The following is a 52,073-nucleotide window of genomic DNA, read 5'->3' as shown; positions in this document are numbered from 1 at the left end:
GGCGACTTCTACTCTAAGACCGAGGTTCCGTGGACCTATCGATGGGTAATCCACTAAAAACCTCTTCCGATACCTCCGGAAGAGGAAATTGAGTACAATGAAAGTTGAACAAGTACAACACACTACACTTGTCCTTTTGCAGTAATTAATTAAAAAACAAATTACTGACACTTAAAGATCGATGTGGAAGCACTCGTGTCAATGTCGATCTGTCAGTCGTGATCAAAAGTTCTTGAAGCAGTCGTCGGGTGCAGTAGCTTTGCAGTAGTGTTGTAGTAGGAGCTCGGAGCAGTTGGAATCTCAAAAGAACGCGTAGTAGCTCGTATATCAATTATTCTCCAATGCTTTCTCGAGACAGCCTTATAAAAGGCATGGAAGGCGCCTTCCATAGCCATGGAAGGCGCCTCCAATAAGGCAAGTTTGATCCCGACCAGCCCGACACTTATCTGCTGCGACACCAAAAGTTTATTCTGTGGAAGGCGTCTTCTATGAACAGTACGAAGGCGCCTTCACTGCTTGAAGGCGCCTTCGAACATTGTTCATCCGAAGGAAATTTTCTTCTTTTTGCCCTACAAAATAATGTTAGTCCAAAAATACCCTGCACAATAAGTATTAGGACAATTTAATAATATAGAGTAGTAATTAGTTCTTGTCTTTCCAGGACCAGGAACTAGTCAAGGTCTCAGCTTAAGGATTCCAAATGGACCTAAACTGGACCGACGCCTACTATCCCTTTAACCGGGGCGCACCCTCACTTGGTCACTCACCTCCAGTGACTTACCTTAACTTACAAGTTTGCCAGACCTCCGGTCAGCCAACCTATTTGGACTTCGTGTCAGCTATCCGGTCGACCCGTTGACCTAGCTGGACTTCGTACCAACTATCCGGTCAACCTGTTGACCTAGCTGAATTTCGTACCAGCTATCCGGTCAGCCCGTCGACCTAGCTGGATTTCGTACTAGCTATCCGGTCGGGCCATTGACCAAGTTGGATTTTGTACCAGCTATCCGGTCAGCCCGTTGACCTAGCAAGATTTCCTGCATACTTAATCAAGTGGTTAGATCATAATAAAACCTAACTTAACTTACTTGCCATTCATCAAAACACGAGTTAGACCGTTAGTGCAAACCGCACCAACAATTTCCCCTTTCAAGGTAATGCCCTAGACGTTCGGAAACAGGTTACTCCTATCACTAGGGCCCATCGGTCATACAATCTAGAGTATTCCCTCTACAGGATCAACAATTCCACACAAACATTCAATCGAATATGAGAATTAAGTTCAAGCACAACACACTCACATAAGATCAAATAAATACAAGGTATGATAATGTCATATAGATAGAAAATTGGCATATCTATGAGTTCTTACATCAATCCACATCACAATTACTCCCTTAATCCTAGAACAATAAATCTACTCCATGGCACGAAGAGAAGAATCCAAAGACATAAGAATTGGTAGCATCCAAACCCAACTAGAAGAGGAAGGGAGAAGAATGCTTATCCGATTGCATTGAGTGATCTTCATATCCAATCCTTTGCTTCTGCAATCGATGAGTTGATGAATATGGCCTTAGATCATCGAATGGAGATCGGGAAAAATGTAGATCGGCACCAAGATGGATCTCCCAAAGGGAGAATCTTCCTCCCCTTAGAAAGGGGGGATCTAGAGATCCCCTTAAATAGTGTTGGGAACAGGCCTGACAAGACCCGTGCCATGACCATGTGGCATCCACACGGTCACGCTCTGCTTGACCTCTGGTCAGGTGGCACGGTAGTATGGATTGACAAGACTGTATTTTGCTTAGTCTCTGGATGATCTACACGACCGTATGGATTCATATGGCCACAGTCTACTCCTCTGGAAGGTCATACGGCCGTGTAGATCCACACGACCGGAGTCTTCTCCTTCTCTACTGGTTAGCACGGCCATGTGGAATCATATGACCAGAGCCTTCTCCACCTCTGATAAGTGGCACGGCTGTGTGAACTTCACATAGCCAAGCCATTTGTCTTCGTTTGTTCTCCGAATCGTCTATGAGCGTTGTTTTCGCCCCAAAAGTGACTCCTATCAATAGAAAAAAACACAAATAGCATATCTCTAGCAAAGAAGAGTAATTATGTTAAAAATATGATAAGAAGTGTAGAAATGCATAGATCAAGCGCAAATAAAGTATATGAATGTGCCTCAAAGTATGCATAAAAGTGTATATAATCTACGCAATCACTCGTTGATTTTACTTGGTATCCACATCCTTGAGGTGATTAATTCAAGGGTTTACTCTCCTTATGATCTCATCTACTATAAAATCTACTCTTACTAGAAAACAATCCAGAGGCAGAGAAACCTTGTACAATCTCACAACAAGAATACAATGAAAGCAAGAAGTAAATACACAATACAAACAAAAACCTTGCTTGCTTAATCTCTTGTTGCTTTGGATTTCCTCTTGATCGGCTGGAAAATGCAGCAACACTTGTCATCCAAGAACTCAAAGATTGGAGGAGAAGAAGTCGTTGAATCTCCTGTGAAAAACACCTTTTATCTCGCGATCTAGAATTCTCAATTGATTGGCCTTACTTTCAATCGATTGTCACGTCAGATTCGTCTATTCAAACCTTGCAATGACTCTTTTCTGCTTCTCCCAATTGATTAGCTAATTGATTACGCATCTTTAATTGATCACCTGATCAATTCATAAGCTCACTATTCACTTATGATTTTCTCCTAATCAAATGACACTTTCCCAATTGATTCAGCACAACATTGTGCTTTGTGAAACTCTAACCCAATCGATTGACCAATCGATTAGAGAAAGCTGAATCAATTAGCCAATCGATTAAGCACCTCTCTATGCTCTCACGATGATTTCCTCCAATCGATTGGAGAAGACTTAATTGATTGCCCTAATCAATTCAGCCTTCTCCTTTCTCATGACAAACAACTTCCATGATCACCTGATCGACTGGCTTTGGGCCAATCGATTGCCCAACTGTAACTTGCTTAACCCAAGTATAGTGTTCCCTTGCCCAGCATTCGGTCAACAATGACCTGTTGGGACTTCTTCACCAAGTGTCCGGTCAACCTTTTGATCCACTTGGACTTTCTCTTGTGCCAACCTCCTGTTGAACTTCCGATCACCAAGTGTGGTCTTCCTTGACCTACTTATATTTTTATCTTACCTAATAGTAGTTAGGACTTCCATTTACCAACGTGTGGTCCTCCTTGACCTACTTGGATTTTTCTTTGCCTAACCATAGTTAGGACTTTCCTTTGCTAACGTGCACTCCTCCTTGACTCATTTGGACTTTCCTTTGGGAACATGCGGTATCTTTGACCCACTTGGACTTTTCTTTGCCAACGTGAGGTCCTCCTTGATCCACTTGAACTTTCTTTTACCTCACACGCAAGTTAGAACTTTACCTTGTCTATCCTCCAGTTAGGGTTTTTCAATCAAGTATCCAGTTCTCTATGACCTACTTGACCCCCGTCTCACATATTGTACCATATATTATTCAAACATCGAAACTAAAACTTGAATCCACTCGAGCTTAGTAAAACTGACCAACTTTAACCTGAGAATGATTACACCAATAATCTCTCAACACAATAGCATTGCTAATTCACTCAATAAAGCATTGTCCCAACAAAAACATGAATAACATTTTTTTTATATAATTGATTCTAGTGTTATAGAGACAATTAGATTATAAAGGAAATTTCTACCAATACAATTCAATACGAATTAATAAAATTAATCTTTTATTTATAATCTTATTATTTTCTATATAATTGGTGGTAGACAATAATAAAAGGTATTACTAGTTAATCCTGTCCAGAATCTAATTCACTCAATAAAGCATTGTCCCAACAAAAACATGAATAATATTTTTTTTATATAATTGATGTTGGGGCAATTTCCTTAGGTTAAGTTTGACCAGTTTGACTAAGCTTGAGTTGAGTCAAGCTTGAGTCAGGGTTTGAGTTTTGATGTTTGACAATATATGGAGATTGCTAGGGCAATCATCCAGTTGACAATATATGGAGATTGCTAGGGCAATCGTCCGTTTGACAATATATGGAGATTGCTGGAGCAATCGCCCGATTGTGAAGATGGTCAAGGGATTGACCAGGTTGATGAGATGAAAATCCAAGTAGGTCAGTGTTGACCAGACTTGGTGGTGAAAGTCCTGATAAGTGAGATCAGGCAATTGGAAAGTCCAAGTGTGATCTTGGAAAAAGGAAAGTCCTGGTGAGGAGCCAGGCAATTAGAAAGTCCAAGTGTGATCTTGGCAAAGGGAAAGTCCTGGTGAGGAGCCAGGCAATTGGAAAGTCCAAGTGGGATCTTGGCAAAGCAAGTCCTAGGGTGATTTGGCTAGGAGAACCCGACAACTAGGATGAGGCCGATGGAAACTCCAAAAGGTAAGGCGTGAAGGATGGGGAGATATCCGAGGGACACAAGGCTGATGGAGGAGGCTAGAAAGCTAGTTCGAGGTTGGTCAGGAGTAGCCAAATGCTAGGTGTTCAAACCCAATAGGTCACGGTTGACTGAGAGTTGGGTTTGGGGAGCTGGACTTGAGTTTGAGTCAAGTCGAGGGTGTTCAATCGATCGGGCGATCGATTGAACTAGGGTCCAATCGATCAGTGGATCAATTGGAGTGTGCTGCGAAAGAAGGAATGACCCAATCGATTGGTCGATTGATTGAGACCATATTTCGTGAGCACAGAGCTCTTCCCAATCGATCGGGCGATCAATTGGGAGCTTCCAATCGATCGGTCGATCGATTGGGCAGGGGTGTTCTCGCGCGATCGCGAGAAGCACAAAATACTTTTGGATCGATCCACCGATCGATCCAGATGTTCCCAATCGATCGATCAATCGATTGGGATTCGACCGTTGCACAGGTTGCAGGTGATGGACGACTAGGATTGTGTGGATGTGACATGACAATCGATTGAGGTTGATATCAATCGATTGAGAGCACTGTATATATATAGCCTGGGCGGAGCGTTTTCTTCGTAGATCTCTTGCGATCTTTTGTGCCGTTCTTCAGCGATTCTTCACGAGCTTCTATGATCTACTCACGCTAGTTCTTGAAGGCACTTGGGGAGTTTCTCCAAGGTTCAAGAGACGACGACAAGCACAAGTAAACAAGAAAAAGAGTGTATTACATTGTATTTTTGTTTCCTCTTCTTGCGTTCGTGTTTATGTTTGTGTGTGAGTACTGTACGAGGCTTCTCCGCCTCCGGCTGTGATCGGAGAAGGAGGTTTTCATTAGTGGAGTGAGCGTGTCATGTGGATCATTGGATTAGTCACCTCTTCTTGAGATGGATACCAAGTAAATCTGTAGTATTAGCGTTGTGTGTGTCTTGTGTTTATTTCCGCTGCACATTATCAAGACGAAGCAATCGACAAGCGCGACGAAACTCTATTCACCCCCCTCTATCGGACATAAAGGTCCCAATAATTGGTATCAGAGCGAGGTCGCTCTTCTACGGACTAACCACCAAGAGAGCAAGCTAGAGGAAGAAGAAGATGGACTTGGGAGGTCCACTTAGATGGGACATCCGGATTCCTCCTCCATATGACAAGGAAGACTTCACCTTTTGGAGGAATCGGCTGGAGACATGGTTCCAAATGGATTGGAACCAATGGGTTGTCTTGAGTGACCCATTTGAAGCTCCTATGGACAAGAAGGGTAAACGCCTCCGACCTCGGCATTGGACCGAAGAGCAACGAGAGCAATCGGAGGCAGACAAGGAGGTAACGAGAATTTTACATAATATATTACCTTATAATATTTTGTTGAGTGTAGGTGAAACCACAAATGCAAGTAATCTTTGGAAAAGGATCATTGCCTATCATGAAGACCCTACACAAGTCCAAGGAGTGGAAGAGCCCAAGGAGAAGGGCTCATTGGTCCAAGAAGAGAAGGACTAATCCGATGTTGACACGAGGTCAACATCCGAAGAAGAGGAGGAAGAAAAGATGCAATCCGATGTTGACGAGAGGTCAACATTCGAGGAGAAAAGGAAGAGAAGGAAGAGGTGGAAGAGGAGAGATCTTCCACATCCTCAAGAGATGAAGAAGTGGAAGAGTCCACATCCTCAAGTGAAGAGGAAGAAATAGAAGATGATGTCATCTCTACATCGCAAGAAAAATCAAATGGAGGATCAAGCATCAACCCTACAAGCAAAGGTATAAAGATTTCAATTATTAAAGATAAAAATCATATCATTTGCTTTGAGTGTAGGGAGCATGGGCACTACAAGAGCAAATACCCTAAATTGGCCAACAAGAAGAGCCAAGTAGCAACAAAGGGCAAAGAAAAGCTCAAGGAGACCAACCCCACAATAAAGAGAAGCAATGAGCACATTGTGTACTTCTCTTGCAATCAGAGAGGACATTACCGAAGTCAATGTCCTAAAGAGAAGAAGCCAACCAAGGTGATTAGAGGAAGCACAAATCTAGGGGGAGTTTGTAAGAGCAAATCCAAGGTAAATTTTATTAATGCAAATTCTCTTAGAAATGATAAAAAACATGCTAGTTCAAATTTAAATCATTATAATGCTATTTATCATGAAAATAGAATGCATGATAAACCTAAGGACAAATATATACCTCCTTATGCTAGATCTATCATACCTAAGATTAGGAAGGTAGATAACTACTTAGGTAATAACTCTAAGGACTTTAGATATAAGCCTAAGGGTAGCAATGCTCATAGGAATCAACAAAAATCCAAATCTATGGATTTAGTAAGGGAAAACCAAGTCTTAAGGTCAAGACTTGATAACTTAGAGAGAACCTTAGCAAGAATGGAAAACTTGCTTAAGGGGCAAAGTGAGCATAACGTAGGAAGAGCTAGACAAGAGCCATCCAATGGCTATAGAGGTTTGGGATACAAACCTAAAGCCAAGAAGGAGCCAGAAGTGAGATCAGACAATTGGAAAGTCCTAGTATAGCTAGGCAAAGGGAAAGTCCTGGTAAGGAGCCAGGCAACTGGCAAGTCCTAGGGTGATTTGGCAAGAAGAACCCGACAACTAGGATGAGGCCGATGGAAGCTCCAGAAGGCAAGGCGTGAAGGATGGGGAGATATCCGAGGGACACAAGGTTGATGGAGGAGGCTAGAAGGCTAGTTCGAGGTTGGTCGGGCGTAGCCAAATGCTAGGTGTTCAAACCCAACAAGTCACGGTTGACTGAGAGTTGGGTTTGGGGAGCTGGACTTGAGTTTGAGTCAAGTCCAGGGTGTTCAATTGATCGGGCGATCGATTGAACTAGGGTCCAATCGATCAGTGGATCGATTGGAGTGTGCTGCGAAGGAAGGAATGCCCCAATCGATTGGTCGATCGATTGGGACCATATTTCGTGAGCACAGAGCCCTTCCCAATCGATCGGGCGATCGATTGGGAGTTGCCAATCGATCGGTCGATCGATCGGGCAGGGGTGTTCTCACGCGATCGCGAGAAGCACAGAATACTTTTGGATCAATCCACTGATCGATCCAGATGTTCCCAATCGATCGGTCGATCGATTGAGATTCGACCGTCGCACAGGATGCAAGTGATGGATGGCTAGGATTGTGCGGATGTGACGTGGCAATCGATTGGGGTTGATATCAATCGATTGGGAGCACTGTATATAGCCTGGGCGGAGCATTTTCTTCGCAGATCTCTTGCGATCTTTTGCGCCGTTCTTCAGCGATTCTTCATGAGCTCCTCTGATATACTCACACCAGTTCTTGAAGGCACTTGGGGAGTTTCTCCAAGGTTCAAAAGGCGACGACAAGCACAAGTAAACAAGAAGAAGAGTGTATTACATTGTATTTTTGTTTCCTCTTCTTGTGTTCGTGTTTGTGTTTGTTTGTGAGTACTGTACGAGGCTTCTCCGCCTCTGCCTCTGACCGAGAAGGAGGTTTTCATTAGTGGAGTGAGCGTGTCGTGTGGATCCTTGGATTAGTCACCTCTTCTTGAGGTGGATACCAAGTAAATCCGTAGTGTTAGCATTGTGTGTGTCTTGTATTTATTTCCGCTGCACATTATCAAGACGAAGCAACCGACAAGCGCGACGAAACGCTATTCATCCCCCCTCTAGCGGACATAAGGGTCCCAACAATTGATTCTAGTGTTATAGAGACAATTAGATTATAAAGGAAATTTCTACGAATACAATTCGATACGTATTAATAAAATTAATCTTTTATTTATAATCTTATTATTTTCTATATAATTGGTGGTAGACAATAATAAAAGGTATTACTAGTTGATCATGTTCGGAATCTGAGTCAGACGAAAGCCGGTTGAGATGTCATTGATGTTGAAGGAGAGGCGACTCAAATACACCTGGCGTATGTGCACCAGAAAATAGACCCCCACGTGGAACTGAAGCACGGCGATGACCTAGCTGGTGGTACTTAGGCTCTGCGCACACTCAAACAAGCACACAGAACGTCAGAGGCCCGAAACCAGGGAAAAAGTCCCTGGCCCCAAAAGAATAGTGTACGAAGGAAAAAAAGCAATGTAGAAGACCAGTGTGAGTATGCGACTGAGCATACCTGCTCAAGGGAGAGGACCTCCCTTTTTATATGACACTGCGTTCCTCTGGAGCCTGATTGATGTCAGAGAATGTCGGATGTCAGGACCTGTGGGGTGATGGAAGGCACGTGGTGCCCTCTCATTGGTTGAAAGAAGTTTCTATTCGCAGCTGATAACAAATCATTGAAATATTCCCTGATATATGACATTTATTCCCTAACAGAAGGTTACAATTATCTATCATCATTGTCTCCTAGTACTGTCTGCCCCGCTTGGGTTTGACTATGGGCAACTCAGGATGATCGTTAGGGTATAACGCTTGGCTCGAGTCTTGATGAGAAAGATGAGCTGTGGTGAGAGCCCCATCTTTCCTGTTTGGATCGCTAAAAAGTTGATCGGGAGTTGTATTAAAGAAAGTACTAGGCCTAGCTATGCGGACCGAGCTGAGAAAACCCTACCAGTCGGGGCAGGTCAAGCATTACCTCCGGCTGCATCTTATATCTCAGATCTAAGACCCTGATCTATCTGTACCCGACTGGGAATTATGCGACTGATGACGTCAGACAGTCTAACTCCTTCTTTCCCATCCTAACTGTTAGTTGTCACATCTCTTTGACTTCTGACTGTCATATTCCCTTGTCTTCTGACTGTCACGTCCCCTTGACTTTTGACTGTCATGTCCCCTTGACTTCTGACAGTCACGTCCCCTTGACTTTTGGCTGTCTGACCTTATCGGACCCTATCTTTATATACTGTATCACTAGTATTGTTATATTTGTAATAGATGAAAGTCCCAAGTACTAATATGATTTTGAGATAGATTTAAGTTCATATTATAACTAGTATGTGTTATATTTTACAATGGGAAAAGGATTAATTTCTGATTGGTACATATCTTCAGAGAAAAAATATCTCCTCCTATCTTCTAGTTGTTTGACTGTTGGTTATAATTTACTTCATGATTTATTTCTTTTTATATAATTTTAAGACGATTGTGAGGAATAATTATTTTTTGTGACCATATTATGTGTTATATTTTACTATATGTCAACAACTTTAAATTAATTTATATTGAGAAAAAAAATGAATATAGATTCTATCATCCTTTAAAAAATTTCGTCTTAAAATTCAAAAAAATTGAAGGAAAAGAATATACATAAACAATAACTAATTATTTGCATTATTATTGCATGCCATTCATTTTAAGGCTAAAGCCGCAGTCGACACAAACACTTCCAGAATATTTATTGCCATAGATAATATTCTTAATTATGCAATTGCCATTCCATAGTTTAAGGCTAAAGAGTCTACTGCGGGAGCTTGTTGATCTTGCAATAAGCGTAGTCTTTAAACATCTTCGCTTTGTACTTGGGAGGGTTGTCTTCGTTGACGACTTGTTGCAGAGGACCAATCACTGAGTCTCCGGGAGGAGAGCAAAACACCGGCCATGACATTCTCACCTTATCTTTGCTCACTGTACTTCTGTGCAACACGCTCTTATAAATCCCATTACTCAAAATCTACAAATGATCACGTACAGTAGTGTGACTATTTCAGTTTCGCACTATATATAGCTACTGTCAGTACAAAAGCTTATGGTGCGAGTTTGTTTGTGCTAATTACCTCAATTTGGTCGCCGATGTGGACGATAATGGCATTAGGGACATAGTCGACGTTGATCCAGAGGTCGTCCTTGAGGATTTGCAAGCCGGGGACATCGTTGGGGACGAGAATTGTCATGGCAGACATGTCGGTGTGTGCCACCACTCCGAGAGCTACGTCGGGCCGAGGACACGGCGGATAGTAGTTGATCTTGAGATTAAGGTTTAGGGAGTCTCCTCCTACAGCCTCCTTGAGAGCTTGATCCTCCAGCTCTAACCCTTTCGACAATTCTGTTAGCATTCTATCGACCAGATTCACAACATATTTGGCATATTCCTCAGTTATTTTCCTGAAAAACAGATAAAAACACAAGTGATATCTGATATTTAAGCTTTGTCAGGGTGTTTTCGATCGTAATCTTTTGAAGAATCTTATGAGGCTAGGCATTAATTAAGTTCCTTGGCCTTCATTCACATGGGAAATGAACATGCAATTAAGTATCGTAAATATCTATAAATCATACATTCTCAATTTCTTTTATATATATATATATATATATATATATATATATATATATATATATATATATATATATATATATATATATATATATATATAATATTTTTTCAGCTTTTTATGTAACCACGTAAGTAAGATTTTGAAATTATCAAATTATATAGGGTAGTTTCAAAATTATCAAATCACACCCATTTTTCATTTTACTCTTATCGACTAATTTTTTTATCAGTCGAATCGATTTACTATGTGTCAAAATGTTGAAATTTTAAATAAATCAGTCAACTGATTTTTTTAATTAGTCGACTTTAGTCAAAGTCAATTTTAGATAAAATCCATTGATGAACCAAATGATCTCGGATTACTATAAAACTAGTTCCTATATATTCATTTACCTCTCCTGATTATATTCATACACTCAAACAATAATTTGACTCAATATATTGAGAGTAATAATTTTTTAAATATAAAAATATTTGAAAATTTTAATTCATATTCAAAAAAGCATTTCTCTCAATATATTGAGTTAAATTGACGTTTGAGGGTATGAACATAATCAAGAGAATTAGCCGAACACATACGAACTAGTTTTATATCAATCCGAGGTCGTTTGGTCCATCAACCAATTTTGTACAAAACTGATTGATGGACCAAACAACCTTGGATTGACATGAAACTAATTTCTATGTGTTCGTCTACCTCTCCTGATTATATCCATGCTATCAAAATACCAATTTGACCCAATATATTAAGAGCAATGATTTTTTGAACACGAATATATTTGAAAAATTTAATTCGTGTTCAAGAAATTCTGCTAATGGACCAATCGACCTTGGATTAACATAAAACTTATTCTTATTGATAGTTCTTGTAAAAACCTCAATTGCATGGATTCTAAAATATAAATAATTCACATATATGAAATACAAGAATAAAAAGATCTAGTTTCATCGAGAACATGACATAAGAAAAATAAGTTCATAAACAAATATGACAAGGAACTTGATTGAAGAGTCATCCTTGTCTTTAGCGTCGTCCAGAAATAATCCCTGTGGAAGAAGATGCAGCGGAAAGAAAAGGAAGGTATTCCAAGGGGCTTAGGGGTGACAGCGCCGAAAATCTTTAGGTCAATGGGGAACCAAAAGCTCTGTCAAGATTAAACCCTAAAACCTTGGGACCAACCCTATATATAGTAGTTATCTATTATCAGCTCATAGTTAATAATAAATACGGGACTATAGGTTCTACACATACCAGATCTATATCCAATAACCTAAGTTAGATCACTTTAATGAGTTCAGTTTATACTCATATGCACAACTTATAATTAAGCCCATCAATTAGAGACAATAACCAACACCTATGTATTCAACTAGTTCTTATGATTATATCTATACCCTCAAATATTAATTTGACCCAATATATTAAGAACAATAATTTTTTTAACACGAGTTGACGTCGATTTAATTCAATATGTTGAATATAATGGTTTTTTAAACATGCAAATATTTGAAAATTTAATTAATGTTCAAAAAATCATTGCTCTCAATATATTGAGACAAATTGATATTTGAAAGCATGAATATAATCAGGAGAGATAGACGAACACATAAGAACTAGTTTCATGTCAATCTAAGGTCATTTGGGCCATCAACCGATTTTGGGAAACCCGACTGATAGACCAAACGACCTCGGATTGGTATGAATCTAGTTTCTATGTGTTCGTTTACCTCTCCTAATTATATACATACTCTCAAAGATCAATTTGATCCAATATATTTAGAGTAATAATTTTTTTAATACGAATATGTTTGAAAAAAATTAATTCGTGTTAAAAAAATCTGACTGATGGATCAAAGGACCTCGAATTGATATGAAACTAGATCCTATGTGTTAAACTAGTTTTTCTAATTATATCCATGCCCTAAAATATGAATTTGATCTAATGTATTGAGAGTAATATGTTTTAAAATATGAATTAATTTTTTTTAAAAAATTTATGTTCAAAAAATTATTGCTCTTAATATATTAAGTCAAATTTATGAATCAAACGATCTCGGATTGACATGAAACTAATTCCTATATATTCCTACAACTCTTCTGATTATATCATTGCTCTCGAATACCAATTTAACTTAATCTATTGAGAGTAATGATTTTTTAAATACGAATTAAAATTTTCAAATACATTTATGTTAAAAAATTATTCTTAATATATTTAGTCAAATTGACGTTTCAGGATATGAATATAATTAAGACAAATAATCGAACACATAAAAACTTGTTTCATGTCAACTGAGATTGCTTGATCCATCAACCGATTTTATTTATAATCGACTTTGATTAAAATAAATAAATAAATCAACTGATTTGTTTAAATTTTTAGTATTTTGATGCAAGTAAAATTGATTTGATTCATAAAATATTTCATTCAATTGATAGGAATAGAATAAGAAATGGTATATGATTTTAAAATTACTCTATCTAATTTGATAATTTCAAAAACAGATCTACGTGATTCGATTCTTATTATTTTTATTATTGTTTATCTTCATATGTCCCCTGTTCGAACGGCAATCGCTGCCGTCAACCGAGCAACTATTATTTTATAGCCTCTTAGCCATAAATGATTTTTTAATCACTTTCACTGACACGCAGTTACCGGTTGGACAAAGACAGATAAGCGAAGATTATTTTAGAACAGTAATACTTAAATGATTTGGATATTTAAAAAATTTAAAACTTAAACGGGTAAAGACGTAAAGTTACACCCCTAAAAATACTTAAATGATTTTGATGATTTTTAAAATGCTCAAGGATATTTCAGTGAAGAGGGTAAATTTGAAAGTTGCGGAAAATTTTCTTATACGTTAATTGGAAGTATTCTAATAATTTAAAATTACGAGGGTATTTTGAGAAGCGAAGAAAATTTTAGTTAGTGAAACAAAATTTTCACGGGTAGTGAAATAAAATAAACACCTGTAGTCGGTGGCGGGGAGGACGGGCCAGATCCGGTGGTTGACTTTCGACGGCGGCGCGATGTAATGGAAGAAAAAATCGACCCACGCCTTCTTCCCCTCCAGCTCCCTCTGCAGCTTCGTCCCGTACCCTTCCTGTCCTCCGTTCGCTGGCGCCCCGCCTCCGGCGTCTTTCCGCGCGTACTTCTCCTTCTCCTCCTGCGGTAGCTCCTCGAAGAATTCCCTCCCCGCTCGCTGCAGTTCCCGCATCGCCTCCTCAGGCACCCCGTGGCCCACCACCTGGAAGATCCCCCACTCCCGGCTCGCCTCCGCGATCGCCCGCGTGATCTCGGGGCCGTCGAAGGCAGCGAGGTCGATGACGGGGATCGCCGGCGCGGGGCCGAGGAAGGTGGTGAGGCACGGTTGCTCGTGGTCGGATCGGATGAACTCCGGCGGAATGGCGCCTGCGTCGGAGGCGCAGAAGGAGGCTATCAGTTGAACGCGCTCGACTTCCATTGTAGAATATTGCAAAGTTGAGGAATGGAGATGAAGGGACAAAAAGAGATTGTGAAGTGGGAAATATAAGAAACCTCCTAAAATTATCTCCGTGCCCTTTATAAATTATAAATTTATAAAATATTAAAAATTCATAAAAATTAAATAAATACGAAATACAAAACAAAGTTATATAAATTCTACCCTTGGAAATTTTAAAAACTGTTATATAATTGAACGATTTCAAAAATTTATTTTGCTCATTTTAAACTAGCTTATGGCTGTTTTATTTAAAATTATACAAAACTTAAACCTATCTAATTTTATAAACAAACATATAATGTAAGATTAGAAAGAACGCTAGAGGAGGGAGGAGTGAATATCGATCGTTAAAAATTTGATTTAAAATAAATATGCAGTGGAAGAATAAGAAACAATGCTAACACGACCAAGTGTTTACTTGGTTCGGAGCCTTCGACGACTCCTACTCTAAGGTCTGCACTCATCGAGTGTTTTCGTTAGTCAATCCACTAATAGTTCGAAATAGTTATAAATTACAAGTACAAGAACTATAAAACAGTGTTACCGACAATGAAAAGAAAAGAATCTTGATCGTCGATTGTTGGAGGAGCTTCACAGCGTTGTAGGAGCTATTTCGGAGCACCGAGCAGAAGAGGAAGTCGTTGCAGTTGTTGTTCTGAAGTTTCGGGTCGAAGGCCTTTAAATAAGTCCATTCTGGGCGCTTGGAACCTCTCTGAGCGCCTGGACCACGTGGCTCGGCCAATCGATGCACTCCATGTCAGCTTCTGGAGCAATTTTTAGGTCCGGGCGCTTAGACTGCCTGGGTGCCCACGACCCTGCCCAGGCGAGACTGGTCCAAGCGCCCAGACCCCTTTTCTTCCGTCTTTCCACCTACAAGAAAAGGTTAGTCCAGACAATCAATAAATGTATTTTATCCTGTAAAACAGAGTTAGCACAACATAATAGATTATGAGTAGTAATTAGATTTTGTCTCCTTGAGAGCAGGATCTAGTCAAGGTCTTAGCTTAAGTTTTCCCAAATGGACCTAAGTTGGACCAATGCCTATAGTTCCATCAATAGGGAAAGCGTCTTCACTGGATCTCTCCTACAATTGCTTACCTTTACTTACCACTTGCAGTTACTCGACTTACCTCTGACCCACTAGGTCTTCCCTCTAGTTGTCAGGTACACAGACCCAACCGGAATTCAACCGATTGTCAGGTCTCGCGGACCCAACCGAAATTCGACCGATTGTCAGGTCCCGCGGACCCAACCGGACTTCCCGCCAGATATTGGGCCCCGCGGAGCTATCTGGACTTCTCACCAGCTATCGGGCCCCGCAGACTTAACTGAATTTCCCACCAGCTATCGGGTCTCGCGGACCTAACTAGATTTCAGCCTAGTATTAGGTCCTTCAGACCAGTCAACTCTTACACACTTGATAAAAGCGTTAGACAAATAACCCATCTAACTTTAACCTATTTGTCATACATTAAAACTTGATTGTTAGTACAACATGTACGAACATATACTATTTTTGATGATTTTTATTTTCAAATTTTAGCCTATTTAGGATTTTTAAGATTTTGAGTTCGTTCTTTTAAGATTTCTTTATTTTATTATAATTTAGGATTTTAAGTCTATATAAATAATTATTTGGATTGATGTAAAAGAAGTTTTTTGGATTAATAATTGATCTTGTCCGGAATCTGAGTCAGATGAAGGCCTGGTGAGCTGGTGCGGGCGTTGACGGTCGGGGGTTGGGGGGGCGATTGAGACACTTTTCTCGTATATTCTTCCGAAAAGGGACTCCCACGTGGTGCTGATGCTTGAGCCGATGGTATCTGAGCTCTGCGCACACTCAGACAAGCACACAGGCATTAGAGGCCAGAAACTTGGGAAAAAGTCCCCAGAGCAAGCCCTCCCACGCTCAAGTCAAGTACCTTTTCTTCAGAAGAACAGTGTACAAAATGGAAAGAAAGTAGAAGACAAGTGCGAATGTACGAGAGAGCGTACCTGCGAAAGGGTGAGGTCCTTCCTTTTTATATGACAGTGCGTACCTTCTGGAGCCTGACTGATGCTAGAGAATGTCGAGTGTCAGAACTTGTCCGGTGATGGAGGACACGTGGCATCCTCTTATAGCATAAAGGAAGGTTCCATTCACAGGTGATGGCAGACCGTTGGAATATTCCCTGACACTTGGCAGTTATTCTCTGACAGACGGTTATGATAACCTTGTTGTCCTGTAGCGCCTCCTATTTTGATCGAGTATGAATAAAGCAGCTTTGAATGATCAATCGGGCGTATCATCTGGCCCCAACTATGGGGGTCAGGAGCTGTGGATAGATCATCTAAGGGCCGACCGGGAGTGGACCGCCCAGGAGTTAGTTGGCTGAGTGCACTTGGCTCCAGTACAATCATGTTGCGTGTTACGCTTCTGCAAGTGCACGGATACGTCGTCAGTAATAAAAGATTATCGATCCCATGAGGATTGATTATAAGCACTAGCGATTGTTCATGTAGAATTAGCTAAACTACCAATGGTTGTAAGTGAACTATTTTTTTAGAAGAAAAGAACTTGGGAAGTAGATGTGAGAACTGGCGAGAGAGAGAGAGAGAGAGAGAGAGTTTCACTTGGTTTGGGAAGAGCTCTAGGAGTTCGGTTTCGTTGTGGTCATAACTAATGTATCATGTTTTATCCTTTCCTCATTGTCAATCAACATGTACTCGTCAGAAGTTATAGCTACTACCCTTAAGCACTAAACAGAGAAGGTCCCTGTGAAATCCTGTTACGGTTAACCCCTGTCACTAGGGCACCTCGGTAGATCACAAGAATGCAAACCTAATCGGTATCATTAAGGATAGAGATAGGGGGTTAGTTTGGTTTCTTACTTCCTTGTGGAGGAATTACCTTGCCTTTCGAGGGAGTATTCTAGATATCCGTGAACGGGTTACCCCTGTCACTAGGGCCCCTCAGGTATACGATCTAAGATCCTCTCTTTACGAAATTAGCAATCCCAACACAATCAATTAATACGACATGACAAACAAGTCTTATGCATATCAAATTGAAACAAGACAAGCGTAATCATTCAATGAGTGAAAGCATAAGCATGAATCTTTCCTCCTATCGTCCGAGATCTCACGGCCGTGTCAACCGACACGGCCCGTGCACTCTTCTCCTCAAGTAGCTTTACACGGTCGTGCTAGATCCGCACAGTCGTGTATTGTTCCTTCTCTGCAAAGGCCACACGACCGTGTGGGTTCACATGGCCTATGTCATTTCCTCCTCTGCCAGCTTCGTATGGCCGTGTACATTCACATTGTCGACTCCCTTACGCGCGTAGTGTCTCGCTCTCTCCCTTTTTGACCCCTCCGACGCTGCCACACCCATGAAACGATCACGGCCAACTCGTGGAGGCTAATGCACATCCTGAAAACAAAGATCCAAGAATAAAAATACTAGATTGAACTAAAATAGAACGATAGGTGGATAACGAATTAAAACAAAACCCTTGGGTTGCCTCCCAAGAAACGCTTGTTTTAGGTCTTTAGCTCGACCCCGTATCAGTTAATGTGGACTAAACCCATGGAAGCACGACTCTCCTCCTAGGGTTAATGCTCCAGTTTGTGCCTTCAGTTTCAGTCGTGTAGGACAAATATACTTTTTATTGCTTGTTGGGGATGACCTCTTAAGTTTTGCCGAATCATGCATCATGTCCGGCGGCCTCCCATGGAAACTGCATTCCTCAGCTTTTTGTATATTCGACTTGTTGGCATTTCCCTGAAAAGAAGAGATGCAATTAGGAGAATCAGATAAATCAAATTCTAACCTTTCTTTACTGATCTCCAGGGATAACTTGTGATGTTTCACATCGATAAGGGCTCCAGCGGTGGCAAGGAATGGTCTCCCTAATATGATTGGGATCTTGAGATCCTCCTCCATATCCAGGACAACAAAATCTGCGAAAATGATGCATCCACCTATCTCTACTGACACACCCTCCACTATACCCATTGGGTATCTACATAAATGGTCAGCCAATTGTAGTTCTATAGTAGTAAGTTTGATGTTCTGGAGTCCTAATTTCTTGCATAACGCGTATGGAAGTAGGCTGACACTTTCTCCCAAGTCGCAGAAAGCCTTGTGTATCAGCTCAGAGCCAATCTTACATGGTATAGAAAAACTTCCTGGATCCTAGAGCTTCGGGGGAGTTTCTGCCGTGAGAAGAGCACTGCACTTCTCCATCAATGCTACAGTCTCGAAGTCGCCCTTCTGTCTTCTGTTAGAAAGAATACCTTTTAAAAATTTGGCGAACTTCGGCATTTGGTGCAGTGCGTCTATTAGATGTACTTCAATGTTGATTTCTTTAATCTTCTTAAGGAATCGGTGGAACTCTTTATCTTTTTGGGATGTTATTAGCTTTTGAGGGAAAGGAATCGTCTGACTTTGTGGAGAAAGTGGAAGAGTCCCTTCAACCTTCTTGGTAATCTCTTCCCTATCCTTGTTCTGGACTAAATTAGGCATGAGAGGAGAGAACTCTTCTTCTGAATCAATTCCTTTCTGAGCACCCATTTGGGGATCTCCTAAAGTCCATCTGCTCCTCAGCTTAATGCGGTTACAATGTTCCACTGAGTTTATGTCGGGCTTTCTCGGAAATGCTCCCGGTGCTCTTGAAAAGGACTGGGCTATTTGAGCGATTTGACTATCTTGCATCTTTTGATGCTTTTCAGAATTCTCCATTCTTTGATTCAATTGCTTGATTTTATTCTTCATCACTTTTTGATCCAAGAGAGCTTCTTCAATCATCTTTTCAATTCTGGACAGTTGTGAAGGTTGTTGTTGTTGATAAGTCAGTAGTCCAGATTGGTGGTTTTGTTGCCTAGGTTGGTAGCTTGGCTTTGCTGGTTCTTGATCTTGATTTCCCCAGCAAGAAAAATTTGGGTGGTTCCTCCACCCAGGGTTGTATGTGTTGGAGTAGGGATTGTTTTGCCTTTGGTTATAATCGACTATCGCATCACATTGTTCAAGTTGATGTATTTGTGCTTGTATTTGCCCTAGGGGGCAAGTATCTTGAGCATGATCCGAACTTCCACAAGTTTCACACACACACACACACACTATTGCATTGGTTGTGTTATTCCCCATGGTCTCAAGCTTCTTGGTCAGAGCATCCAGCCTTGCGGGCATGAGCATGACTGCATCTACGTCAAATTTTCCTGATGCTTTTATTGGATTCTCAAAAAAAGAACCTCCAGATCTTTCGGTTGCCCATTGATGATGGTTCTGGGCCACATTCTCTATTATGTCTTCAGCTTCATCAAGACTCTTGTTCATCAACACCCCTCTTGCTGCAGAATCAAGGGACAGCTTCGTGTGATAATTGATTCCATTGTAGAATGTGTGTAGCACTAACCACTTCTCGAGGCCATGATGGGGGCACTGTCTTAGCATACTCTTGAATTTGTCCCATGCTTCGAATAACGATTCTGAGTCTGCCTGTTTGAAGCTTGCAATTAAATTCTTCATGTGTGCAGTTTTACTTGGCGGGTAAAATTTGTCCAAAATTTTTTGCTCACATTGCCCCCAAGATGTAATGTTGTTTGCTGGTAAAGAATTAAGCCACTGCTTAGCTCTATCTTTCAGGAAAAATCTAAAAAGAAGTAACCTTACTGTTTCTGGAGGGACCTCGTTCACTTTCATAATACTACAAATCTCATAGAAAAGCTCCAAGTGATGATTAGGATCATCATGCGGTCCTCCTCTAAATTGATTTTGCTGAACCATGTGGATCACTGCAGGCTTGATTTCAAAATTGTTTGCTTTAATTGGTGGGCGGGTGATGCTCGACCGAAGCCCTCGTGCATAAGGTGCTGCGTAGTCATTCAAAAGCTTGTCAGCCATTTCTGAAGTTTCTTGTTCTTCTTGGAGTTTTTGCAAGTTTCTTCTCCTCAAGAAAGTTCTATCAATTTCTGGATCGAACGACAGAAGTTTTCCTGAAAGATTAGCTCTTCACATGCAAAAAAAAAAAAAGATATTGAATAATCCAAGTGCAGAATAAAAGAAAGTGTTTATATATATATATATATATTAATAAAAATACAGAAAGTATAGTGAAATAAAGAAAACAAGGTCTAGTCTAATCCAATATGATTATCACTAATGTTATAGGCGCAGTTCCCGGCAACGGCGGCAAAAACTTGTTACACTTCCGCAAGTGCACGGATACATCGTCAGTAATAAAAGATTATCGATCTCACGAGGACTGGTTATAAGTGTTGGAGCAATCCCGATGGTCCACGGGACCATGTGTTTTGGTGTTTGGGCAAAGGGTTTAAGTTAGGTTCACCCTTGTATTTGATATGTGTATTTGAGTTGTGCAGGTTTGCAGGATACACATGTGACTCAGGTTGATGGCTTCGGGTCCGGTGAAGGATGGAGCATCCGAGGGACCGTGGACAAGACAGCGAGGACAAGAGCCAAGGGAAGCGACTTCGAGGCATACGCGAAGGATGGCATTGGGGACGAGCCGCGGGCTTGAATGCATCCGAGGGACGAGAGCCAAAGGAAGTAGGCTTGAAGGCAAAAGGTCAAAGCTGCAAAGGAAGAATCAAGTGAGTCATAAGGGTGAGGGTACGAGTGCACGAGAGATTGTACTCGGAGTAAAATCCTAGTTTTTAGGGTTTTACTGTAGCAGTACTGTAGCAGTACTGTAGCAGTACTGTAGCGCTACTGTAGCAGTACTGTAGCAGTCGACTGCATGTTTTAGCAGTCGACTGGGGCAGTCGACTAGCAGCGAACAGAATGTGTGGAATCGAGCCGTTGGGATGTAACGGTCGAATTTCCACAAAGGGCAGTCGACTGCATGTTTTAGCAATCGACTGGTAGGCGGGGTTTTCCAACCCGTGGCCTATAAAACCAAAGCTTGGGGGCTTGGTTTGAGTTGACGAAATAGAGGTGGTTAATCTCTATTAGTAGTCTACTTGTGCCCTAGCGTCAAAGGAGCTCTTGTGAGGGTTGTGGTGAGGTTTCTCCACCCACAAGGAGGTTTGAGCTAGCCGGAAGTTTTCCGGGGAGTAATCCACCGAAGGATCGGGATCGTCCACCTTACGGACAGCCGTGGAGTAGGAGCCCTAATCTCCGAACCACGTTAAACAACGTGTTAGCTTGGTTTGCATTTCTTATTCTTGTCTTAAGCTTTCTTTGTATTCATATTTGTAGTTAGTATTAGATTTCCGCTGCGCATACTAACAATAGTGTATAAAGCGAGTATTTGGGGGCGCCGTCTATCCAACCCCCCTTCAAGCCGGTAGTCCGATCCCCAACAATAAGCACTAGCGATTGTTCACGTAGAATTAGCTAAACTACCGATGGTTGTAACTGAACTATTTTTTGAGAAGAAAAGAACTTGGGAAGTAGATGTGAGAACTGGTGAGAGAGAGTTTTACTTGGTTTAGGAAGAGCTCTAGGAGTTTGGTTTCGTTGTGGTGATAACTAATGTATCATGTTCTATCCTTTCCTCATTGTCAATCAACATGTACTCGTCGGAAGTTATAGCTACTACCCTTAAGCACTAAACAGAGAAGATCCCTGTGAAATCTTGTTACGGTTAACCCCTATCATTAGGGCACCTCCGTAGATCACAAGAATGCAAACCAGATCGGTATCATTAAGGATAGAGATAGAGGTTTGGTTTGGTTTCTTACATCCTTATGGATAAATTACCTCTCCTTTTGAGGGAGTATCCCAGATGTCCGTGAACAAGTTACCCCTGTCACTAGGGCCCCTCGGGTATATAATCTAAGATCCTCTCTTTACGAAATTAGCAATCTCAACATAATCAATTAATACGACATGACAAACAAGTCTCATGCATATTAAATTGAAATAATACAAGCAAAATCATTCAATGAGTGAAAGCATAAGCATAAATCTTACATCATAACCTATCCACAACTACTCCCTAATCCTAGAACAAAGAATCTACTCCATAGACGTAGGGGGAAAACCCAAAGACATAGTATAATTAAATATTCAATCCCTAGACAAGAAGAGAGAGGGAATAGAGATGCTTATTCAATGATGTCGAGTGATCTTTGGATCCAATCCTTTGCTTCTGGAGTTGATGCGGTGATGGAGGTGATCTCGGATCATCGAACAGAGGTCCTGGATGGTGTGGAACGACACCAAGGTGTATCTCTCTTTTTCGGCTCTCCCCCCTCCAAGGGGAAGGGTTAAGAGCCCTTTTATAGGCTAGGGCACAGGCGCCGCACGACCCGTGCCACGACCTTGCGAGATCCGCACAGCCATGTCTTCCTTCGATTCTGGTCGTGAGGCACGATCATGTAAGGTCGCATGACCATGTGCTGCTCTCTCTCGGGAATGGCCATACGACTGTGTAGGGTTGCACGACCGATGTCAAGTGGGTTTCTGCTTTTGCTCTGATGCGTCGACAATCGCCGTTTTCGCTCCAAAAGTTATCCCTGTCAACACAAAACCAAATAAAGAGCAGATCTCCGACAAAAGAGTAATTAATACTAAATAAACAATAGGAGAGATGATCGTGCGAAGAATATATACAAATAAAGCAAATGAATGTACGTTAAAACATGCATAAACGATCATAATATCTACACACATCATTGCGAAAACCTGACTAGCCAGATTCCAGCCAAGCATTCCCCCGACTGCCCACTCAGGTGTCCTCGACCTAGAGTTCCGATCTGTGAGAACTCGATCGGGAATTAGGTGGCTGGCGTCGTCACCCGATTTTACTTCCTATTTCCATGCCTGTTGACGGCCACATCCTCTTGACTTCTGACTGTCATGTCCCCTTAACTTCTAACTACCACATCCCCTTGATTTCTGACTGTCATGCCCCATTGACTTCTGACTACCACAACCCCTTGACTTCTGACTGTCATGCCCCTTGACTTTTGACTGTCATTCTTCATTAGACCCCGCCATCACGCACCGTATCACAAGTCTCCCACCCAAGTCTAGTCGAAGGAGGCTCAAGTCTGACTGACTAGACTCATGCTCCAGTTTACTTGTTGCACCATTCTGTTCTTAAATGCTGCATATTTTCCCAACTCCTTGGCTAGACAACCTAATTAATTACCCAATCAACCTTGAGAGAAGACCCCCATAAACGCCTTAAAGCTGCCTCTTCTCGCCTCCCTCTTTAAAAAGACTGAGTTCCCCCGCATCATTGTAATTTTCTTGTTAACTTCTTTTGACTATGGAATCCCCCCTAATCCTGATGAGGTGTCATCTTTACGCAAGCAACTAGCCCATATAACTTATCTATTTGCCTACAAGGATACAAATTTAGCCGAGATGATGCAGAGATCTTCAGTCTTCTCTCTGCCAAGATATGGAGGAACTCTGGTTAGCCACTAAATCTCGGATTTGAGCGGAAGTAGCGTTAAAGCAGAAAGCTTATGCGGATTTGGAGAGCCAGGCTCAATTTCTGATCTATCTAAAAGAGAACCATGCTGCCTCCATAGCCCTTCTTCAAGAAGAGAACCGGCTCAAAGATGAAACTATTACTCAGCAGCGTTGTATTATTCAATTCACCAAGGCTGAGTTAGCTCAGGCGCGATCTAACTCAGGGACACCTTTCTCGTATATTCTTCTGAAAAGGGACTCCCACGTGGTGCTGACGGGTGATGATGCTTAAACCGATGGTACCTGAGCTCTGCGCACACTCAGACGAGCACACGGGCATTAGAGGCCAGAATCCAGGGAAAAAATCCTCAGAGCAGGCCCTCCGATGCTCAAGTCAGGTACCTTTTCCCTAGAAGAACAGTGTATGAAGCGGAAAGAAAGTAGAAGACAAGTGCGAATGTATGAGAGAGTGTACCTGTGAAAGGGTGAGGTCCTTCCTTTTTATATGACAGTGTGTACCTTTTGGAGCCTGACTGATGTCAGAGAATGTCGAGTGTCAGGACTTGTCGGGTGATGGAGGACACATAGCTGTAGGGGATCGGTCGGCCGACTTGAAGGGGGGTTGGATAGACGGCGCCCCCAAATCGATTGATCTTCCTACACTTGTTAGTACGCGCAGTGGAATATACAAAACAAACAAGCTAAAGGAAATTAAGCTAAAGACAAGAAAGAATGCAAACCAAGCTATACGATCATTTACGTGGTTCGGAGATAAAGCTCCTACTCCACGGTGTGTCCTTGAGGTGGACGATCCCTATCCGTCGGTGGATTACTCCCCGGAAGACCTCCAGCTAGCTCACGTAGCTCCTTGTGGGTGGAGAAACCTCACCACAACTCTCACCAAGGACTCTTTACAAGCTAGGGCATAGGTAGACTACTAATAGAGATTAACCACCTCTATTTAGAGCTGTCAGACGGGCTAATCCATGGCGGGGCGGGTCGGCCCATGACGGGTTAACCATTTGACGGGGCGGGGCAGGCCAACCCGCCAACTTGGCGGGTTGGAAAATTTCCAACCTTACCCATTCTAAGACGGGTTGCGGGTTTTGCGGGCCAACCCGCGGGCCTATCAAAAATTTTTAAAAAAATTAAAAAATATTTCATATCTTCAACATTTTACTTCCAAAAAGTTTTCTACAATTAAATGTATACATAAACATGTATTTTAAATATAAATGAACACAAACGAGTACTTATGTTGGATGAAAAGTACTATTTTTATTTCAAAATTATAACAAAGAAAGATAATAAATTGGCATAAAACTTAGTTTACATGTGTTTTTCAACCCGCGGGCCAACCCAAGCCTGAGCGGGCTGACCCGCGCGGGTCGTGGGCCTAGGCGGGTCGGCCCACGGTGGACTTGGGTTGATAAAATTCCAAACCAACCCGCTTAAATTGTTTGGCGAGACGGGCCAACCCAACGGGCCCAACCCAAATTGACGGCTCTACCTCTATTTCGTCAATTATAACCAAGCTCCCAAACTTTGGTTATATAGGCCGCGGGTTGAAAACCCCGCCTACTAGTCATTTGCCAAAACATGCAGTCGACTGCTCTCTGTGGAAATTCGACCGTTACATCCCAACAGCTCGATACCAGTCGACTGCTAAAACTTGCAGTCGACTGGTGCAGTTGACAGCTAAAACATGCAGTCGACTGATCCACACTGACCGAATGAACAGAACCATTCTATTCACACCCAGTCGACTGCTCGGTCGATTGCACCAGCTGACTGCTAAAACATGCAGTCGGCTGTTACAATAGCGCTATAGTACTGCTACAGTAACACTACTGTAAAACCCTAAAACTAGGATTTTACTCCGAGTACAATCTCTCGTGCACTCGTACCCTCACCCTTATTGCTCACTTGATGCTTCTTTGCAGCCTTGACCTCTTTCCTTTAAGCCTACTTCCTTTGGCTCTCGTCCCTCGGATGCATTCAAGCCCGCGGCTCGTCCCAATGTCATCCTTCGCGTATGTCTCGAAATCGCTTCCCTCGGCCCTTGTCCTCGCCGCCTTGTCCACGGTCCCTAGGATGCTCCATCCTTCACCGGACCCGAAGCCATCAACCTGAGTCACATGCATATCCTGTAAACCTGCACAACTCAAATACACATATCAAATACAAGGGTGAACCTAACTTAAACCCTTTGCCCAAATACCAAAACACATGGTCGCACGGACCATTGGGATTGCTCCAACAATCTCCCCCTTTTTGATGTTTTGGTAATACGTTTAAGTTAGGGAAAACAATAGCAAATAAATATGCTAAAACAAATGGACTTACGTTGCCAAGACTACACACTTGGACTTACACCGCCGAATGAACTTACGATGCCAAGGCTACACACTTGGACTTACAACGCCGAATGGACTTACGATGCCAAGGCTACACACTTGGACTTACAACGCCGAAACAATGCATCATGCATTGGAACCTATCCCAAGACTCCCCCTACACCTATGCTCCCCATTGAGCTAAGAATTTTCCCACAGGGATTTTTAAGAGCCTATCCCAAGGCTCCCCCTACGCAAAGGCACTAAGGTTTTCCCAACTAAACCTTACTTCTCCCCCTTTGCCTAACATCCAAAAAGCTTTCAAACAATATCCTAATTGTTGAAAACTTATCATCCAATTGACCCTAAACTCATGTATTTATCCCCCATGGATCCCATACATCTATACGAGCTGACTCGGTCAAAATCCAGTGCTGAAAACACTTTCAGACTGGTATTAGTCGACTGAAAGAAGTACCAGTCGACTGTCCTCATGAAAACGAGCTTACAAAGACATTATGTGCTAAAAAATACTGTTACCAGTCGACTGGTAACTGTACCAGTCGACTGGTACACTATTCATGAAAAAATCAACATTTTCTGGCCAACTTCAGAAATGTGCCAGAAATTCCACAGATCTCCAAAAATTCTCAAATTTTGTGGAGAGGTCTATTATATCAATGTCTACTTGGGAAAAATATATACAAAAATATATTTATCACAAATCCCAAGATTGATACAAAATACAAAACTAGCTAAAGAGTTTAATTAAACCTTGACCTAAAGTTCTAGTTTTGGCTTCCTCTTGATGTATTTGCCCATACTAACCGACAATGCATCCCTGACATTGGTTTATATGACATCTATACATCCAAAATCAATTTTCATGCTATATGACCCCAATTATCATATTTCTTGCATGAAACATAAACCAATTGTGCCAAAACCCTAGGTTTGAGACTCAAGTCCGTCTCCAAACCACTTGGTACATTCCATTGCTTGTCTAGACTCCCAAGTAAAACCCCCTTGAGATCCATTGGTCATGGGTATCAAATTGACTCTTTGAGCTCCCCCTAGAGCTCTTAACCTTAGTCACCTCCCTAGGTGACTTATCCACAGTGGCTAGGTCACATCGGTGCACCTCCGGTGACACTTGACCTACAAATTTAACCTTTTTAACCTTGGACACCTTGTCCTTGGTTAGTTTCTCCATACCTTTAAATGACTTTTCCTTTCCATTTATTGGTTTCTCCTTACTATAGTCATATGCAACCCTAGCATAAGACTTTCCCTTAGCCTTGGAGACACTAGATCGGTATCCCAAACCCGATCTATCATTGTTGGGTCTTTGACTACCCAACACCATACCTAAACCCTTAGATCCAACATTGAATCTTTATTTCTAGGGTTTTCTCCAACTTATCAAGCTTTGCCTTCAAAGCTTGATTTTTCCTTTCTAGGTTCCTAACCCTAGAATCAACATGTCCACCATGGACATTCCTAGACCTACCCTTTCTAGGCATGTGTCTCCCCTTCTTGGGATTAATGCCTTGGGTTTCCTTAGGTCTACCATTTCTAGATTTATCATGAATAGACATCTTAGGGTTATGATCTACAATTACCCTATTCCTATCATGATATTTGAAACCAAAATTTTGCATGGGTAAATAATAAGAATTATTTTTAGCATGCATGGAGGAATTTAAATTTGACTTCAAATTTAAATTAGGGTTTACCTTACCCTTTACCTTTGGAGCTCCCCCTTGACATGAGCCTCCATTCTTCCTCCACTTCTTTTCCCACATCCTTAAATGCCCCAACTTTTTGAGCTCTCTCTTCCTTGGGAATTTGGTGTGGTAGTGCCCTATTTCACCACAAGTGAAGCATTTAATGTGCTTCTTCTCCTTCTTCTTCTTGGCACCATCATTCCTACAACCCAAATTAGTATCTAAAATAATTTGAGTGAGTTTAGGAGTTACCTTCTTACCCATTGGACATCTACTTTGGTAGTGTCCCCTTTCATTGCATCCGAAGCACACAATGTGATCTTTTGACTTTACTTCGGTGGAGGTGCTCACTAGGTTGACTTCTTCCAAGATTTCTTCTTTTTCTTCTTCACTTGTCTTGGATTCTTCTTCAACCTTTGAGGATGTAGATGCTATATCTTCCTCATCCACACTTGTGCATGGCCTTTCTTCATCCTTTTCCTCAAATGTGACCAAATTCACTTCCTCTTCTTCTTTTGATGTTGAATTGGTCTCCACATCCGATTGATCCTTCTCTACTTGAGCTTCTTCATCCGTTTCTTCAGATTTTTCCTCCTCTTGTGTAGACAAAGGTTCTTCCCATGGAACCTTCTTTATCTTGCTCCACAAATCATGGGCATTCTCATATTCACCTACACGACTCATCATGTCATTAGGTAAAATATCAATTAAAATCGATATTACCTTTGAATTTGCCTTTGACTGTGAGGTTTGCTCCTCCGTCCAATGACGCGGTTGGAGTCTCTTTCCCTTCTTGTCCTTCAGAACTTCGAACGGCTCTTGGAGCACCATCATGGTGTCCCGATCCGTGTTGAATAAGACCTCCATCTACATCATCCAATATGTGCAGTCCCATAAGCCACCGCCTTCAAACTTTGGCGGTTCTATCAAGCCGGTCATCTTTGCTTCCTCGGCGGTTAGTCCGACAGAGAGCGGCCTCGCTCTGATACCACGTGTAAGGGATCGGTCGGCCGGCTTGAAGGGGGGTTGGATAGACGGCACCTCCAAATCGATTGATCTTACTACACTTGTTAGTACGCACAGCGGAATATACAAAACAAACAAGCTAAAGGAAATTAAGCTAAAGACAAGAAAGAATGCAAACCAAGCTACACGATCATTTACGTGGTTCGGAGATAAAGCTCCTACTCCACGGCGTGTCCTTGAGATGGACGATCCCTATCCGTCTATGGATTACTCCCCAAAAGACCTTCGGCTAGCTCACGTAGCTCCTTGTGGGTGGAGAAACCTCACCACAACTCTCACCAAGGACTCTTTACAAGCTAGGGCACAGGTAGACTACTAATAGAGATTAACCACCTCTATTTCATCAATTATAACCAAGCTCCCAAGCTTTGGTTATATAGGCTGCGGGTTGAAAACCCCCCATACTAGTCGACTGCCAAAACATACAGTCGACTGCTCTTTGTGGAAATTCGATCGTTACATCCCAAAGGCTCGATACCAGTCGACTGCTAAAACTTGCAGTCGACTGCTAAAACATGCAGTCGACTGATCCACATTGACTGAATGAACAGAACCATTATGTTCGCACCTAGTCGACTGCGTGGTCGACGGTCGACTGCACCGGTCGACGGTCGACTGCACCGGTCGACGGTCGACTGCTCCAGTCGACTGCTAAAATATGCAGTCGACTGCTACAATACTGCTACAGTAACGCTACAGTAAAACCCTAAAACTAGGATTTTACTCCGAGTACAATCTCTCGTGCACTCATACCCTCACCCTTATGACTCACTTGATGCTTCTTTACAGCCTTGACCTCTTGCCTTCAAGTCTACTTCCTTGGGCTCTCGTCTCTCGGATGCATTCAAGCCCGCGGCTCGTCCCAATGCCATCCTTCACGTATGCCTCGAAGTCTCTTCCCTCGGCCCTTGTCCTCGCTGCTTTGTCCACGGTCCCTCGGATGCTCTATCATTCACCGGATCCGAAGCCATCAACTTGAGTCACATGTGTATCCTGTAAACCTGCACAACTCAAATACACATATCAAATACAAGGGTGAACCTAACTTAAACCCTTTGCCCAAACACCAAAACACATGGTCGCACGGACCATTGGGATTGCTCCAACATTAGCATCCTCTTATAGCCTGAAGGAAGGTTCCATTCACAGGTGATGGCAGACCGTTGGAATATTTCCTGATACTTGGCAGTTATTCTCTGATAGGCGGTTATGATTCCTTGACCTTGTTATCCTGTAGCGCCTCCTATTTTGACCGAGTATGAATAGAGCAACTCGGGATGATTAGTCGGGCGTATCATCTGGCCCCAATTGTGGGGGTCAGGAGCTCTGGATAGATCATCTAAGGGCCGACCGGGAGTGGACTGCCCATGAGTTAGCTGGCTGAGTGCACTTGGCTCTAGTACAATCATGTTGCGAAAACCTAACTAGTCAGATTCCGGCCAGGCATTCCCCTGACTACCCATTCAGGTGCCCCCGACTAGGAGTTTCGATCTGTGAGAACTCGACCCGGAATTAGGTGGCTAGCGTCGTCACTCGATTTTACTTCTTATTTCCATGCTTGTGGACTGCCACACTCTCTTGACTTCTGACTGTCATGCCCCCTTGACTTCTGACTGTCACGTCCCCTTGACTTCTGACTACCATGCCCCCTTGACTTCTGACTGCCATGTCCCCTTGGCTTCGGACTGTCACGCCCTATTAGACCCCGTCATCATGCACCGTATCACAAGCCTCCCCCAAGTCTAGTCGAAGGAAGCTCAAGTCCGACTGACAAGACTCATGCTCCAGTTTACTTGTTCCACCATTCTGTTCTTAAATGCTGTATCTTTTCCCAGCTCCTCGGCTAGGCAACCTGATTAATTATCCAATCAACCTTGAGAGAAGAGCCCCATAAACGCCATAAAGCTATCTCTTCCCACCTCCCTCTTTAAAAAGACTGAGTTCCCCCACATCATTGTAATTTTCTTGCTGACTTCTTCTGACCATGGAATCCCCCCCTAATTTTGATGAGGTGTCATCTTTGCGCATGCAACTAGCCCATATGACTCAGCTACTTGCCTACAAGGATACAACTTTAGTTGAGATGACGTAAAACAGAGATCTTCAGTCTTCTCTCCGCCGAGATATGGAGGAACTCTAGTTAGTCGCCAAATCTTGGATCCGAGCAGAAGTAGTGTTAAAGCAGAACGCTTATGCAGATCTGGAGTGCCAGGCTCAATTCCTAATCTATCTAAAAGAGAACCATGCTACCTCTCTAGCCCTTCTTCAAGAAGAGAACCGGATCAAAGATGAAACTATTGCTCAGCAGCGTCGTATTATTCAATTCACCAAGGCTGAGCTAGCTCAAGCACGATCTAACTCAGGGCAAGTAGATAACACAGAATACTTTTGTTCGAGGTGTCGGTCGGCTACTGACGCTAACATGGACTTCTGATTAATTTAGATATCCCAGTTGTGAAATAAGAGCTTGATAGGTGTTCCCTGTACTCTATTAAATAAATGCAAATCTGGTTGGGATCTAGTTTCTATTCATTTCCCCCCTTTTCTTTTGGCCCTTCTTTGTTGGCTAATAACATGCCTGGGACTTAAGAGTGCAAAAGGCTGACCTGTGAGTCATAAAGCGTGGTAGTTGTTGGAATGTATACTAAAAGTCTAGCTTTTTGTATAAACATTTATTTAGAAATAAGAATCACATTGGTCAAATGTCTACATTTATGCTATGTGTAGTTATCCATTTAATTTATATTATAGATAACATGGTGTGAGGAGACACACAGAAGATCATGTTATCAGATCCTTATAAATTATAAATAGTAGCTCACAACCAAGATGGAATGGATAAACCATTGGAGTGGTTGTAGTATAATTTGGTATTAGTTTATCTAGACTATAAAATTACACTAGTACACTATGAGTGTATTGAGCAGGACCATTTGAAGTAGTTTCTTTTTATACTGACTATATAAGAGAACAAAACCTCTGTTATTATGAAAGTGCATGCTCTTAATCATGATATAATAACAAGCACGTATATTTAATATTTATTTCTTTAATTTTTCAAAGGGTGTCATTTAGCTCTTTAAATCAATAGGTCCGATAAATTGAGAAATGATATTATTTATATGGTGTGTTGTTGATTATAGAATGAAACTGTGTCCTAGTAATCTAGGTTGATGATGTCCCCTTGAGGAGCTCATAAGGATTGTCATATAAACCCTGCAGGTGGACCTAGTCTGGCATGACAATGAAGTTGAGTGGTACTACTCTTGGAGCTAGATATTAATTAAGTAAGTTGTCAGTAACTCTTTTAATTAATGGACATTCAATATCTTAAACACAAGGAGATTAATGCACTCATAATAAGGAGCCCATAATGTAATTTAGGATTGGTGCGATAATTCAATAATAACTCTTTAGTGGTATGAATTATTATTGATGAACTTGAGTTGGGCGTTCGGGGTGAACACAGGAAGCTCAAGCTCATCGGGAGATCAAAACCAATTTCTTCTCTCGATCCCTGTTGTAGCCTCTATAAAACCTTTTATCCACTAAGTCCACTTCTTATCCAAGTAATGGGCCAGACACAACCTTACTTGGAGTAAGGGGGCCGACCAAGTATAGGCTTGGAGCCCAAGTAGTGGCCGGCCAAATCATGCTTAGTGTCCAAGCATGGGGCCGACCACATAGGATTAAAGGAGATTTTAATTTTTGTTAAAATTTTCCTTTTATAGCCATTCATGAAAGGGATTTAAAAGAAAAATTTTATTTTTAAAATTTCCTTTTATAGTCATCCTCATGGTTTTAAAAAGAGAGTTTTAGATTTTAAAATCTTTTCTTTTATAGCTATCTACAAAAGATTAAAGAGAGATTTTAAAATCTTTCCTTATTTGTAGTTGTCTTTAATGTTTAAAAGAAAGATTTTAATTTTTGATAAAACTTTCCTTTTATGTAACCATGATTTAAAAAGAGAAGTTTTAATTAATCTTTTCTTTTTTGTAGTTGTCTACATGTTTTAAAAGAGAGAGATTAATTTTTAAAACTTTCCTTTATTACCATGTACAATAGGAAATTTAAAAAGAGATATTTTAATTATTATTAAAATTTCCTCTTTTAGAGGGAGGTAACAAATAAAGAAGTTTTAATTATGTTTAAAACTTTCCCTTTTGTAAACATCATGGTTTAAAAGGAAGCTTTAATTTTTGTTGTAAATTTTTTTCCTTTTTAGTATACCATGATGTGATCGGCCATAAGAAGATTAAAAGGAAGTTTTAATTAAACTTTCCATTTTTTACCAAGACCAAGGATTATAAAAGAGGGAGAGAGGGTGCCTCATGGATAGACAACCTATTCTTATTCTCTCTCTATTTCCTTGGTGGCCGGCTATGCTCCTTTCCTTTCTTCTTTCTTGTGGCCGGTGACACCACCTTCATCATGTCACCTCTTTTGCTTCCTTAGGACCGGCGACATCAAGGGTTGCTATATCCTTGTGGCCGGTTGCTTGGAGAGGAAGAAGAAGAAGAGGAGAAGCGCTTGGTGGTCGGTTGCTTGAAGGAGAAGAAGAAGAAGGAAATTTCCTATTTTGGCATCCCTTGATGGCTCAAGAGTCTTGGAGAAGAAGAAGTGGTCCCGGTGGAATTCATCTTTGTAGATCATCGCCCACATGACGTCTAAGAGGAGGTGAGGAATACAACAGAAGATCAAGAGGTCTTTAGCTACAATGAAAGGTATGACTAGTTGTCTTATTCCGCATCATACTAGGTTTCTTTGTATGGATTTTGAAATACCAAACACAAGAGGCTATCGATTTTAGGCAATCAAATTTATGTTTCAATTTTGTGTTTCTTTTGTTTTTTGATCTTGTGATTCGATTGTTCTTAGTGGTTAAACCTAGGGTTACTATAAGGAGATTAAATATTGAATTTGGTTGAAAGACTTTGTCTAGGAAGTGGTGGATGATCCCATACCCAAGAAGGCCTAGTGCCTCGCCATGTTTAACCTGGAAGCCGATCTTTGACATAAATATTTAATCAACTTTGTAACATGAGTGGATTTGGATTAATAATGTTAAGCATCATTTGCAATCCAAGTCTAAACCTCTAAGAACAGATAAGTTGAACTTGGAATCAATAATGTTAAGTTCTGTTTGCGGTTCCAAGTTTAATTTTTAAAGAACACAATAGGTTGTTAGGAAAGGTTCGGGACTTGTACAAAATTTTTGTACAGGGGAACCAGTACGATATTCTGAGTAGCAACCAATAGGTAGTGTGGTGTTGAGAGGATGAGAGTTTGAAGCCTTATAACTCGCGCTGGGGTGAGAGTCTGGAATCCCGACCGAGAATGGATCCGAATTTCTGACCAGGAGTGGATCTGGAGGTCTGACCAGGGGTGGACCGGGAGACTAGACCGGGAGTGGATCTGGAGGTCTAACCAGGAAGAGATTTGGAGACCTGACCGGGAGTGAGATCTGGAGGTTTGACCAAGAAGAGATCTGGAGACCCGACCAAGAGTAGATCTGGAGGTCTGACCAGGAAGAGATCTGGAGACCTGACCGGGAGTGGATTTAGAGGTATGACTAGGAAGAGATCTGGAGACCTGACCAAGAGTAGATATGGAGGTCTGACCAGGAAGAGATCTGGAGATCTGGAGACATGATCGAGGAGTGGATATGGAGGTTTGACCAGGAAGAGATCTGGAGACCTGACCGGGAGTGGATCTGGAGGTTTGACTAGGAAGAGATCTGGAGACCTGACCGGGAGTGCATCTGGAGGTCTAACCAGGGGTGGACCTGGAGACCGGACCAGTCCGTGATCCAGGTGAATAACCTCTATGACTTGAAGGGATCGCGCTTGAGGACTTAGCTTAATGCACCTGCAATCATAAGGTGCAATGGATAAGGCTTTGGCCAAATTTAACTCTTACCCTGATCTCAAGGAGGCGTGAAGGCACCGAATTTGAAGCGCCCCTTCCCGCCACCTTCTTCTTCATTTCCTGAGGCAACCGCATGGAATTTTCAATCTCCGAGGTCTGGTCTTCACAAGGTAAGGCACTCCTTTTCGCATATCCCCTTCCATGATTTCCTTGTCACTTCCATCATAAATGCCCTTTCCTCGGGAGATGACACGTGCCCCACTAACTTAACTCGCCATAATATGCGACACACGCTTTTTGCACGTAACCCCAAATAGTTTCCGCTTCTTGATATGATGGCTGATGTGTGACACACCGTTTCAGTTGTTCGGCTCACTTTTTGATGCTTCCTAAGGATTTTTGTTTAAAAACCCTAAAGGTTGTCCGCCGTTGTTTATTATCGCTTCAGCTTCCTTCAGGTTTCCTTCTTTTTCTTGCTTTGCTTGCTCGCCTCCTGCCTTGTGCATTTCCTTTGTCTTTCGTAAGTACTCTTTCTTCTTCCTTTCCTATCCCTTTCGATCTTGCAATGGCTGGTGCGAGGGAGGTGCCCTGGTATACGTATTTTTGCTCCGATATGGATAATAGTGATATTAGGGTAATTCGATCAAGTCTGGAACTTTCTGAGGCCTACAAGCTTCGTTCTCCGGGGCTGGATGATCATCCTTCCTCCCCTCCATCTAGTTTTGTAACCTTTTTTAAGGACCAACTCGTTGGCGATCTTCACTTTCCCATCCATTCGTTCTTCTCTTCTTTGAGCAGGTATTTTGGTGTGTCGTTGTCCCAATTCACCCCTAACTCCTTCCGAGCCATGTGTAGACTTGTGATCCTGTGTCGCCTGTATCAAATACCCCTGACCCTACAGCTTTTGCACCATTTTTACACCCTCAGGCACTCGGAGCTGGGTGTTTTAATGGTGTAGTTTAGGGTTGGTCACAAATATTTTGACGGAATGCCTTCTTCCAACAAAGGTTGGAAATCTAGATTTCTTTTATGTCCAACTACCTAAGCCAGCATCTTGGCCAGCTGAGTGGCGCTATAATCTTTCCACTCCCTTTGAACTACGCAACCACCAACATCAACCCTCCTGTCATACAACATCCGAAAAGCTGGAGGAGGTGCAACTGCTGCTCCCTTTTCTCCTGTGAGAGAGCATGTTACATACTTTTGGCCTCAACCCCATCAAGACGCCTTTGGGCGCTCCTTTCAGTAAGATCCAATACCCGCACTTCTTGGTTTTCACTAACTAAGGTGTTTTCTATTAGTTTTGCAGAAGCAGCCATGTTTCACGCCTACACCGTTGATTCTTCCCGGCTGCCCAGTGATATTCTACAGAAATGGGGCAACGATATTTTAGAGAGACACGAGGTTTCGCATGCTCCGTAAACCAGCGCCTCAGCGGAGGCTTCCTCTCAACCATCCGAGAACCCAGAGGCCCTTGGAACCGAAGATACTGTGGAGGAGAGGGCTCCCTCTCCTCCTCTAGAGAAACGCCTGTGCCTCCAATGTAAAAGGAAGAAGATCATCCCATCAGTTCAATCGTCTCCCTCGAGGCTCCCTCTATCCTCCAAGGCCAAGGCGAAGACCCCGGCTCGGGTGACTCCTTCTCCAATAACAGAGGTTGCGGGTTCCCCCATTCCAGTTTTTGTCTCGGAATAGACCATCTCCCGACCTGGCAGACCCCAACCCGACAATGCTGGACAAGGAAATCAGTAGCCTGGCCACAACCAGGAGCCTGGCCACAACCAGGAGCCTGGGGAAGCCCGAGAAGAGGAGAATAGGGAAAACACAACCATTCGCGAGATCGGTATGATCTCAGGGGGGGCCACAGATGGAGACTTCGCTAGGGCTCGGAAGTCTCATGAGTGACACTTGGAAATACATGCGATAGGATGTGTTGGATCGAAATCGCTAGAGGGGGGGGGGGGTGAATAGCGCTCATGGCTTTCACATTTGTTTCGGAAAACTAAGAGTAAATTCAACGGAAAAGTAAACAATACAAAACGCAAACACCAAGGATTTTTTACTTGGTTCGGAGCTTGGGGCGACTCCTACTCCAAGGCCCACACTTGTTGAGCGTTTACTTTAGGAAATCGCTATAAGTTTGCAAGAGTATAATTTTAGAGTACAACAATTAAGTATAGTAAGAAAATATACCAATAACTTTTAGAATAGGAAATTCGAAGCTTTACGTTGTCGGTGTCTTGCTATAGCTTGATCGGGTGGTTCTTTGAGCAGTGCACGAAAGATGGATCGTGTTTTCGTTGTTGTTCCTTGCTGCTGCTCGAGACCTGCTTATAAAGCTCATGGAGGGCACCTCCAACACCATAGAGGGCACCCTCAACCCCGCCAAAAATGCAGCGTCGATAAGCCTTGACTTCTTCGCGGCTTATCCTCCTGAGGGCGCCTCCAACTGCATGGAGGGTGCCCTCGAACTGCGTCCAGGGTGCCCTCAAGCTCTATGAGGGCGCCCTCTGCTCAAGCTCCATGAGGGCGCCCTCTGCTCAGCGTCCAGGGCACCCTCAAGCTCCATGAGGGTGCCCTCTGCCCTGCTGCGCGGAGGTGTTCAACAAATCTCTTGAGGCACACACTCCAATTCATTTCCTGCAAAATACGTTAGTACAACATACCCCTGCAGAACAAAGTTAGAACATAATAAGACATAGAATTTGATAGTCATCGGACTATCCGGTTCTGACTTCGAATTCCTGATCGGAAACACTAGGTCGAACCGACACCTACTGTTTCCTCATCGGGGAACGCACCCTCACCTACTCCACTCAGGAGAGTTTACCTGCTTCCAGTTGATCCTCTAGACCAACTTGACTTTTTCTCAGCGCCTGAGACTCCAGGACTTTCCGCTGGATGTTCGCTCCACGACCCGCCCAGTCTTTCACCTAGTTCGCGACACCAGGACTTTCTGTAGGTGCAACGGAGGCCGGCAAGAGAGGGTGAATTGCTGAAAACAAAAATAAAATATACCCTCCTCGGATTTCAACTCAATAAATAACAACTATATAAATAAAATAGGAAAGTAAAGTAAAATAGAAAAGAAACAGGGATTTAACCTGGTTACAACCAAGGAGGTTGTTAATCTAGGGCAATGAGAAGCGCACTAAAAAGAATCTCCTTTACTGAAGGCGGAGAAGCCTTTTACACTTTGGAAGCTTAGAACTATTGCTAGGAATGACTACACAATTGATTTTTTGAGTTGTTGATTATTTCCTAGCTCCAGGAGCCTTTATATAGGTCATGGAAATCCTATCTCGAGGGTCCAAGGTGCCTTCAATATGGTTTAAGGCGCCTCCAGCTCGGTCAGCGTATAAAACTTTATCCGCTGCGCAAACGGTCTGTTCGACCAGGCTTAAGGCGCCTTCATTAGCCTTGAGGGCGCCTTCAAGCTGAAGGCGCCTTCAAGGCAGGTTGAAGGCGCCTTGAGCTGTTTATCCAGCACAGCTTCTTTTTCCAGCTCTTTTGCGTTGGCTTCCTATGCTCCGTTCTTTTGGGTGATTGCGGCCAACCGAAATAGGGCTCACCCGAATCCAATTCCCGGCCTTCTCCTCGAGCAGCCTTCCGTCCCGGCTTAACGTCCCTCGAACGCCGCACACTCTCTTCACGCCCACCGGAGTACTCTTCCGCAGCTCTCTCGTCCTTCGGACGCACCGAGCCTGTCGGCTCCTTTCCCGTGTCGTCCTTCTCGCTAGCTGCGTCTTCCGCTCGACTTCTTGTGCTCCTAAGCTCCTGCACACTCAGACACAGGGATCAAACACAGCAGGACCTAACCAACTTGGTTGATCACATCAAAACACCCATGGGGACCAACAATCTCTCCCTTTTTGATGTGCATCAACCCAAGTTCAAGTTAGGGTAAAAATAGACAAAAAAATAATTTTAAAAGAAAATTACTAAACTCACATATTAAGCATTAGTTTGCAATAAATAAAATTACAACACATTTTAGAAAAATATTAAAATTTTAAACTTTCTAACTCCCCCTTAACTTGTAACCTTTCTCTCCCCCTTTGATCACAGCAATAACGGGGTGATAACTCAAAAAATATTTTAGAAAATTTTTAACTTTAGATAAAATTTCTATTTAATAAAAATGATATCTCAGAAAATTGAATTTTTCAAAAAAAATTTCTAAGTAAGAATGAGGTTTTTGAAAAAAAAAATTTCTAAGTCAATTTTTTTTTTATTTTCCAAAAATTTTCCAAGGAAAAATTAATTTAAAAATAATTCTTAGTAAAAATATCTGAGATTTAAAGAAAGAAAAAAATCTATGACTTTTTCACAATAATTTCTAAGTCAAAATCGATTTTTTTTTGAATTTTTCAAAAATGTTTGAAAAACTTTCAAAGCATTATTTAATTCTTGTTTAATACTTTTTCAGAAAGTTAATTAAATATTTTCTTTCAATATTTTAGCTTCCAGGTCATGGCGAGGCACTAGGCCTTCTTGGTTATTGGAGCAACAACCACTTCCTTAGACAAAGTTTCCATAAAAAATTTCAATGTTTAATTTTCTCACTGCAAGCTTTTAACTAAAAGTGAAATTTAAACTAACAAAGATTTTGGAACCCAATAAAGGTTCCTTCCTACAGGGTTGGTCAAAAACTTAGGGGGTACATGATTTTTGGGAACTTTTCTAAGTTGACCCTGGTGTTTTCTAATGTACTAATTTAATTTTCCATAAATTCTTAATTTTGATTTAGGAAATTTATTTAAGCATGCATCATGATATTTCAATTTCTCAATTTCAACTTTTAATTTCCATTTTCTAACTTTAAATTATCATACATTTCTACTGGACATGCTTTTACAAGGATCAATTTCAATTCACTATTTTCTTATTCTAATTGATCTAATTCTTTGGACAGAGATTTGATAAATTTAAAAGACTGAGTCGGAGTTAGATTGCATACCTTACTTACCTGATCTGGTGACGCTCTCCCTTCACTGCTGCTCTCTTCTTCTGAGGTTCCTCCCCCTTCATCGATGCTCATCTCTGAGCTAGACGTTTCTTCTAGCTGATGGTTGACCATCAGTGCTATCCCCGAGAATTCTTCGACTTCTGATTCAGAGGACGACGAATCATCCCACGTGGCCTTTAGGTTGTGTTTGGGTTGAGCTGGATTTTTGCTCCTTTCCTTATCCTTCTGTTTGCTCTTCAATTTTGGGCAGTCCTCCTTGATATGCCCTTCTTCGTTGCAGTTGTAGCAACGAATTATTCTTTTCTTTCATTGATGCCTCTGCGATCTAAACTTATTAGTATTAAAAAATTTATTGAAGCGTTTTATCAGTAATGCCGCTTCAGATTCGTCGACCGAGGCTTCTGAGTCAGAACCGTTTATTTTTGCCTTTAAGGCAATGTTCTGACTGGTCTTCTCCACTCCATTGGGCTCTGCAACTCGAGATTCGTGAAGTTCAAAAGTAGAAAACAATTGTTCTAAAGTACTTACCTCGAAGTCCTTAGAGATGTAGTACGCATCTACTAAGAAGGCCCAATCGGAAGTTCTCGGAAAAGTGTTGAGCGCATACCGGATCGAGTCCTGGTTCGTTACTTCTTCTCTAAGGTTGTTGAGTTGAGTTATCAGCTCTTTTATCCTCGCTTGGAGTTGTGCTACCTTCTTGCCTTGGTTCATCCGGAGGTTTGCCAACTAGGTCCGGAGGATGTCGCGCCTCGCTAGCTTTGCTTCGGAGGTACCTTCGTGAAGCTCCAAGAATTTTTCCCAGAGATCTTTCGTGGAGTTGTAGCTTCCGATCCGATTTACCTCCTGAGGCGGCAAAACGCTGAGTAGGTGGAACTCAGCCTTCCCGTTGGCGACGAAATCTGCTTGTTCCTTTTTCGTCCAGGTGTTTTCCTCCTTATCTTTCGGAACTGCATAGCCATATTTTATTATTAAAAGAATGTCAAATTTAGTTTTAAAAAATACCTCCATTTTGCGCTTCCATGTGGCGAAATCTCCGTCAAACTTTGGAGGATGGATATTTACTCCGGCCATCGTCTTGATCATTGTGCTTCAGTCGGCGGTTAGTCCTTCTGAGATGGTCTGGCTCTGATACCACCTGTAGGTGCAGCGGAGGCCGACAAGAGGGGGGTGAATTGCTGAAAACAAAAATAAAATATACCCTCCTCGGATTTCAACTCAATAAATAGCAACTATACAAATAAAACAGGAAAGTAAAGTAAAACAGAAAAGAAACAGGGATTTAACCTGGTTACAACCAAGGAGGTTGTTAATCCAGGGCAATGAGAAGCGCACTAAAAAGAATCTCCTTTACTGAAGGTGGAGAAGCCTTTTACACTTTGGAAGTTTAAAACTATTGCTAGGAATGGCTACACAATTGATTGCTTGAGTTGTTGATTATTTCCTAACTCCAGGAGCCTTTATATAAGTCCTGGAAATCCTATCCCGAGGGTCCAAGGCGCCTTCAACAAGGTTTAAGGCGCCTCCAGCTCAGTTAGCGGATAAAACTTTATCCGCTGTGCAAACGGTCTGTTCGACCAGGCTTAAGGCGCCTTCATCAGCCTTGAGGGCGCCTTCAAGCTGAAGGCGCCTTCAAGGCAGGTTGAAGGCGCCTTGAGCTATTTATCCAGCACAGCTTCTTTTTCCAGCTCTTTTGCGTTGGCTTCATATGCTCCGTTCTTTTGAGTGATTGCGGCCAACCGGAATAGGGCTCACCCGAACCCAATTCCCGGCCTTCTCCTCGAGCAGTCTTCCTTCCCGGTTTAACATCCCTCGAACGCCGCACACGCTCTTCTCGCCCACCGGAGTACTTTTCCACAGCTCTCTCGTCCTTCGGACGCACCGAGCCCGTCGGCTCCTTTCCCGTGTCGTCCTTCTCGCTAGCTGCGTCTTCCGCTCGACTTCCTGTACTCCTAAGCTCCTGCACACTCAAACACAGGGATCAAACATAGCAGGACCTAACCAACTTGGTTGATCACATCAAAACACCCACGGGGACCAACACTTTCCACTTAGAGTCCTCGACTCTAGGACTTTTTCCCGAAGCCCTCGACCCGCTAAGACTTCCCGCCTAGAGTTATCACCCCCTAGGACCTAGGGTTACCTCCTCCTAGGGTTTTTCACCTGCCTAACTGCAGCTAGGACTTTTGCCTAAGTACACTTAGGACTTTCCTACAATCTCATTTAACTTGTTAGTTAACAAAACAACTTAACTTTCGACCCTTTGACATAATCAAAACACAGGTTTGACTGTTGGATGCTTCCCGCACCAACAATCTCCCCCTTTTTGATTATGGCAACACGGTTCAAAGTTAAGTAAAACATAACAATAGATAAAGTGTTGGTCCCTTTGGAGGCCGACAAGAGGGGAGGGGTGAATTGCCCTACAAAATAAAACTCGAACATTTCTCGGATTTCAACTATATCATAAACACTTGTAATAAAAAGTAGAGACTAAGTAAAGAAATCATACACCAGAGATTTACTTGGTTTGCAATCAGAGGATTGCTAATCCAAGGAAAGTAAGCGCACTATGATCTCCTCTGGGCGGAGAAGCCTCTTTACAACGTTGACAGCACAAATGAAAAGAACACAACTGAAAGCACAGAAAGAATTGATTACAAGTGAGGTAAATGATATGTGCAAACCAGTGCTATATTTATAGCACTGGTCGGGGCGCCCCGAAGGGGTTCCGGGCGCCCTGGTGGGGATAAAACTTTATCCCCCAATGTTCAGATCGAGTTTGACTCGATTTGGTCAAAAACTTCGGTCCGGGCGCCCCGGACCCCAAAAATCAACTCTGGTTGACTTTTTCCGTCCGGTCGCTCCGCTTCGGTTCAGCTCGTCTCGGTCCGGGTCTTCTATTCCGGCTCCACTAGCTTGGGTGATCTCGGCCATCCGGAATAGGGCTCACCCGAACCCATGTTCCGGCCTTCTCCTCGAGCAACCTTCCTTCCCGGTTTCTCATCCCTCGAATGCCGCGCACGTTCTTCTCGTCCACCGGTGTACTCTTCCACGGTCACCTCGTCCCTCGGACGCACCGAGCCCATCAGCTCTCTCCCGTGCCGTCCTTCTCGCTAGCCGCGTCTTCCACTCGACTTCCTGTGTTCCTAAGCTCCTGCACACTTAGACACAAGGGTTAAACAAACGCAGGACCCAACTTAGCTTGTTTGATCACATCAAAACACCTTGGGGTTTCAACATAAAGGATCATAAACACTATAATTTGGAAAAAAAAAAACCCCTTATGCTCCTCCGTTCACAAAAATTATGTTTTAAATTTGTTTAAATTCTTAACTTTGACTTTTCTCTCCCCCTTTGACATAAATCAAAAAATAATATTAAGTAGAGAGAAAGTTTGTTTAATATGTAAAAATATACTCCGTTTAACTTTTAGGCTTCCCATGAAGGGTAGCAAAAAAAAAAAAACTTAGCTAAGCTTAGCTTTGAAAATAATTTCTTTGAAAAACACTTAGCTAAATTTAGTTTTGAAAATGCCTATTTTGAAAAACACTTTAGCTAAATTAGAAATATTTTGAGAATACTTAGCTTTTTAGCTTTGAAAATAAGTGCTTTGAAACACATTTAGTTAATTTTAGAAGTGCTTTGAAAACACTTAGATTTTTCCAAAAATAAATTAGCTAAATTTTAGCTTTGTCAAGTACTTAGCTTTCAAAAGAAATTGATAAAAATTTAGTTTTAATGTAAAATACCGGAAAATAGACGAATATTAATAAGGGAATTTTGCGGAATTTTTGGAAATTTTCGGGAATTTTTCGGAACTCATACGGACGAGTTAACGAGGATAAAAACGGGGCCTAGAAAAGCCTGTTTAGATTACCCCATTTAAATAAGGAAAAGTTAAATTTTTCTTAATTCTTTTCCTTTATTTAATTTTCCTTTTTCCTTTATTTTTCGCCAGTTTCTCTGTTTCTCCTCCCCGAAAACGGCCCGCGCCCTCTTCCCTTCTTCTCTCACGCCGAAGCCCTAATCTCCCTGCCCTAGCCACCCGGCGCCGCCCGACCGCCGACCACTGCCCTTCCAGTGCTGGATCTCAGCCTCGGGTTGCTGTGAATTTGCAGACAGTGAGTAAGGTGATCAGACCCCCCAAGGTGAGCCTTGATTTGGTCTTGCATGGTTAGCATGTACACTCTGTGAATTAGACGTTTGATTTGTCTAGGTGCTGATTTGAAAGGGCTGACTTGCTAGGCAACGGTTCCACCTCGCTCCGGATAGGATTATTGGCAGCAACTTCGTCTACTTTGCTGCAATAGCGAATCTTCTCCAGCTGTGATTTGAGGTGAAAATGTGTTTTATGTATGAATTGATACATACCTAATTTGGTTATAGGATGATACATTGAGAGCGGGTCCTTGTTGTAAATTGAGTTGGTTTTAAATGAATCTAATGGAACGATTAGGGTTAAGACCATTAACCTTAGTCAATGGTTAGAATTAATTTTGGGTAGGCAATTGGTTATGTTAATTAGGGTTTTCCCTGATATTAGTTTCGTGGATTTTATTAAGCTATTTAAATTCATTTGAATTGTAGCTAAATAAAATATATCTATATGTTCGACACAGGACTTTGATTCAGGACGGTATCTCGACGAGTATCTTGATTACCGGATTGGACCACTTTATTGGAGGCGGGTACTTTGACTTATGTCTTTGATATGCATAATAATATGTTTAACATATAGCAGTGATTGTGCAATCATTTTGTTTCGGTTGGTCACTACATGATAGTTACATGATTGCTTGTTTATTTATTCTGCACTGCATATTGTTTACCTGATCATATATGCTTTAGGTAGTGACCCAACCACATGCTATGTTATCTTCTGGATCTAGGGTTTATTTGATGCCCTATCTGATTTGTGTACCTTCTATCTGATACATCTTCCAGTGGTACACACTTTGTATTATTTATATGGTCATTACTATGTTATTCATGAGATTGCCATGCTTAGTGTCATGCATCATGATTGCATGCTGTGCGATTGTCGGCTCCACTATGGTTGAGCCCATCGCCAGTTACATGTACTGCACACACCACCACCACCCATGGGATAGTGGTATATCAGACAGGTGTGTGGCGGTTCTGCTGTTTGGCTCCGTTGGTCAGGTGACTCAGCGTGGTAGCCGGCAATCAGTTCTGCTCTGTTTGGCTCCGTTGGCATTTAGTGTAGCAGCGTGGTAGCCAGCAGATGGTGGACTTTGTTTGGCTCCGTTGGTCAGATGACTCAGCGTGGTAGCCGGCAGAGATTTCCTCCCCGTCATTGTGTACCGGGAGTTGAGAGCATTGAGCTCCCCCATTTATGATTTGGGGTCAGAGGACAGGAGTACTCCGACAGCATCCCGTCCACTCGGTCGCTCATCAGGAGCAGTGATGTCAGAGTGCACGGTCACCATATGCATTTATTGCATTTATTGTTTATGATTGCTGCATTTACTTGCTGCATTTATATGGATGCATATGATTGACATGCATACAGGATTATGACTTCCCCGGTCTGACGACCCTGTTACCTTTGTACTTTGATCCCGGTTAGTACAGTTATCTCCTGATTTCGTTTCAGTTGCATTTATCCTTCTCGTATTCAGGAGACTGTACGCATGATTAGTGTTGTCTGTTATTTGTTTTATTATGCATATCAGTTGTACCTGCTGAGTGTTGGACTCACCCCGCCTCCATTGTTGATATATTTTCAGGTTGAGGCTGTCCGGAGCAGTTCCAGTCGCTGGTCCCCACAGCACGTAGTGCTAGTCCATCTGCTGGTTTTTGAGTTGTTATTTTATTTTAGCTTTTCTCTATCAGACTTTGTTTTAGTCTTGTTTTGGATTTTACATATGGATATTGTATGAAATCCTTCCGTTTGATGGACTTTTGGTATGATTTGGATTTTGTTCTACTACATGCCTGCCTGGACGACAGAAGAGGTGAGTTCGTCGGATTTGAGCTTTACGAGTGTAGTTGAGTAGGGTGGAATTCGAGTCCGAGTACTATTGTTTGTGATTACTATTATTAACTGCGTGGTTGTGACAACCAGAGGCTGAATATCTATATAAACTGCGTGGTGATTGTTTTTATTTATTGTTATAATTCCAGCCGCCTGTGGCTGAGGTATATGTGTTATGTAGAAGTTTCAGATTGTCCGCCGTACAGGGGAGATGTTGCCGAAATTTCTTCGGACAGGGACTCCTCTGGGCGTGACATTTAATACGAGGTTTTTGAAAAAGGCTTAGTTCAAAGCACTCAGCTTAAAAGGATTTTGAAAAAATACTTTACTTTTAGGAATATTGTGATAAAAAGCTTCAGCTTTTTAAAAATATTTTCTTTAAAAAAAAAATAATTAGCTAAGTAAATGATTTTTAAAAAAACTTAAAATATTTTATCAAATACTTAGTTTCAAAAATAATTTATTTTTCAAAAAAAATTGAACTTCCTTTTTAGAAATATTTTGAGCTTTTTTGAAAAGTTTAACTTTGAAAAATAATGTTTTAAGAAGATAAAGATAAAAATTAATGTTTTAAATTTTTTTGCACTCCCCCTTAATTAATGCCAAAACAAATTTTTAGAGTTCTAGAGTCCAAGCATGTAAACATAAAAGTTATTATTTATTTTCCTAATTTTCTGTCTCACCCATTCTAGGTTATCAAGCATGTTCAGCTTATGAGTGTGTGAGAGACGGAGTTAACTTTATTTCAATTTTAGCAATATTGAGATTTTGAACGACTAAATATAATTTGAAAATTAATTATCATTAAGATTTCCAAAAATTAAATATAATTTGAAAATGAACTATCATTAAGATTTTAACAATATATAATAATTTGAAATTTGATTATGATTTAAAAATTATAATTTTGTAAATAATGATTTTAAATTTTGAAATTAAAAAATAATTATAATTTACTTTAAAAATAAATTAGTCTTTTGAAATTAATTATAATTTGAAACTTAATAATAATTAACTTTTTTGAAATTAATTATGATTTGAAACTTAATAATAATTAACTTTTTGAAATTAATTATGATTTGAAATTTAATAATAATTAACTTTTTTAAATTAATTATGATTTTTGAAATTAATTAAAAAAATATAATTTAATTATGATTTAAACATTTTGAAATTAAGATTAACTTTTTGAAATTAAGATTAACATTTTGAAAATTTTGAAATTAATTAAGTTAATTTAATTGGATTAATTTGGAACTACTTTAAGCTTAGGTTCATCTCACCCTTTTCTAGATTTTCAATCAGGGAACCTTTGTAGTTTTGTGAGATGGTTAATCATCAATTTTTATTATCATCTAAGGGTTGATTTCCATTTGAGTTAGGCTCAGGTTTTACAGTTAGTCAATTAAATATTTATTTCAATGATTGACTTCCAGGCTGTGGCGAGGTACTAGGCTTTCTTGGTTATAGGATCATCCACCACTTCTAGACAAAACCTTTTAAAGAAATTAGATATTTAATTTCCTTATAGTAACTCCTAGGTCTAACTAGTCAAGTGTAAATCACGCCTATGTCCTTAACTATCCTAGTCTATGCATATATAATAAAAGCAGTAAAAGCAATCATCTGACAATTCTATTTTATATTAATGGTCTTTTTATTGGCTCCCCCAGAATCATAGCCTCGATAGGGTCTATTAAGGCAGTGGATTTGATCCTTGGGGACCCAATATAGTCAAAGTCTAACTTGATTAACCAAGTTTGACTTGGGGACCCATGCTTGGACTATGTTTCTATTTGATCTATTTATAATTGACAAATACGATTTGAATTTATGTTTACGCTTAAATCCAAGTCCAGATCTATTGTAAACGGCTCTTTGTTTTCCAAGAATCAGATTAAGATTTTTGGAACCCAACGTGAATCGTTCCAATGTGTCCTTAGGTTCTTTAACTTGAGTTTTCAAATTAGAATTTTCTTCCTCAAGTTGTTGGACTCAAGTTAAACTTCCAATTTGAACTGGCTCAGTCAAAGGACTCGAGTCAGTCGCTTCCTTAAGGACTATTACCTCCTTTTGGAGTGACTTGACCCGGACATTAGATTTAGCCAATTTTTTTAATAAGTAAGAAACTAAATTTTCTAAATTATCTTCATTAGTGCCAAAAATTAGAGAGCTTATAGTCGGGTTAGGCCCTTCGGAAATGGATCCATGGCTTTGCTCGGACTCGATTTCTTATTCGCTCTTGGTTTTTGAATCGGACTCGGTTTCTGTAACAAGCGCTTGTACTGGTAGAGCGAGGAAGCTTGCTTGTTCTTGTTCATTGGCTTTGGATTCGTCTAATGACTTGGACCATGTTGCCTTCAACACCTTCTTTCTTCGTTGATTCTGGTTTGGATAATCCGGCTTGTAGTGCCCCTTTTGGTTACAGTTGTAGCAGGTAACTGTAGTCTTGACCTTTGAATTTGATTGAGTTGCCTTCTTCTTTTTGCACATTTTTCGTACGAGTTTTACTAGTTCGGCAGTAATCTTATTGTCGTCTTTTGAGTCTGATTCGTCTTTAGACTTGGGTTTAATCTGATACTTTTTCCTCGCTTCCTTTGTCTTGCTTGTATCTGTAATCAACGTAATGCCTTTCTCGGCTGGACGTGCATTAGTCTGTTCATGTAATTTGAATTCGGAAAATAACTCATCTAGTTTAATTAAAGACAAATCCTTAGAAATTTTGTAAGAATCAACCATGGATGCCCACAAGGTGTTCCTCGGAAAGGCATTAAGTGCGTATGACCTTATGATGTCGCGGTTCTTTACTTTCTGTCCGATCGCGTGGAGTCTGTTCAGGAGGTCTTGAATTCACGTGCGCTGGCTTGTTGTCTCTCCATCCTGCATTTTAATGTTATATAATTTTTTAAAAAGTAGGTTGCGCTTACTTACTTTTGTGTTAGATGTGCCCTCGTGTAGTTCGATCAGTATTTCCCACAGCTCTTTCGCGCTTGAGAATGGGCCGACTCGATTCAGCTCCCCCTTTGTAAGGCCGCATTGGAGGATGCAGATTGCTTTGGCATTGGCCTTGACTTTATTGATTATGTTTGCATCCCAGTTTTTGCATGGTACAGGTTTTCCCAAGCCGTCAAGTGAAAGAGCAATCTCAGTCTTGATGATCATCCACATTTCGAAATAAGTTTGGAGGTATGACTCCATTCGGCCCTTCCAGTAGTCGAAGTCCTCACCGGTGAAGAGCGAAGGGCGGGCTGTGCTATAGCCTTCTTGATGGGCCATTATAGAAAATGAGATCTTGCACACAGGAAAAACAAAAAAAACTTGTTCCAAGACTTAGTCTTGGATTAGTAGTGGGAGATTAAGAAAAATAAACACGCTAACTCAAGTGGTGTTCCACCAACTTCGAGCAAAAATTTTGATTGCAAAAAAACTAATCATAATGCGTCAATTATATCGATTCTGATTGACTTAGAAAAATTAAAAACTACCATGAAAATATTGCATGAATGGTGGTTGCACAAGTTCGAAACGACACTGCTCTGATACCAATTATTGGATCGAAAGCACTAGAGGGGGTGGGGGGAGGGGTGAATAGCGCTCGTGACTTTCACGTTTATTTTAGAAAACTAAGATTAAGTGCAGCGGAAAAGTAAATAATACAAAATACAAACACCAAGGATTTTTTACATGGTTCGGAGCCTGGGGCGACTCCTACTCCAAGGCCCACGCTCGTTGAGTGTTTACTTTGGGCAATCACTATAAGTTCGCAAGAGTACAATTTTATAGTACAACAATTAAGTACAGTAAGAAAATATACCAACAACTTTTAGAATAGGAAATTCGAAGCTATACGTTGTCGGTGTCTTGCTACAGCTTGATCGGGTGGTTCTTTGAGCAGTGCACGGAAGATGGATCGTGTTTTCATTGTTGTTCCTTGCTGCTGCTCGAGACCTGCTTATAAAGCTCCTGGAGGGTGCCTCCAACACCACGAAGGGTTCCCTCAACCCTGCCAAAAATGCATCGTCAATAAGCCTTGACTTCTTCGCGCCTTATCCTCCTGAGGGCGCCTCCAACTGCATAGAGGGCACCCTCCGCCTGCATCCAGGGCGCCCTCAAGCTCCATGAGGGCGCCCTCTGCTCAGCATCCAAGGCACCCTCAAGCTCCATGAGGGTGCCCTCTGCTTAGCGTCCAGGGCACCCTTAAGCTCCATGAGGGCGGAGGTCTTCAACCAGTCTCTTGAGGCACACACTCCAATTCATTTCCTGCAAAATACGTTAGTACAACATACCCTGCAGAACAAAGTTAGAACATAATAAGACATAGAATTTGACAGTCATTGGACTATCCAGTTCTGACTTCGAATTCCCGATCGAAAACCCTAGGTCGAACCGACGCCTAATCTTCCCTCACCGGGGAACGCATCATCACCTACTTCACTCAGGAGAGTTTACCTATTGTCAGTTGATCCTCCAGACCATCTGAACTTTTGCTCAGGGCCCGAGGCTCCAGGACTTTCCGTTGGACGTTTGCTCCATGACCCGGCCAATCTTTCACCTGGTTCGCGACACCAGGACTTTCCACCTAGAATCCTTGACTCTAGAACTTTTGCCCAAAGCCCTCGACCCGTTAAGGCTTCCCTCCTAGGGTTACCACCCCTTAGGACCTAGGGTTACCTCCCCCTAGTGTTTTCCACCTGCCTAATGGCAGCTAGGACTTTTGCCTAAGTACACTTAGGACTTTCCTGCAATCTCAGTTAACTTGTTAGATAACAAAACAACTTAACTTTGGACCCTTTGACATAATCAAAACACAGGTTCGACTATCGGATGCTTCCTACACCAACAGGATGCAGCAAGGAGCAAGCTACAGGGCCCATCATCAGCTTTGGGCCACAAGATTTGGAGGGGCTGGAGCTTCCACATGATGATGCCCTGATAATAAAGGTCGTTATTGCCAATAGTCGCGTGGACATTGTTTTCATGGATACTAGGAGCTCTGTCAACGTGCTGTTCAAGAGCTCATTTGAGAGCATGCAAATTGATGCTAGCGAACTCCAGACCGAGGCTACTTCATTGTATGGTTTCACCAGTAATGAAGTACGACCTATGGGCCAAATCAAGCTAGCCATATCTTTGGGTAGGGAGCCCTTGGTGAGGACGAGGAGGAGCTCCTTCATAGTGGTGGATTCACCGTCCTCATACAACGCCATCTTGGGGAGACCGACACTACATGAGTTCCGGGAGGCGGTCTCTACTTTTCATTAGAAGATCAAATTTCCTGTGGGAGACCAGGTCGAAGAAGTTAGGGGTGAGCAACTGGTCTCTCACAGGTGTTACGTTGACATGGTGAAGGTGGAGTCTCGCAAGGCTAAACGAACCCATGATGGTAGGATCCACGTCATTCAAGAGTAGCCTTTGCCTATAGCAGAGGAACCCATCCCCTAGGAGGAGGTACAGCTCTATCCTGAATGGTCGGAGAGTGTCACCCTCATATCCAACGACCTATATATCGAAGTCAAGACGGACCTGGTCCAATGCTTGACTCGTAACAGGGATGTTTTCGCTTGGTCCCCTGAGGAGCTGCCTAGGGTCAAGCTCGAGGTGGTTGAACACAGGTTACACCTTCTACCTGATTTTTGACCGGTCAAGCAGAAGAAGAGGAATTTCTCAGCTGAGCAAAATAAAATCATCCGAGCTGAGGTAGATCAGCTCAGGAAAGCAGGTCACATTAGAGAGGTACAATTCCCATCTTGGCTCTCTAATGTGGTCCTAGTAGCTAAACCCAACAATAAATAGAGAGTTTGCATTTACTTCCAGGACCTCAACCGCACTAGCCATAAGGACTGCTACCCATTACTCCCTTAATCCTAGAACTATAAATCTACTCCAAGGCACGAAGGGAAGAATCCAAAGACATAAGAATTGGTAGCATCCAAACCCAACTGGAAGAGGAAGGCAGAAGAATGCTTATCCGATTGCGTTAAGTGATCTTCGGATCCAATCCTTTGCTTCCAAAGTCGATGAGTTGATAAATATGGTCTCAGATCATCGAACGGAGATCAGGAAAAATGTAGATCAGCACCAAGATGGATCTCCCAAAGGGAGAATCTTCCTCCCCTTGGAAAGGGGGGATCTAGAGATCCCCTTAAATAGTGTTGGGCACAGGCCTAACACGACCCGTGCCATAGCTGTGTGGCATCCACACGATCACGGTTTGCTTGACCTCTGGTCAGGTGGCACGGTAGTGTGGATTCACACGACCGTATTTTGCTTAGTCTCTGGATGATCTGCATGGTCGTATGGATTCATATGGCCACAATTTACTCCTCCTCTAGAAGGTCATACGGTCGTGTAGATTCACACGGCCGGAGTCTTTTCCTTCTCTGCTAATTGGCACGGCCATGTGGAATCATATGACCAGAGCCTTCTCCACCTCTGATAAGTGTCACGGATGTGTGAACTGAACATAGCCAAGCCATTTGTCTTCGTTTGTTCTCCTAATTGTCTATGAGCGTCGTTTTCGCCCCAAAAGTGGCTCCTATCAACATAAAAACACACAAATAGCAGATCTCTGGCAAAGAAGAATAATTATGCTGAAAATATGATAAGAGGTGTAGAAATGCATAGATCA

The 52,073-nt window shown here is 41.9% G+C and overlaps 2 protein-coding genes and 1 pseudogene across 2 annotated transcripts; 1 reads left to right on the top strand and 2 right to left on the bottom strand.

Moving 5' to 3' along the window:
• Positions 1-9,737: 9,737 nt before the first annotated feature.
• LOC121990229 (flavonol synthase/flavanone 3-hydroxylase-like) lies at positions 9,738-14,166 on the bottom strand. The gene is made up of 3 exons (XM_042544407.1): positions 13,637-14,166; positions 10,163-10,490; positions 9,738-10,059 (listed from the first exon to the last, which is right to left on the bottom strand). The coding sequence occupies exons 1-3, from the start codon at positions 14,128-14,130 to the stop codon at positions 9,847-9,849; spliced, it is 1,035 nt and encodes a 344-aa protein (XP_042400341.1). The 5' UTR covers positions 14,131-14,166; the 3' UTR covers positions 9,738-9,846.
• Positions 14,167-18,328: 4,162 nt separating this feature from the next.
• On the bottom strand, positions 18,329-35,797 carry LOC121991043. Its single transcript, XM_042545073.1, has 3 exons — positions 35,680-35,797; positions 19,249-20,127; positions 18,329-19,140 (listed from the first exon to the last, which is right to left on the bottom strand). The coding sequence occupies exons 1-3, from the start codon at positions 35,795-35,797 to the stop codon at positions 18,329-18,331; spliced, it is 1,809 nt and encodes a 602-aa protein (XP_042401007.1).
• On the top strand, positions 19,557-19,628 carry LOC121993378 (annotated as a pseudogene).
• Positions 35,798-52,073: the final 16,276 nt, after the last annotated feature.

Source organism: Zingiber officinale, chromosome 6B (assembly GCF_018446385.1).
Source record: "Zingiber officinale cultivar Zhangliang chromosome 6B, Zo_v1.1, whole genome shotgun sequence".
Taxonomy (NCBI): Eukaryota; Viridiplantae; Streptophyta; class Magnoliopsida; order Zingiberales; family Zingiberaceae; genus Zingiber; species Zingiber officinale.
Note: the sequence above shows the minus strand (reverse complement) of the source record. Positions and strands in the feature narration are given on the sequence as shown.

Coding starts and splice junctions, on each gene's coding strand:
- LOC121990229 (XM_042544407.1), bottom strand. CDS start 14,130: ATGGAAGTCGAGCGCGTTCAACTGATAGCCTCCTTCTGCGCCTCCGAC. Junction 10,491..13,636: donor CTCCCCGCCACCGACTACAG/GTGTTTATTTTA, acceptor TCTGTTTTTCAG/GAAAATAACTGAGGAATATG. Junction 10,060..10,162: donor ACATCGGCGACCAAATTGAG/GTAATTAGCACA, acceptor GATCATTTGTAG/ATTTTGAGTAATGGGATTTA.
- LOC121991043 (XM_042545073.1), bottom strand. CDS start 35,797: ATGGCTGCTTCTGCAAAACTAATAGAAAACACCTTAGTTAGTGAAAAC. Junction 20,128..35,679: donor TGATGGGGTTGAGGCCAAAA/GTATGTAACATG, acceptor CTAATCTTTCAG/GAAAACTTCTGTCGTTCGAT. Junction 19,141..19,248: donor CACAACCAATGCAATAGTGT/GTGTGTGTGTGT, acceptor GTGATGCGATAG/TCGATTATAACCAAAGGCAA.